This window comes from Mustela nigripes, chromosome 14, assembly GCF_022355385.1.
Source record: "Mustela nigripes isolate SB6536 chromosome 14, MUSNIG.SB6536, whole genome shotgun sequence".
Classification (NCBI taxonomy): Eukaryota; Metazoa; Chordata; class Mammalia; order Carnivora; family Mustelidae; genus Mustela; species Mustela nigripes.
The window spans coordinates 11,238,149-11,304,128 of NC_081570.1; the positions used below are offsets into that span (position 1 = coordinate 11,238,149).

The 65,980-nt window shown below is 57.8% G+C and overlaps 1 protein-coding gene and 1 long non-coding RNA gene across 2 annotated transcripts; one reads left to right on the forward strand and one right to left on the reverse strand.

Moving 5' to 3' along the window:
* Positions 1–29,113: 29,113 nt before the first annotated feature.
* On the reverse strand, positions 29,114–55,739 carry EPHA2 (EPH receptor A2). Its single transcript, XM_059376314.1, is given in 18 exon segments — positions 29,114–30,083; positions 34,335–34,490; positions 35,097–35,290; positions 35,977–36,126; positions 36,282–36,491; positions 36,598–36,659; positions 36,883–37,068; positions 37,153–37,278; positions 37,494–37,549; positions 38,067–38,166; positions 38,634–38,787; positions 39,666–39,781; positions 40,261–40,525; positions 40,527–40,594; positions 40,712–40,867; positions 48,963–49,632; positions 50,962–51,029; positions 55,538–55,739. Coding segments are annotated over 18 exon segments (2,928 nt in total). The 5' UTR covers positions 55,623–55,739; the 3' UTR covers positions 29,114–29,977.
* LOC132001602 (uncharacterized) lies at positions 52,543–56,369 on the forward strand. Its single transcript, XR_009399639.1, has 3 exons — positions 52,543–52,658; positions 54,492–55,425; positions 56,145–56,369. It is a non-coding gene; the product is annotated as an uncharacterized LOC132001602 (long non-coding RNA).
* Positions 56,370–65,980: the final 9,611 nt, after the last annotated feature.

The following is a 65,980-nucleotide window of genomic DNA, read 5'->3' on the forward strand; positions in this document are numbered from 1 at the left end:
GAGCCCAGAGCAGGAGGAGGGGGCAGGAGCCGCTTCCCATGGGGCCTCACACGGGATCTGGCCTTTATCCAAAGAGCAATGGGAAGCCCCATCCTCTGCTTCCTTCCTTCCAGTCGCCCTCGGGGGGCGGTTGAGGCCCACACCAGCCTCCCAGTCCAGTTCCCTGTTTCTCTAGAGGCCCAGCCCTGCGTGGGGGTCCAGAGCCCCAGGGCGAGGCCCTTCTGGGGAAGCCTGAGAAAGAAGGCCGTGGGCTGACCTCAGACTGTGCCCATTCTCAGCTGCGCGCTCAGGACTGAGCATGATAGGTGATAGGCCAGAGTCCCGCCCACCACGACCCCCGCCCCCAGGAAACAAGGTGAAGTAGGTGGGGTCGGGAGAGAGAGCAAGGAGTGGGAGCCCCCTGTCTGATAGGGGAGGAGGCAAAGTCCTCAGCGAGCTCTAAGTCGACAGAGGAGACATAGCCACTGTGCCAGATGCTGGGGACATCGGGAAGAGACCAGCCTCTACCCTGGAGAAGCTTCCAGCCTGGTGAGTAAACAGGTACACTAAATTCCTCACTTAACTGCCTGTCCCAGGCTTGGTCCACAGCGGCTGCTTCATGACGGGATCCCTTTCTCATGGTTCAGAGGGTGATACTCTGCCTCCTGGGTGTTGGCTCTCGGCAGGCAGGTAGGAGCCCCCCCCCCTCCCCGGCTAGGACTAAGGCAGACAGGTAAGACTCCAGCGGTGCGTTTCCTGAGCTGTGAGTGTCATACAGGAGGTGGCCAGGAGGGGGCAGCCTGAGACAGCATCAGTCTTGACTTTCATCTTCCTTTCCCCCCTCCCTTGGCCGACTGACCCAGAAAGTACTACGTTGGCAACTCAACTCGGACCGAGCCACATCATACGACCTGCACAAAGGTGCCCAGCTGAGGGGAAAGGCACTAAAATCCTGCTGGTGCTCTGCTCAGCAAACCCTGGGCTGTGTCTGCCCCCATGTGGGGTGCCTTTTTCTTAACCCAAAGGTGTCATCTCCTGGCTAAGCTGAATTCTACAAGGCAGCATCCACACAGATCTGTACAAAGTCTCCCTATAGGCCAGCAACACTGCTGAGCTCAGACGTCCCCTGGTCCTAGCCCCCCTACTGTGCAGATGCAGCGACTGAGACCCAGGAAAGGAACCCAGGCTCGTTAGGAGCAGAGCGGGGACTGGACCCCCATAGCCATAGCCAGTGGGGCTTCCTGCTCCACCTGGAGGGTTCAGGTGCTAGGTGCTACCTCTGCAGACCAGACTGTGCCTCAGAAAGAAGGCCACAGGGGCACCTGGGTGGCTTAGTGGGGTGAGCCTCTGCCTTCGGCTCAGGTCATGATCCTAGGGTCCTGGGATTGAGCCCCGCATCAGACTCTCTGCTCAGTGGGGAGCCTGCTTCCTCCTCTCTCTCTCTGCCTGCTGCTCTGTCTAGTTGTGATCTCTCTCTCTGTCTGTCAAATAAGTAAAATCTTAAAGAAAGAAAGAAAGCCAACCACAGGCCAACCTCAGAATATGTCCACTCTGGAGTGCGGTGACAGGTCAGAGTCACCCCCACTGCTCCATGTCCCCCGAGGCAGCAAGCTGGACTAGGTGGGGTAAGGAGAGAGTCGGGTGAGCCTCCAGGCTGATGGAGGAGACACAGCCACTGTGCTAGGCATGGGGGAGACTGGGCAAAGGCCAAACCCTGCCCTGGAGAAGCTTCCAGCCTGGGAGTAAACAGGCAGTGGGGTGTCCTTAGTACTTGCACAGAGATCTCCCCGTTCCTCCATGGACAGGCGTTCTTGTGGTCATCACAGACCCATCCTCGGTGGAGAAGAGCCCCGCTGACCCAGGTAAGGCCATTGGTGAGGGCTTGGAGGCAGTCTCAGGTGTTTGAGTTAATAACAGCAAAACATAATCCTGTGCGATCAGCTTTGCTGAGACCCGTACAGGTCCTGTTCCGTCAGTCCTCCCAGCAACCGTAGGGTGGGGCCGAGTCGTGGCCACACCGCCCCCTCTTTCTTGACCTCTGGGGTGATTCCGAGCCTGGTGACTCCCGGAGATGGACAACATGCCCTGCATTCCTTCTTCGTGATGTTCGCACAAGCTCTGCACCCACCTTGAATAGTCCGCACCACACATGTCCCTCGAGTCTCACCACGTAGGTCTTTCCTGTTTCACTCCATCGTTCATCAAATACTGATCAAATCTGTGCCTGCAATGCGTTGTCTGCCCAAACAACGGGATACAGTTGAGAGTAATCAGGCACGTCTCAGCTGTCTTGGAGATTAGAGCAGTTCTCAGCAAACTATGATCCTTGGGCCAAATCCGGCCCTTGGCCTCTTTTTGTAAATAAAGTTTTATTGAAACATATCCATGCTCATTGGTTAACCTGTTGTCTATGGCTGCTTCACCTTTTTTTTAAGATTTTATTTATTTAGTTATTTGAGAGCTTCACCTTTTTAAAAAAGGTTTTATTTATTTAGTTATTTGAGAGAGACAGAGAGTGTGACGGGGAGATGGTGGAGAGAGTACGAGACTCCTTGCTGAGTTGGGAGCCTGAGATCATGACCTGAGCTGAAGGCAGACACTTAAGTGACTGAGCCACCCAGGCGCCCCTAAAGATTTTTTTTTTTTTTTAAGTAATCTCTACACCCAGTGTGGAACTCAAACTCACAACCCTGAGATCAAGAGTTGCAGGTTCTACTGACTGAGCCAGCCAGGCGCCCCTATGGCTTTCTTTCACCTTACAACAGCAGAGTCTTTTTTTTTTTTTTTAACACCTTTTTATTTATTTGACAGACAGAAATCACATGTAGGCAGAGGGACAGGCAGAGAGAGAGGGGGAAGCAGGCTCCCCGCTGAGCGGAGAGGCTGATGCAGGGTTCAATCCCAGGACCTGAGCCAAAGGCAGAGGCTTTAACCTACTGAGCCACCCAGGCGCCCCACAACAGCAGAGTCTTGTAGTTGCAACTGAAATGGTACAGTCCTCAAAGACAGAAATAATTGCTCTCCGGCCCTTTGCAGAAAAAGCTTGCCAACACTGACTTAGTTTGGCAGAGAGAGAGATAGTAGCAGGTCACTGAAATGAATGTATCGACAAATTGTGAGAAGAGCCAGGAGGGGCATAACGGGGCGGGGACTGAGATGTAAGGTTAGACTGGCCACCACTTCTCACCTTCCACCCCTGATACCCTGACCAGGTCATCCAGGGCAGGACATGCCAGCCCACTGGAAGGTCAAATTTTGGATGGGAGCGACCCCCAGGGTTGTGTTTATGCCAGACAGAGGTGAGGGTCCTGTTGGTGTCTGCGGCTTGGACCACTGCCCTCATTCTCCCGTTATCTGACCTCGCCTGGCCTCAAGGCCTCCATGTCCTCCATCTCTTGGGCCCCCGGGGAGGCAGACAGAGCAGGAAGTACTGTTCCTTCTACAAATGGGACAACAGAGGCTCCTTCTGTTTAATGACTTGGCCGACCCTGGCTGAGCCATGGGCAGAGATCTCGGTATCGTGGGAGAGCCCCAAACAGTATTTAGGACAGCAGGTTCTGGCCCAGGAGTCGTGTGAACAAGTCTATGCCCCTCTGGGCCTCAGTCTGTTCATCTGTAACCAAGAGGGTTGGAGAAACAAACTTACACTCTTTTCTGGATCTGCCGGAGGCACGCCAGGGCTCGCCCCAACCCTCTCCAGGCCTCGGTTTGCTTCTGTAAAGTGAGGAGAGAAATGCTTCAGCTGGTTCCAGGCCAGGGAGATCACAGATGGGAAAGTGCTTTGAGCTCAGAGGAAGAAAGGCCCTCTATAAACCCAGGAGGTTATTAGGGTGATGGGGATCAGGCAAGGGCTGATGGAGGGAAGGCCCCAGGGCAGCATTTGGTCTGACCAGCAGAGGGCACTGTGGGGAAGCTAAGGCGGGATCCTGAGCTGGAATGCCTTTGTTCCTTCTAGAACAGGGACCCAGGCCCTACTGCGTACCAAACCTGCAGAGCTGAGTGTGGGGACATGACCGTCAATGAATGGAACCCGAGATGCTCGCGGTCTAGGGGTGGGAGGGGGAGGACACGGAACAAACAGGTCTTTTTCTTTCTTTTTTTTTTTTAAGGATTTATTTATTTATTTGAGAGAAAGAGTGCAAAGCAGGGCCGACGGAGGGAGAGGGAGAAGCAGACCCCCCACCCTGCTGACCAGGGAGCCTGACGTGGGGTTGGATTCCAGGAACTTGGGATCACGATATGAGCTGAAGGCAGAGGCTTAACCGACTGAGCCACCCAGGGTTCCAGAACCAACGGGTCTTGACACAGAAATGGGAGCTATGGTGGTTGGGGGCCAGACAGGGATAGTGACCCTCTTGCAGAGGCTCAAGGGAAGCTGGGAGGGGTCGTTCAGCCTGAAGCCCAGGTCGAGGGTCTGGGCTAGACAGCCAGAGGGATACCATGGAGAAGGCAAGCATAGGAGAGGCCTGGGTTCAAACCCTGGATCTGTCCCCACAGGTAACTTACTTCACCTCTCTGGGCCTGGTGTTCCTCACCTGTAAAATGGAAATCGTAACAGCGCCCACTCCACAGAGCTGTCGTGAGGATTAAATTAGGTAGAAGACACCTCTGGAATGCCTCTAGAGCAGGGCCCGACCCATGAAACTTCCTTAAATGTTGCTAGGGTGACCTCAGGCCGATGGCTTGGCTGTTGGCGACTGAAGCCATGAGGGGCTTGTGTCCACTTTGCGGGTGGGTGATGAGGACAGGTCCAGGGATGGGGCCACCTGGAGAAGAGGAGAGGAGGGACAGCCTGAGAGATTGGGGGAGGGGGTATGGAGTTGGGGGAGGGTAGAGTACAGCAAAGGAAGGGAGTCCAAGCTCCCCATTCAGCCCCAACCTCCTACCCTGTTGAGTCGCCCCTCCAGCCCCCTCCTCGCCTGTGTGCCCTTGGGCATATCCCTGGGTCCCCACCGAGCCTCAGTTTCCTCCTCTGTAAAATGGGGGAATAACTCCTGCATCAGGGGGGCTTCAAAGATTCTCCAAACCCCTCGTCATCTCCTATTGTACCCGCCCCCTCCCTGGCCCCATGAGGGTCTGTGTCTGGCTCTGCCCCTATAATCACCCAGGCGTTCTGTTTAGAAACCAGCGGCAGAGGAAAACCCCTAAAACAAACCCAGCACAGCTGGTCTCCCCTGCGGGGGCCCTGCCCAGCCCTGCCCAGCCCGCTCCTGCCTTCCAGGCCCTAGAAGCGGCTGGGGTGAAATCACACTTTGGGAAAGAGTTTTTTTCCCAGTGGGTGGGGGCAGCAATCAGGTCAGGCCAGAGCTGACAGAAGGGCCCCCAGGATTCCCCAAGGAATCAGATGTTCCTGTCCCAGCAGGTAGGACAGTGGGCCTCAGAATCCCTTGGGAAGATTCCAGAGCCCAGCTGCTGCCCCCACACCCTCAGGTCTTGGTTCCCTCCTCTGCTGAGGAGCTAGGGCGGGGGTGTGACCGGTGGAGGGGGTCCAGCCGTGGGGCTTTGGGACCTGCTGGGAGGGCGGGAAGCCAGTTTGGGGAAGGGGCTAGGGTGGGTTGGCAGGAAGTGGGTCCCTGGGCTCTGTGTGAGGATGGGGGACACTTGCAGCAGGCTTGGAGGCCCAGAAGGTAGCAAGAAAGATATAAAAGGATCAGAAGCACAGGAGGAAAAAAGTGGGGGAGGCTCCCGACTGGCTCAGTAGGAGCGTGTGACTCTGAATTTTGGGGTTGTGAGTTCAAGTCCCACGTTGGGTGAAGAGATCACTTAAAAATAAAATCTTTAAAAAAAAAAAAGGAAGCGCAAGAGAGAACATAGGACAAAGACACAGACACACACAGGGATAGCAAGCAAATCCAAATGACAATACAAATTTTTAGGATTTCCCCAGGGTGGCGGTCCTCATGCACATTGTCCCTTTTTTTCCTCACCACCAGCCTTGGAAGTGGGGACTCTTTGTGGGGACGGTGTGTGGGGCTGGTTCCTTTGGGGGCTCTGAGCTTCAAAACTGAGTCACTGGAGCAGCTCCATGGCCTGGGGTGGGGGGGCGGGTGCTTAGGATGGAGGTCATGGCTGAGCAGGAGCAAGGTCAGGCCTGATCCTGGAGGTCAGGGGGCAGGGTTGATCATCAGCAGCGCATGCGCCAGGCCTTGGAGGAGGCTTGGCCGCAGGGACAGGAGACACCTCTCCACCCCACTAGGGGAGCCAGGGTGTCTTGCTGGAAGCCCAGGCCCTGCTGTCTCCCTGGTTCTCACTCGGGAGCCTATCGGGTGACCTGACGCTCGGCAGAGTGAACCAGGGAGGTTCTGGCTGCTTGTCTCTGTGTCCCGTGAGGAAACACGTGGCCACTGCCCCCCCAACACCCAGAGGATCGGGTTCATGGTCTAGGATGGAGAGCCTGGTCCAAATTTGGAGATGAGGAAGAGATAATCCAGGCAGAGGGTGACGGAGGCCGAGTGGAACTCTGTAGGGCCTCAGGCTCCCGGGGAAACCCTCTTCTGGGGGGCCTGTCAGTTGATTCTTTTCTTTTCTTTTTTTTTTTAAGATTTTATTTATTTGACAGAGGGAGACACAGCGAGAGAGGGAACACAGGAGGGGGAGTGGGAGAGGGAGAAGCAGGCTTCCGGCCAAGCAGGGAGCCCGATGCGGGGCTCCATCCCAGGACCCTGGGATCATGACCTGAGCTGGAGGCAGACACTTAACAACTGAGCCCCGCAGGCGCCCGAAGTCAGGTGGTTCTTGCTCCCAAACCGGCTGACTCCTTCCCAGGCCAGCCTGCCGTTCATTCCTGGCCTCCAGGCTCTCTTCCTGCTACCTCTTCTGCCCCTATCAGCAGCCCCCTCCCCATAGTGCCCGAAGCCTCCCCCTCACTGTCCGCTGGGGCAGCAGGCCTGGACCCCTTGGGTGCAGAGGGAGAAAGAAGACACGGGGCCTGCTGCAGGGGGAGGCCGGGATGGGGAGGACAGATCCCTGAGCTGCCGATGGGATGGAGCTTTGGGAGGTCGGACAGACAAGGGAGATTCCACCTGCGGCCAAGTGCGTTAAGCCTGCTCTGAGCCGACCTTGCTTACGGTAGCTGTGAGGATGTGGGGTTCTGTGCCTGGCGTGTCCTTGTGCTCAAGGAGAGTTCACTCCTATCAGTATTGGACGTACTGGACAATCTCATGACCTTGTCTCACCCCCTTCCTTCTCACCAGAGAAACCAAGACTCCGAGAGGGTGTGGGTTCTGTCTCAGGTCACACAGCGCTCAGAGCCAGCTGGGCGGGCACCTCCCCAGGGTGGGTCCCTTGGGACAGCTCCATTGTGCTCTCCCCAGCAGGAAATCGCTGTGCTCAGCAGCCTGGGCCACGGAGAGGAGGAACAAGTTTGGCTACGTGACTAGCAGGCCCCGGAGGCTGAGCCAGGCCCAGCACCGGGAAAACAACCTGCTGGGGGCCGCCTAGGCGCGGCCAGTGGGGTGGGCATGGGGTGGAGACCTCGCTGCCCGGAGAGGGAGCGTGAGCGGAGCCTCCGTCTCACTGAGGAATGGTCTGGGACAAGGTCGCAGGGCCCTATGCCCCCCACCTACCTGCAAGAAGGCAGAGGGGTGAACAAGAGGCTTCTGGGGGTTGTGGGGGAGCAGGCATGTGGGCCGCGGGGCCAGTGGGTGCACAGAGCACCTGAGGGTAATTTGCACGGGCTGACCACCTGCTCATCAGCTCTAGCCTACAGGAATCAGGGTGGCCATCCAAGGGGGGAGGAAGGTTCAGCCCTGCCCGCTGTCAGCTGGCACCCAAGGGGCCCAGTGCCCACGGAAGCAAGGCCCAAGGGAGAAGAGTTTGGCTTCTGCCAGAATGCCCGGCCAGAAGACTTGGAACAAGGTGGAGTCTCCCTTCTGGGCCTCCGTTCCCCTTGGGGACTCACGGAACCATTGTGTCCCCTCACTGCTAGAAGAGGCTCAGAGCGGACTCGGGGCCAGGAAGGCAGCAGGGAGAAGGCTCCTGGGGCCCGGGTGGTCCACGGCACCGCTGGTCGCCGCAGGGAGAGCCCTGAATGCCAGACCCAGCGGTCAGAATTTATCAGGAAGCCAAGTGGGGCCACTGAAGGTTTCAGCATAGGAGAAGGGAGGGGTCAGCTCAGCCTGACGGGAGGGAGGACACTGGAGGGGCGCCCAGCTTGAGTGGCGGCAGGGACCTGCAAGGAGCGGGGGGGCCAGGATCCAGGGAAGAGTAGAGGAATTACAAGTGCAATCTCCCTGGGGTCATTTCTGGTTGCCCCTCCCCGCCAGAGGAAGGACCCACAGGCTGCTGGTGTGTTAAACCTCTTATATCTTCTTTGAACATAGAACAAAGCCAGCTTGGAAGTGGGTCAGCACAGAATGCCTCCCTGCTTCTCCCTGGATACCCCAGCACCAAAAGCCCCGGGCAGGGGGTGCCCAGAGCCAGGCAGCAGCGCACAAAGTAGCAGGAACAGGCACAGCGTGGGGAGGCAGAGCCATCACCTGGACAGCAAGAGGGCGGACAAGGAAGCAGGTGTTCCTCGGGGGGCCAACATTCACCCTGTAAGCTGGAGGTGGCAGGTGGGGGACAGAGCCTCAGTGGGGGGCAGGGGGAACCTGGACACCAATCAGCATCATTGGGGAGCCGTCCCCATAGCCCTGACCTGTTGCTTAAGGGAAGGCAATGGAAGAGAAGAGTCTGCCTGCATGAGAAGTCCCCTGGGACTGGGTGAACCGGGACCTTAAACTTGGCCGCCGTCTCTCCCACCAGCTCCCACACACCCAGTCTTCGGTATTGCCTAGTTCTGCTCTCTGAGAGAGGGAATGGGAGTAGAACAGGGGAACACAGGGTCAGGACATCTTAGCTCACCACCAGTCTCCCTCGAACTCCTAATAAGTTCCCAGTTTCCTCTTCTGTCAAATGGGGCTATAGTGGTGCTTGCCTCGGAGGGCCGGCGGGAGGGAAAAATGAAACCACGGGCAAGGAGACGTAGCGTATTCAAGGTGCCCCCCCCCACAGACACGATCTGCTCATCGTGCTGAAGAGGAAACTGGGGCTCCAAGAGGTTAAAGGGATCTGCTCGTGATCGTCCTGTGAATCTAACCGTACAACTCCCCAGCTTGGCTTCTCTGCAGGGGGAGGGCTGGCGGTGTGTGAGGGAAGGCAGGGGGCGGGATGGGGAGGGAGGCTGGGCGCAGGGTCTTCATACCCTTCACATGGTATGGAGGCGAGGGGGTGGGACCCAGCCCCCCCACCCCTCCAGCTCTCTCCTCCATCTCTCCTGGCCTGACTCCCCAGCCCTGCAAAGACAGACCCTGAGACGGATCAGACCACCAGCCCCATAAGCATCCCCTTCTGACTCCAGCATCGGTCCTTGGGCTGAAATGACTCTCTTGGCTCTAACCCCCAAACCTTCCCACGTTAGCACCCGTCTACGTCTGCCCCACCTGCCTTCTGGGCTGGTAAACGGCAGCCACGCCTACTGAGACGCACCACAGCCCACTGGTGTGGAAGAGAGGTCACCAACCCCTTCTCCAGGGCACCATCCTTTCTAGCTCCGGGGTGCCTGAGGCCCCACCCACCATCCCCTGCCAGAGGAGCTGCTGTCCCCCAGACTCAGAGAAGTTGCTTTTGCCCAAGTCCAGCAAGGCCGGAGCATTGAATGCCGACTAGAGCCGGGCAGAGGCGGCCAGCGTCTCCTGGCACACCTGGCCAGGTGAGAAGGCAGGGAAGCCAAGAACCAGCTCATCGCTTGGGTGTAAACAGCAGCCAGTGGGGAGTTGGCAGCCACCCCCTCTGCCCTTTCCCCAGCCCCCTCCCCGTCAGCCCCGCCCAGGGGAACGAGGGTGTCCCGACTTGTTGGAGGAGTTTCCATCCCACACCTGTGCCCGTAGTGGGTGGGTGTGTGCGGTTGGTTGACTGAAGGGGGCCCACAGAGGATCTTTGTCCTCCAGACCCGCCCCCCCCCAATGTCTCTTCCCTGGTGCTGGGAAGGCGCCAAGGTTCTTGGAATGCCGAGGCCTCCCCCACGTCCGACCCATCTCAGATGCCTTGGCCACTCTTTCCCAGGGCCCACGCCGGCAGAGCAGAGCAGAGCAGCCTGGAAACTGGATCATGCCCCAAAGGAGGGCCCCCTTGGCTGCGGTTCCCACCAGCTGAGAGCTGTGTCCTTTGGGAGAAGGGGTGCAGCTCCACGGTCTCCAGAAGCCTGAGGACAACAGGTGTCCCACCGAGCCCTTAGACCCTATGCCCCATACTCTACAGATGTGATCTGGGAGATGGGAGTTGTCGCCTCCGCTTTAAAGACAGGGCAATAAGGCTGGTTGCATGGGAGCCTGGGCTCTGCCTTGGGTACCCCTCTCTCCCCAGGGCCTGGCACCCATCGAGAGCTCAAGGTGTACTGGTGGGATAAATAATGAGGCTCAGAGCACATAAGTGCCCGGGCCAAGTTCACACGGCCAGAACTTCACTCAGCTGGGAACGGACCCAGGCTAGTTTGAATCCTAAATTCAGGCTGTTTTCAAGACCCATCATGGCGGGGGCATCACACACACACACACGAGTGTGCACACGGCCTTGCCCACGCACATGTACACACCTGCCCACCTAGCGCCCAGCTGGGAACCCCCTCCTGCCACGCCACTCAGACCCACCTAAGAGGTCCTCCACCTGCCACCTCCTGTGGGTACACAGACTTCCTTCTGCCATGGCCTCTCACACCCTCCTGTCACCACCCCTTCCTCCACGCCTGGAGAAGACAGGACGGTGCCTGCCCTCGTCCACCCCCGCAGCCTTGGCATCCTCTCTGCCTCCCCAGGCCCTAGTCCCCACGTTGGCACCACGGCTCTGGGGAAAGTCCGGGAGCTAGAGATCACCCCCTTTGGGGGGGGAACCCCCAACAGACCTGCTTGGGGACCAGTGGGGCCTTGGGTCCCTGGGCAAGGGGGCCGGGGACTCACTCTCCAAACCAGACTGTACGCAGAGCAGACCCCTCCTGCTTCCCTGCTCATGTAGGCGCCACAAGGCAGGGCTGGTCAGGGAGGCAGGGACCCTGGAAAGTACAGGTGACACAGGCTGAACTGTGCTCGAGACCCAGCCACGCAGTTTTGCACTGAAACTTACAGCAGCCCTGGGAGACAGGCACTAGTCTATCTTAGGTACCAAGATCATTCCCATTCTCTGGAGGGGTAAACTGAATCCCAGAGAGTTAAGGCACTTGCCCAAGGTCCTCAGTCCCTGGCAGACAGCAGGTGTTGGTTACATATCTGTGGAGTGGACGAAGTTGCAGGAGGGGAAGTGGCTTGTCCAAGAGCATGAACGAGGTCAGGATTCGAACCCCGGCCAGACTCCGAAGCCTCCTAGCTTTCCCTCAGAGCTTCCTCTGTAGAATTAGGACAGACAGACAAAGCGTGGCTGACATGTACCTTTTGTGGGCACCCTGCGTACGTGGCTTACTTTGCAGGGCTCCGTGCTGGCTCCCCCTCACACAGAGAAAGAGAAAACCAGCCCCGGACAGCCTGGCCCTCCCCGTTAGGCCATGGCGTGCTCCCTTGAACACAAGCAATTTCACAGATCGCCAGCATCCGGCGAGGCCACCCAATGATCTTGACGGATAAGACAAAGACAAGACCACTCCGTAATCGTGTCTGCACACAGACAAAAATGCACACGGTCCAAACCACAGAAATGACCAGCCGTCCCTCTCTCTGGCTGCAGGAGTGACAGCTGCTTCTTTGCCAAACACAGCTTTGGCTTCAATTCGTTCCTCTTCCTTTCTAGATTAAAATGATTGAGATACCCAATCCCAGAATTACTGCTGCTCCCTGACGGCGGCCAATTGAGAGCAGGGCCCCACCTCCCCCGAGTCCTCCTGGGAGCACCCATCAGCCACCCAGACCCCTTCTTTTTTTAAACACTTTTTAAAAAGATTTTATTATTTATTTGACAGAGAGAGATCACAAGCAGGCAGAGTATTGGGGGGTGGGGGGAGTAGGCTCCCTGCTGAGCAGAGAGTCCAATGCAGGGCTCAATCCCCGGGCCCTGGGATCATGACCTGAGCCGAAGGCAGAGGCTTTAACCCACTGAGCCACCCAGGCACCCAGACCCCTTCCAGCTCCTTTTCCCTGGTGCCCTGCGCCCTCCTGAGGGCTGCTTTTCCCCTTCTCACCGGGAGCAGTCAGCCCAGCTTTGCTCAGGTGTGTTTCTGGGGGTCTCTGGCCGGAAAGCGTCGACAGAGTCTTAGGACAACTGAGCAAGACGTGTTTGTTCAGTCCATTTTGTGGACGCCTCCGCAGCCTTGGGCCAGGAAAGTGTCAGCCTCTGAAGGAGCGTGACGGGAAAGGAGAGGAGCCTGCAATCTCCCTCGGTTCCCAGGAGGCCGCGTGTCAGGCTCTCGGGGCTGGGGGATGGTTAACTCCTACGGCACCTGCCGGCTCCATCCACCACAGCCCAGATGAGAGCCTTGAAACCACCCCAAACACCCCCACCAGGGCTGGGCATCCGACATCTGCGTGGGAGGGCCAGAGGAGGGAGTGAGCACTGGGCCAGGAGTCAGGAGACCTGGGTTCAGGTCTTGCCTCTGCTTCTCATTTGTCGGGTGACCTGAGCCTCAGTTTCTCTATCTGGATCATAGGCCGAGAGGACTAAGTGAAGGGGGGGTTCCCCTCCCCGGCTCGGATCACTCCCCCAGCTCTGTGCTATAAACCTTCCAGTGGTCAGGATGGACACCTAGTCTGTCCTCGACTCCTGGCCTCCTGGGGTTAACCAGCTTTTCCCTGCCAGGCTTGCTGTTGGAGTGACCCAGGGAGCAGGTGAGGGACTGGGGTCCTATCTGTCCCCAGTCCCTAGAATCCTGGCTGGGTCGAGAACAGTATTAGTTGGAACCACTCCTGAGGGCTCAGGGCCCAGGGCCTCCACACCTTGTCCCTCCTCTCTGTCAGGGCCCCCGTCCAAGTCAAACAAGATGGAGACAGAAGTGCCACAGGAAGGGCCCCAGGGCCTGTACAGAGGACAGTCTGGCAGGGGCCACTGAGGGAAACAGTCTCTGTGGCTTCATTCAGCTCCACATCCTGCTTCTCCTGTGGCCAGGGGATGTGGCCTCCTTCCGTTCTGCCCCAGGCAGGAGGACAGGAAAGGGGCCGAAGCCGAGGGATTGGAAGGAGCCAAGGACTGGGACCTTTCCTGAAAGGAACTCTTTAGTACAGAAGGTCAAGGAAGTTTGTTTTCCCTCAAGTGTAGCCCCATCTCTGTCCAGAAAGCCAGACGGGGTTGCCAAACCTACCTCCCGCTCTCACGGCTTGGCCCCCTACTTCTCCCTCCTGATTCACCTCTCCGTGAAGACATCTCTTCACCTCTGTGAAGACAGATCTTCATTCTGCCTGGAACGCCCTGCCCTCCCCCACCCCTGTGCTGGGCAATTGCTATACATCCTTCAAGCCTCAGTTTAAATATTATTTCCTCTTAGAAGCTTCCCCTGGTTGGATCTCCTTGCAATGTACTGTTGCCCCCTCCCAGCCTCGATACCACTAAGCAACAACCAGCTTCTATCACTCTCCTCAAGGGTAAGGGACATTATGGTCAACTGATTTTTTTTTTAAGAAGTTTGTTTGTTGGTTTTAATAATCTCTATGCCCGGGGCACCTGGGTGGCTCAGTGGGTTAAGCCTCTGCCTTCAGCTCAGGTCATGATCTCAGGGTCCTGGGATCGAGCCCCGCATCAGGCTCTCTGCTCAGCGGGGAGCCTGCTTCCCCCTCTCTCTCTGCCTGCCTCTCTGCCTACTTGTGATCTCTGTCTGTCAAATAAAAAAATAATATCTTTAAAAATAATAATAATCTCTATGCCCAACGTGGGGCTCAGACTCACAAACCAGAGACCCAGGTGCCCCTGATCAATTGATTTTTGACAAAGGTGCCAGGAAAACTCAATGGGAAAAGAATCTTTTCAACAAATAATGTTGGGACGACTGGATTTTCATGTGCAGAAGAGTGAGGCTGGAACTCTGCCTCAAGCCCTGTCTACCGTGTATGTCCATCTTTAACTCAAAATGGATCAAAATCCAAAATCTAAGCTCTAAAATGATAAAACTGTTAGGAGAAAACAGGTGTGACCTTGGATTAGGCAACTGTTTCTTCCATACAACATCTAAACAGAAACAAAGAAAAAAATAGATACACTGACTTGATCAAAATTAAGAAGTTTTATGCTTCCAAGGAAACCATTAAAAAGTGAAAAGGGGCTCCTGGGTGGCTCAGTGGGCTCAGAGTCTGCCTTTGGCTCAGGTCATGATCTTTGGGCCTGGGATCAAGCTCCTTGTTGGGCTCCCACCTCACTGGGGAGCCTGCTTCTCCCTCTACCTGCCTCTCCCCCTGCTTGTGCTCTCTCTCTGTCAAATAAATACAATCTTTAAAGAAAAAAAAAACTTAGAAGCTTTTATTTTATTCTAAAAAGCTTAGAAGCAAATATTTCCTCCACAGATTGGAGGAAATATTTGCAACCCAGACGTCTAATAAGGGCCCAGTATCTAGAATATATAAAGAACACAACAATGAAGTGAGAAATAACCCAATTTAGAAATGGGCAAGGGATTTTTTTAAGATTTTTTTTTTTAAAGATTTTATTTATTTTATTTGACAGACAGAGATTACAAGTAGGCAGAGAGAGAGAGGAGGAAGCAGGCTGCCTGCTGAGCAGGGAGCCCAACACGGGGCTCGATCCCAGCACCCTGGGATCATGACCGGAGCCGAAGGCAGAGGCTTTAACCCGCTGAGCCACCCAGGCACCCCTGGGCAGGGGATTTGAATGGACATTTCTCCAAAGAAGATATGTGAATGATCAATAAGCACACGTAAAGACACTGACATCATTAGTCATTGGGAAAATGTAAATCAAAACCACAGCGAGATACCACTTCACACCCACTACGATGGTTACAATACAAAAGAAGACATTAGCCACGGCTGGCAAGGGTGTGGAGGAATTGGAAACTCATACACAGCCAGTGGGAATGTAAAATGGTGCAGAAGGGGCATCCGGCTGGCTCAGCCAGAACAGCGTGCGACTCCTGAGACTGGTGTCGTAAATTTGAGCCCCCTATGGGGTGTAGAGATTACTGAAAAAAATACATTTTAAAAATAACTAAAATGATGCAGCCACTTTGGAAAACCGTTTGGCTGCACCTCAAAAAGCTAACCGCGGAGTTACCCTATGACCCAGCAATTCCACTCCAGGGAAGATAACTTAAGAGAGTGAAAAACATGTTTAGAAAAAACTTGCACCAGGGTTCTTGGCTGGCTTAGTCAGTAGAGTGAGCCGTGAGCAGCTCCTTTTTTTTTTTTTTTAAGATTTTATTTTTTGCAGGGCGCCAGGGTGGCTCAGTGGGTTAGGTCTCTGCCTTGGGCTCAGGTCATGGTCTCAAGGGTCCTGGGATCGAGTCTTGCATTGGGCTCTCTGCTCAGCGGGGAGCCTGCTTCCCCATCTCTCTCTGCCTGCCTCTGCCTACTGTGATCTCTCTCTCTCTCTCATTCTGTGTTAAATAAATAAATAAAATCTTTAAAAAAAAAAAAAGATTTTATTTTTTGGTTGAGAGAAAGCACAAACACAAGGGGAGCAGCAGAGGGAGAGGGAGAAGCAGGCTTCCCACCAAGCAGGGAGCCCAATGCAGGGCTCGGTCCCAGGACCCTAGGATCATGACCTGAGCCGAAGGCAGTTGCTTAGCCGACTGAGCCACCCAGGCACCCCAGGAACAAATCTTGAAAACATTTGCCCTAAGTGAAAGAAGCCAGACCCAAGGCTGCCTATTGCATTTATATGAAATGTCCAGAATGGGCAAAGCCACAGAGACAGAAAGTAGATTCGAGGTTGCGGGGGAGGGGGTGGTGGGGTGGAGATGGGAGTGACTAATAGGTATAGGGTTTCATCGCGGGGTGACGAAAAGATTCTGGAATCAGTGTTAACAGCCGCACAACCTTGTGAGTCTACTAAAAACGACTCAAGGGTATGATTTCAAAAGGTGATCTTACGGTACGTCAATCATATCTCAATTGGAAAAAAAGATCCTTACAGATAATGTTAGCTAAGAGTAACGGCCAGCATCTGTGGAGCACTAACCGTGTACCAGACTTCTTGTAAGCCCCTTCCATGTATTAACTGACTTAATTCTGTAGGTAGATGCTATTATTGTTCCCTCTTTAGAGTGGAACACGGAGGCTGAGAGAGGTCACTTGCCAAGGTCACAGTTAATGTCAGAGTCAGGATTCAAACCCGGGGGTTGGGGGGGGGGGGGCGGTCCTCACAGGACCGATTCTCCGTGATCATCCAAGCCAGCTGGTCATTGTTCAGACCCAGAGCTGGAGGCCCAGAGAGGGATGGCGACTTGCTCAGATCACACAGCAACCCAATGGCAACACCAGGATGAGAATCTGGAGCGCCTGCCTGGGAAGCCCTCAAACAAGCCATATCTGGGCTGGGGGTTGCTCTCAGGCAGTCTGTGTGTTCTAGGGGCCTCGGGAAATCCTTCACGGAGGAAAAAGAGCGAGAACAGCTCCTGCAGTCAAACATTTCTCACAGGCTGAGGACTATGCTCAGCACTCTAGGGCTTATCCAGCAGAGCCTCCCAAAGCCCTATTTACCTTTCCTGTGTGGGAAAACTGGGCGCTCAGAGAGGCCATAACACTTGCCCGAGATCACACAGCAGGTGAGCGGCAAAGCACAACGTGAAATCAGCCGTGGAGCTCGGTGTCTGCACTCTGACCACATGGGAGGAGGCAAAGCCAGTCGATTGAAGGGGAATTAAAGCACTTCCTGGCAGGTCCCAGGTCCAGGCTGTCCCTGATCCGGTCCACGGATGTTGGGAGACGGGCCAGGGTGAGGGAAAGACATTTTGGGGCCACTGGGCCGGCTGCTGGATTAATCAGAGAGCCCGGCAGAGAGGGCCCCGGGATGTGGACAGAGGGACAGGGAGTGGACTATGAGAGTGCACGGCCTCCTAGCTGGGAACCCGGCAGCAAAGGGCTCCAGGCAGCCTTCCAAGTTCCTGTCCCATCCCCAGCCGGCCAGGGCATCCACAGCCTCCTACTGTCCCTGCAGAGACCGCCCCTCCTCGTTTTAAGTCTTCATCAGGGCCTGCCAGCTGGGCTAGAAAGGGCCCCTTGCGGGGCTCAGCCCAGCCCTCAGATTCACCCCGATGCCAGCACTGCCCTCCCACCAGGCAGGCACGAGGAAGGCCACGCGCCTGCTCCCCAGCTCCCGGGGTGCCCGGGAGACTCAGCAGTGACTCAGGGCAGCAGCTGTGGCTGTGGTGGGGGATCCTGGTGGTGAGGAGCCTCCACGTCCGGGTCCCCGAGTCTCCCCTGTCAGAGTCTGCCAGCAAGGGCCTCATCTCTCCCTGCTGGCTTGGAGCAGAGAGGGGGAGCACCCCGGCCTCCTCCTTTTCAGAAGCCCCACTTCTGCCGATAGCAACACCCCAGATCTGGGGCAGGGGGGAGAGGTGAGAGAACCAGGGTTCAGCAGGGGGGATAGTCCTTCTCAGGGGCTGGGAGACACAGGGGTCTGGGTTACCGAGAAGCTATCATATTTGCAGAGAGACTGTATCAAGTTAGGGCATGAAACTCCAAAGCCAGCCGCCCTGGGTTCAAATCTCAGCTCATGCACTGATTAGCTGTGTCACTTTGGGCCAGTTACTTAACATCTCTGACCCTCCGCTTCCCCGTCTGTGAAATGGGCATACCAATGGTGCCTACTTCACAGGACTGAAATAAATTAATATATGCAAAGCGTTCTAAGCAAAGTGCTTAAAATAGCCTCTGGCTGTTCTAAGTGAGCTCTCAATTTTCACACCCAGTGCTCAGCGTCTGGGTATTGCTGAAAGCCAAATCCCCAGCCTTTATGGAGCTCACAGCCAATTGGAGGGTAGACAAACTATAATAAGGTTTTGAATAAATAAACAAGAGCGTCACAATTTGGGCATAAGTGCTGGGAGGGAAATAAACTGAGGTTTATTTAGTGTGGAAGGAGGTGACAGTGTGGGGAAAAACTGCTCTAAGGGGGAAATGATTGAGCAGATTCTGGAAGAATGAGAAGACAAACTATGTGATGATGTGGGGAGAGTCTGGTCAGGGCTAACAGCAAGTGCAAAGGCCCTGAGGCAGGGACTGATTTGGCATGCTCAGGGAACAGAGGAGTGGGGAGTATGTCGGATGATTCTTTGTTGTAGGGGCCGGTCTGTGTGTTATAGGACGCTCCGCAGCATGCCTGGCCTCTACCCACTGGATACCATTAGCAGCACACTCCTCCAACTGTGACAAACAAAAATGTCTCCAGACATTGCCAGATGTCCTTGGCGGGGGGGCAGGGGGGGGGGCAGGCCAGGTTGTAGGACCCATGGGGTCTTGGAAGCCACTTAGAAGCCACTGAGGGCAGTTGGATGATGGGAGGGTCACAGGGGCTGGGATGTGGCTGGGAGAAGCGGACCTGCCCCCTGGACGGGCCTGACCCTGCTCTGCCCAGCCTCCTCCACTGTCACCTCCATGCCGCCCCTCCACCCAAAGTCACCCTTCTGGCCTCCCCCCTCACCCCCTCCCGGCCCCCCTGCTCTCAGGGCACACCCCAGGGACCACTCCCTGGGCTCTCCAGCCTCTGAGCTCTGGCTCCTTCAGGTGGACCCACCCCTGGGATCCATGAGTCAGAGGTCCTCAAAAAATTCTCTTAGGAATGGGTGATCTCAGACGCACAGATCAGGACAAAAAGCAGACATGAGGGCTCTTCCCTCCGCCCCCCATTCAGGGGCGGCAGAGTGGGAAGCCCCCCCCCGACTGAGCCCCCTACTCCAGGGCAGCTCCGCCCCTATGCTCTGCTTTCTGGGTTCTCCTTTGTCAAACTTCCATCCTGTCTCGGAGTGTCTCTTGGGCCTCCCCTGGTCTCACCACCACGGCCCCAACAACCTCCGTCATCCTATCCGTCTGTCTGTCTGTCTGCCTCCCATTCCACCTCATCCCTGTGTCTCTGTCTCTGTCTTTCACTGTCTCCTCTCTGCCTTGGTCCCTTTAACTCCCTCAGGCCCCCCCCCCCCCGCTGCACCCCTCTCCCCCCCAAGTCTGTCTCTCTCTCCCCCAGTGGCTCCAGTGGTTTGGACAGGCTCAGCTCCCTTCTGCCCAGATGACCTCACTTCCCCACCACACGCACGCACACATGCCCTCCATGTCACACACAAGTACCCACAGATGCAAACGGCACACATACACACCCAAGCATGCACACACACACACACACACACACACACACCAACACACTCTGCTCTCTGGCGGGGCCTCACTGTCCATCAGAGGGCCCCAGGCCAGCCCCGATCTACCTGGCCAGGTCCTGGGAAAGGATGAGGCCCCAGCCAGGCTTGCGGAAGGCGGACTCTGCTCGGAATCCAGCGGCCTACACCCTGCCTGGTCTCTGCCAAGCAGCCCCTCAGCCCCCTCCCCTCCACCGCCTCCCACCTCCCCCTGCGGCGCCGGCCCCTAGGATGGCACTAGGATGGCCAAGATGGACCAGCCATCTCCGCTGCTCCCCACCCTCCCCTCTGCCTTCCGTGAAGGCTGCCAACCTGGGCCTGGGAGCCGGAGACCTGGGTCCAGCTGGCTCAGCCACCAAGACCCCCGGTGACCCTGGCCTCGTGCCTCAGTTTCCTCCTCTGTAACAGAGAGTCTTGACATCAGTCCCAGGATGGGAGGATCAAAGGGCTAGTTTAGCCCCGTGCCTGGCACGCAGCAGGCCCTCGGCCGTGACCGGCTGAGGATTCTGTGGACAACCACCGGCCCGCCTAGCCTCGCAGACTCCCCCAGCCTGGGCCCTGGGTACCTCTGTAGTTAGCCCCCCACCGGCGGCCTGTCTCCAGGAGAACTTCCCGGCAGACTTGGGGGGTCGAAGGGAAGGGGGAGCCGGCCTCCTGCCTTCTAATTTAGATTCCTGGGTTTATGGCAGGAAGCGCAGGGAAGCTGACGCTGTAATTAAGGCGATTCCTGAGGCTGAGTGAGGAGGCTGGGAGAGGAGCCCACCGCAGGGCTGGCCCCCCACTTCTCTCTGCTCTCTGCCAGGAGTCCCAACCTCAGGCCTGCAGCAGGCTCCTCTGCCTCCGATGCCCTCATCCTGCAGTCCATTCTGCAGCCCGGGAAACCAGAGAAGGGCAGCAGCGTACCCAGGGACACACAGCACATAGGGGCCTGAGCCACCCTCAGCAGCCCCCCCTCACCCCCCCCAGATGTGGTGCAGCCTCCTGGGGTGCAGGGAGAGTCCCAGACACGTGGCTTCTTTGTTCTGTCCTCCCCTGGACCCCAGGCCCCCTCTTTCCCGAGTCCCCCTCCCCCCACATTCCTGAGGTGTCTGGGCAGAGTCTGGCCAGGGATGAGGCAGGAGGGGCAGATCCTGCTCAGGGGTCAAGACCAGGGCAACAGCCTGGGCCTGAGCACCAGCCTCCAGGTTGGGCCTGCCCTAGCTGAGGCCTGGGGCTGGGTGTGGGCAGCGGTGGCTGGGAGCGGATCTGGGGGCTCAGCGCCTCTGACCCTCCCTCCCACCCACGGAGGGGGGGAAGGGGGCGGGGCCTCAGGGCTGGAGCTCAGCTCCTCCCTCCGCTCCTCATTGGGTAACGTTGGGCTCCTCCCCTCGGAGTCTTGCTGTTCTCATCTGGGCAAGGGGTGCAGCCTTCACCACGGAGACCTGTTCTTCCCCAGCCCAGGCCAGGATGAGAGTCTGCAGCGCAGACATGCGGCCCTCCACGCACCCCCTCCCAACACCCCCGCACCAGTCCCGGCCTGACCGGGCTCTGCAGCCTCTGCAGGCTCCTTGGTAAACATAAGGGGTAGGAACAGAGTCAGGGGCTCAGAGGCTGGGACAATTCAAAAAATGGGGCAGGTGTGGGTGGAGGAGCTGTGACTTTTTGCTTTGCCAAGTGAGGGTATTTTTAAAAACAACAACAAGCACAAAGACATCAGGTACAGCCAAGGCGAGGCAGGGTCCTTGTCTTGGGCCCTTCCTCCAGCCCGGCAGGCTGTGGACCCGTTTGCTCCAGGCCACCTGGGATTCTGGACTGAGCTGCGGTTCCGATCTGAGGGCTGGGCTGTTTGGGGGATGCATGTGGGTACGGGGGTGTGTGTGCGCGTGTGCATGTGAGTGTGTGTGTGGAGTGGGTGTTGGGGGGGCAGGGGTAAAGGGCCTGGGCAGCCTCTCAGGCTCAGGGCAGGGCCAGTGCCCAGCCTGGGCCCCACCAAGTGAACCCTGGGGACTGCGTCCCCGCATAGATGGAGGCGGAGGGGAGAGGGGTGCCAGGCATTCCTCAGGCTGGGGAGAAAGGGGGCTTTGTTGCCTGAAATGGAGCCCCCCCCCCCCAGCCTCCTCGCATGCCGGAGGACTGTGCCAAAGATGGTGAGCCTGCTGTGGGGGGTGGGGGCTGAGCCTCTCCTGGAGCTTCTGCCCTACCTCACCAAGGCGCCTCCAGTCGGCTGCACCCTCCTCCCAGACACGGGCCAGACAGGTCCTTCAGGGGGTCGGGACACCCTCTGGGAGGGGGCTTGGCTGAGGGCAGATGTCCCAGGATGGGGGTCGAGGTGGTGGTGCCAGCCCTGAGGCACCCTGCCCCCACCCCCCGCAGGGTGCTCACGGGGTTTCATCCAGTCCTTACCACCACTGTGGAAGAAGGGTATGATTTGTCCCATTTTACAGACGGGTACACAGAGGGGAGGGCATGCGAGTTCACTGCAGAAGAGGAACTGGAAATCAGGCCCTCTGACCCCTGAGCTCGAGCCTCAGGGAGTCCTGCCCCCTCCTCCCTCAGAGACACCTGGGAGAAGGAGGAAGAACGTAGCTGTCCCCAAGCTGGGCCTCCCTTCCAGAATGCCTGTTCAGCATAGCCAGGTCTGTGGGGTTGGTCCTGGCTGCCACCTTCCAGAGTTCCAGGGATCCGACGACCCACAGCGTAGACCAGCGTGGCTCTCAGTAGGAGTTTAATAAGTGCTCATTGATGCTGCTGGGGGACGAGGCCTGCTCCTCTCTAGGCCTTGGTTCCCCTCTATGCCCTGAAGCTGCCTTCTCTGGCTCCAGCTGACTCTGCCTCCTTATCCCAGCCCAGGGTCCCCGGCAGGGCCTCCCGCATCTCACGGGCTGAAGGCGGCCATATCACTGTTCAGGGGACACAAGAGGAGGTCCTGCCTGTAGCCTCCCATCACAGCCTCTGCCCCAGATCTGAGAGAGGTGCAAGGCCTGGCAAGGGACTCTGACTGGTGGTGACCGCAGGGGCCAACGGCCTGACCTGCAGACCCAGCTGGGGGCGGTGGCAGGCCCTGGAATGGACAACCTCTTGCCATCTCCTCCCTCTGCTGTGGCTCACTTCAGACCGGTTAAAACACAAAGCGCCTTCCTTTGTCCCCAGCCCATGCTTAATAGGATTGGGCAGGAGTGGGAAGGGGGCCTCCTCGCCTTCCCCAGCCACAAAGGAGCCCTGTGACATCACGCTGCCCCCCCGCCGTGATGTCAGAGGCCACCACAATGGACCTTCGCAGACAGATGGCTGGGGATGGGGCGGTGGGGGATGGGAATGGGGACACCTGCAGCCTCCATGGCTCCGTCCTGGGAGCCGTTCTGAAGAGCCGGCTCTGAGGGCCAGGCAGGAGGGACTCTGGTCCCACAGGGGCGCGCCAATAAATCGGCTTTTCTTTTTGTAAGTCAACTCACACACACACACACACACACACACACACACACATTTTTTTTTTTTTTTTTTTTTTTTTACAAAAGGACAACACAATTTTAAAAAACATGCAAGTTGAGGTTTTTCTTGCCCACCTTGAAAACCACTGAGCCGTGCTCCCTGGTGCCCACCCTTAGGATAAAAATCAAATCCTCAGCAGGGCAACAAGGTCATCTACTTTCAGACCCCCGCCCACCCCTGTGGCCCACCCCGCGCTCACAGCTTCAGCTCCTGCCTCAGCTCCTGAGCCCAACACACTCCGTTCTCCCCCTACTACCCCGCCCTTCCAGTCAGCTCGGACACCACCTCCTCCAGGAAGCCTTCCCTGACCTGCCCTAGACTGGGTACCCCCCCACCCCCATTCCCATGCCCGGAAGCCACAGAATTGATCTTTCAGGCACTCTGGATGTTCCCCTTGGGCCTTTCTCCCCAGCAGGCCAGGGAGTCTGTGAGGGCACCACCTGGGTTCTCCCACCCCTGACCTTCCAATTACCATTGGTTGGTTCCTTCCTCAGATGGGTGGGGGCACCCCGGTGGGGATCCAGGGAGCCACAAAACAGACTTGTCCTCGCCCTCCTGGAACTGGCCACTGGCAGGAGGTGGGCATCCGTGACAGAGAGTTATCACATCATGGGAGCCCCTAGTTGCAATGGATCAGGAGTGTAGGAAAGAAATATGGTAGGGGGTCCAGGTCACCTGTAAGAAGGGGGATGGGGGTGGACACATGAGCCCAAAGGTCAGAGGAAGCCGGTGTGTCAGGCCAGGGGTGTGGGGAAGAGCTCCAGGCAATGGATGGCGTATAGTAGGCCCTGGAGAATGTTCTAGGCTCATTCATGCCCAAACCCATCAGGGAGGAACAGGTTTCTGGGGTGAGGTGCCGGGTTCGAAGCCTGACTCTGCCACTTGCTAGCTCTAGGGCTCTGGGAAAGCCCCTCCCTTCTCCATGTCTCGTGTCTCGTGGTGGGGTGACTGAATAAATTATTATCCCAATGGGGACAGAGAGCAAAGAGGAACACTACTGCTAGTTATAGAGGACAACCCATGTAAGTCGGGTTCCGGACAAATGGGGTACACAGTGCCCCCACCCCTGGGGTAGATAGTAACAGTTCCACTGCATAGTTCTTGAAGAAAGGAAGTTGAGCTGCTCAGAAGATGAACTGGGGACAGACAGACACACGTCTGAGGCCCATTGCATCTCCACTCATCCATGGGCTGAAGGTGGCCAGGGGAGAGAGCTGGGGTGGTTTTTTCCCAATTCAGGGAGAAGGAGTGGTTCTGGAGGTCTCTCAGAGGATGGGGAACTCCGGCTGGGTCTGGGAGGCTCAGGGCAGTTTTCACAGGCAGAGATAGGGAGGGGCTGTGGGGGTGGGGAGAGCTCAGATGGGGAAGCCTGGTAGGTTTGGGGTGCCAGACTGCACTGGCCGGTGCAGAGTCTGGGGGAGGTGGGCATAGCCGATGCGTCCTGGGGCTGGGGTGGGGTGGCGTGCATCTGTCTGCGCCCAGATGCTGGGGTTGATCTAACTGACCCTGAGGTCTGGTCCTTGGAGCGGGGGAGGCCCCCCTCCACCCAGCGGGAGACCTGGTCATGCAGCCGCCTCACTCTGCCAGACCAGTGTGGAAACTGCATCCGTCCATCCAGGCTGCGGAGGCCACTGGGGAATGTGATGAGGCTGCTGAAACGGGGCCCAGGCCCGGGGGAGAGAGGGGCCCCCATCCCTGTCAGGGCGGGATGCGGCCACAGTTTCCCAGAAACCGGGGTCTGGTTCTGCCGACAGAAACTGGCTGACAAGGGGTTGGATTGGGAAGCCAGACCCCGAGGGGCTGGAGCGGGGCCTGCTGCTGGGGACTGCCTGGGGAGAGAGCCGGGGCAGATTGTCGGGGGGCGGGCAGGAGCCCCTCTTCCTAGCTGGGACGGATTTCCAGCCCTCCACATTACAAATGGACAAACCGAGACCCAGAGACACTGCGGAACATGCCCAGGTTCCCCCAGGAAATTCAATAGGTGCCCAGTAGAGCCCCTGACTTCCTCTTCCCACCCTGCTTCCCAAGAACCCCTAAGACCCCCAAATGTCACTAAGCAGCAGGCGGTGGGACAAGAGGGCCCTTGTCTCATAATTCTGCTCTGTCACCTTCTGGCTGAGGGATCACGGTGCCGAGCCTCTGTGTTCCCCATCTCTAAAGTGGGGGGTAAATCCACGCTTGGCAGGGTCCTTGTGATCCTTCAGTAAGACAACGTGGGTCTCAGGCTTGGCACGCTGATCAGCACATAGTAGGTGTTCAGAAATCCTGATCCCTTCTCTTTTACTGCCTGTGTGGTTCCAGCCGGCCCACGGGAACTGTGACTGTCACACACGCCCCCCACCAACACTCCCCCCACCAACCCAACCTCTTTTTGGGATATTGAATAATCTGGCCCCAGATGGCTCCCCACTGGGTCCTAAGGCCCCTGTTCCCCTCATTCATTTGTTTATTGAGCATGTATTTATTGAGGGCCTGCTGGATGCTGGTCTCCGCTCTGGGGAGCCAGAGATCCGGGCATAAAGCTCGGCGTGGGTGAAGGCTCGGAGCCCCAGAGCCGGGAACCCCACGCTCATTTCCTCAACCTCTGTTCTAGCAGCATCTGCTCTGCCGCAGGCCCTGTCTTGGGCCCTGGGCCACAGCTGGAGGTGGGGTGGGTGGGAGGGCGGAGATCCTGCCCAGTCCTCCAGGATTGGCTAATTAATTAGGAAATCTGAGCCCCGTGCCCGGTGATACTGTTTTAACTTGCCACCTGGACTGGGAGCAGCTGAGAAGGAGGGCACCCCCCACCCAGCACCCTCCTAATTGCTGCCTTTACCCTCTTCGGGGCTTCGCTGGGTGTATCAAAGGTCTGCCAAGGCCCCTGCAGCTCAGAGCGGGGGGAAGGCAGCGGGCTGAGAGCCCACTTCCCAGCTGCGACAACTGAGGTCGAAGATCAAGGCTCTGCTTGGGGTGGGGATGAGAGCAGGGCTGGCATCATAGGGCTGCTCATGCCATGACAGCCAGGGGCTAGGGGGTGTTGGAATCAGAGTGTGGCTTGTCCTGGTTCGGTGGGGGAGACTCAGGCCCTACCCTCAGAGGTCTGGAGTATGGAGGCCAGGGACAGGCTCTTCTGGGGGCCCCTTCTTTCCACCTGACCTGGCAGACTCCCGCTTGTGGTTCAGCTTGGGTGGCTTCTCATCTTCCAGGAAGCCCATCTGAACCTTTCAGGCTAGATCAGGTGTCCCCTTCTGGTTCCCATACCCCTAACTCCTCTTCCTCTTAGCCTGGCTCCTGCTGTAGGCCTGCTCCTGCCTGCAGCCGAGAACTTTCTGAGGGAAGAGAGGGGCGGGATTCATCTTCATGGCTCCAGTGCCCAGCGCCCACCAAGGGAAAGGGGGAGGCAGCAAACCCATCTCCAGCCTCTCCTCCCTCTGCCCCAGTCTGAGTGCCTGGGGCATGGGGCACTGAGGTATTTGGAGATCCTGGGCAGGTTATGTGGCCTCAGTTTCCCCAGAACCAGTGCTTTCAGATTGTATCTAGGGAGGTGCGCAATGTGGCAGAGGTAGCGACAATGTCCTATCTTGGCAGTTGAGAGTGACAAACAGAAAAGCATTTTTTTTTTTAAGTCATCTCTATACCCAACGTGGGGCTCGAACTCACAACCCTGAAATCAAGAGTGGCAGGCTTCACTGACTGCACCAGCCAGGCACCCCCAGAAAAGTATTTTATTAGGGGCTCTGCGGCATGGGCTTGATTCCTGCCCCAGCCATGCATGTGCCGGTGACTCTGGCAAGTTTCTTGACTTCCCTGTGCCTCGGTATTCAAATCTATAAAATGGGATAACAGTGGAACCCACCTCAAAGGGTTGTTGTGACTATTAAACAAGTAGACACGAGCAAAGCACTGAGATTAGCGGTTGGTACCAGTAAATCCCACGTAAGTGTTTGCTGATACCTGATCTGGAATTCAAGCAACGTATCCCTTCTTCCCTGACTCTGTTTTCACTGATGATGTCAGCTTGGGTTACGGTAGTGTTTGCTGGGTTTCTGCACTGTAAAATTTGTTTCCCCCTCTTTCATTTTTTTTTTAACCCTTTCTGCAGTTCCTCTCTTTGGAAGGGTGTCCCCGGGTCCAGTTCACATTCCAAGCCTGGATCTGGAGGTGTGAATCTGCATGAATTATGCAGAACTCTTCTCCGAGGAAAATGTGTCTGGTGTCTCCTATTTCTTTATTTCTTCCACCACTATTTCTATCAGTTTGGACTTGTGGGTATGTATCTTACCGGGCTACAATTTATTTCTGTGCTATCTGTCCTGTTCACTCTGCTCCACGTTTGGCCATGGGGAATCTCTTTGAGGCCGGCTCCTGGGTCTGACATCCCCCCATTTATTTATTTGTTTTGAGCATTTCCTTACCTTCTATCCCTACAGGATGCTCCAGACTCATCCTGTACGTTCCCTGCCTCAGGCCTGGAATCAGCCACTTCTCTAAAGTCCCAGGTTCTTTCATTAGAGAGTGGTGCTTAGGAGCCAAGATCTGGGAGCCAGATGTGTTTATTGCTATGGGGGTGTCGCTGGCTCTAGGCCCTCTAGAGGGCAAAACTGGGTTTATTTTAATTAAAAAAAAAAAGAAGAAGAAGAAAGAAAAAAAGAAATAAAATGTCCCCTCTAGCCCATCATGGGGTCTGTTGGAGGCTCCAAACAGCTGCCCACTAGACTTTGAGCACAGATCCCAGTCTGCGGCTCAGAGGTCAGCGTCCTCGGAGGGCTTCATATCCATCAGGGCAAAGAGGGAGGGAGCCCATGAGACCATCTCCTATCCAGGCTCAGCCACTTCCCTGTGTCCACCTCTGCTCACCAGTGGGGAGGGACATCGGTAGCTGAGTTGCTTTGGGAATGGGGCTTGGGCCCCTCGAGTGCCCGGATTGCTGTGGGATTGCAGGCTTGCTCCCTGTCGGTGTTGATGGCAAGAGCCACAGCCCAGTAACAGAGCCAGGGTGGCCAACCAGGCAGGCCCAGCAAGGGTCAGGTCCCAGGAAAGCCTGACTCAGCCACAGTGCCTACCACACCCAGGCGGCCCAGCGCTAACGGAGGAAGGCCTGGCAAGCTGGTCCCCTGCTCTTTCTCCCTTCCCAACCCCAGCCCCACCCAACGCTGCATGGCTCCCTGATGCTCAGTGGGTCAGACCCAGACCTGGCTCCCCATGGAGGCCGCTTTCCTGCAGTGGCAGGGGGTCAGGCTTGTGACCCCCAAGCAAACCGACAGTTCTCACAAATTTGCCGCCCCACAGCTCCAGGCGGAGTCGGGAAGCGGGGGTTGTGGGCCTGCCCCTACCAGTGCCTTCTGTTTGGGGCACAGTCATCATGCCTTGCATCATGGCCCTGCTGAAAAACCTTCAGTGGCTCCCCACTGCCCTCAACTTAAAATCGCCACTCCTGGACCTGCCTGACAAGGCCCTGGAGAGCATTTCGGCCCCCCACATCACACCCTAACAACAGTGAAGTGTTTGGGGTTACCCCTCACACAACCATCTGGCTTCAAAACACTCCAGTTTCCTCTGCCTGCCCTGTCCTCTCCCACTGCTTCTCTGGTTAATTCCCACTTGTCCCTATAATCCCTACTTGGCTCAGCTCAGGGGCCACCTCCACCAGGAAGCCTTCCTTCTCTGCTCCAGATTGTCTCTGCTCACCTGGTTCATGTCCTTGGTCGCCTGTGGATGACCCCGTCCTAACATCACTATGAATGACCTCTGGCATGCAGGGGCTGCAGCATGGGATCACAGAGAAGCCTCAGGGTTTGAAATAAGGACTCTAGTTTCTCTCAAGCACTCTGCTCCTTCCTGCTATGTGACTTAGGCAAGTCACTGCCCATCTCTGAACCTCAATCTCCTCATCTGTGAGAAAGCATCCAACCGGGATTCCCGGCCCTGCTTTCAATTCTGGCCTCTACCTCTAACTTGCTACCTGGCCTTGGGCAAGCCCTGTTCCTGGGCCCAGTCTCAGTTTTCCTTTTCTGTGAAATGGGGCTGCTCACAAAAACTCAAGAGTACTGAGGTTCCAACAAGCCAAAACTTGTGAGAAGCTTTTATAAACCTCAGAGCCCTACACGGATGGTCGAAGAATCTATCTCAACAAGCCCCGCAGAGACGTGTGGGAGGGAGCTGGTGGCTGTTCTCATCGTTCTCCTGCCTCCCAGCCCTCCTGAAGTCTAGAGATCAAAGGTGACAGAGGCCTGTTGGCATGGAGGCCAGGCTTGGCAGGGCCTGCTCCCTGGCCCCCTGCCCCCCCCCCCCCCCCCCCCCCCTCCTACAGTTCCACGATGTGTGTGCCTTGGGCGCAAAGGTCCATTTAAGGGCTCAGGGTGAGCTCCCCACCCCCCACTTCCAACCCACAGGGCCTCTCTCCGGGCCCGCGGCTCCCCCAGAGACTCAAAACCAAGAAGAGTTTGAATCATCTGCAACTTTATTCCAGAGCAGAAATAAGTCATTTCCTAGCAATAAATATAAAAAAAATAATAATAAATTAAGTTTCGAAAAAAAAATACCGAACAAAAACAAAATCAGTAACACTGACAGACTAGTGAATGTCTAAAGGGGAGGAAGACCGGATGGACCCGCCCCCAGCCTGGGAATGTGTTGACAACAGGCCACCGTCTGCCCCCCCAGCCCTGGCCGGGCCCCCTGCCACACACACACATACTTCCCACAAAGTACAAAATAGATATTTAAAAAAAAACCTCAACACAACCAAGCATCCTGCGAGGGCCCCGGGGGAGCACGATTCGGCCCGCTGGGGCTGAGGACAGGGCCTGGGGGGCTGAGGAAGGCACCAGAGAGACCGGGGAGCCACTTTGGGTCTTGCCCAGCTGAGTTTGCTGGCTGTCCTCTTCTCTTTTGGCGGTGGGGCCGGAGGCACCCTGTTCACATAGCCACAGGCCAACCCCTCCACGTCCCAAGACGGCGAAAGGGAGGTCCATTTGGAAATGTCCTGTGTTGTTTGTCCAAATGCTTTGGTGGGGCTCCTGCCTCAGGGGATGCCGGGAACACGGCAGCACCTCCTAAGTGCTTGGCAGTCTGTCCTTTGTAGACGAAGAGGCCCCCAGCTTGGGGTCCCTGAGCATCTCCCCAGTTTAGGCCTAGCTGTTGTCCAAGACCCCCCCCCCCCCAGCAGAGGCCTTAGGATGCCATCAATAAGGAATAGCTAGAAATAAATAAGGTCCCTGGTGGCCCAGCACAGAGCTGGCAGGAAGGCCACTCCGTTTCTTCAAGTATTCTTGGCCAAGGGGGTTCGTGGCCTGCCGGGGCTCAGATGGGGATCCCCACTGTGTTCACCTGGTCCTTGAGTCCCAGCAGGCTGTAGGCGATGCGTTTCTGGTGGCCGGGCAGCCGCACCCCAATCCTCTTGATGTCACTGTCGGGGAGGGAGAGAGGGAGTTAGAGGCTGGCTGGGGAGAGGTGAGGGAGAATGGGGGGGTGTGGGGAGGGTGGGCAGAGGCACAATGCCAGGATCCACACCCTGAAGGCTTGCTAACATCGACACAGTTCAGAAAGTGACTAAAGCACCCACTCTGTGAGAAGTTCTCCTGTCCCCCATGCAATCTGCACCACTATCTGTGAAGCAGGTGCTCTTTCCACCGCTATTTTCCCAGAGCTGAACACTGGAGGCTCAGAGAGGTAAAGCAACGTGTCCAAAGTCACACAGCCAGGAGATGGAGGAGCTGGAAATCGAAGGAGCTGTGAACAAATGCCTTCAGGAGAAGGCATCCAGCCTGGTCTGTCCTCACTGTTCCCAGTTAAGGCCTCCTCCCTAGGGCAGCACAGATGCCATCACCGGGTCCAGGGGAACGGAAGCAGGGACCCTCTAGCACTGCTGCTCACAGCTCTTCCCAGTCCCCACTTTAATCCACTCCTATTCCCTCCGAGTACCTATGGCTGACAACCGAGAAAGAACTCAGGAAACACTCTGCATGGGGACCTCAAGGGTTCAAGTTCTGTTTGCAGGCTGCTAAGGACAGGAGCTTGCAGCCCCCAATCAGGTGACCAGGTCACCTGGGGCAGGTGTTCTCCCTTTAGGAACCTCAATTTCCTCATCTATGAAACGGGTTGAGTACCTAACTGGAGGGCGGGAGACCCCCCAGAAACAGGTGGCAGAGAGGGACAGTGGCCTCGGTGCCGGATGGGGAGATGTGCCCAGGGGCCCACAGCCCTCTCCTGCCCCCCTCTCCGTGCCCCGCCCTGTCCCCTTGTAAAACCACTTATGCTCCCAGGAGCCCTGGAGCAGGACGTTTACTGCTCACTCTGGGACTTTTCTCCTCCAGCACCCTCACCCACCAGCCCAAACCCATGAAAACACCCCGGTTTTTATGGGCCGTCTCCTGGCTATAAACGAGACTAATTATACGGTAGGAGCTCCTGTTTGCAATTCCGGAGACATGACTTTCCCACAGGCTCTGGGAGCCCTCAGAGAGGTGCTGGGCAGGGAAAGGCAGCCCCGGGTGCGTGGGGAGGGTGGCTGAGGGACCCCCAGGAGGGGCTGGCTGCCCCTGCCACAGCAGGAAGGCCAGACGTCAGACACCAGGGAGAACTTCCTAACCCACCCCTGCAAGCCATTCTAACCAAGACAGCTGGGCCCCCTGAAAAAGCAGTGCTGTTTCCCCCACACCTGCAGGTCTCCAAGTGTGGCTCCCAGGGAAACACTCGGATCCCTGGGGAAGGAGGCACTTCCCGAAAAGGCAGGATCCTGGACCCAAGTCTGGACTCACTGACCTCGAAGTTCTGAAGGTGGGGCAGCGAGTCTGCATCTTATTGGGTCCCAAAGACCCTGATGTCTGATTTAAGAACCAATGGGTTAAGTGAATGCCAGGAGGGAAACAGCAGAGACCTAGTCCCCTGGGCTCCAGGATAGGCCCGGCACACAGCAGGTCCTCAGGATTTATCTGCTGAATGACTGATGGCTGCTTTAGTGAACATGGGGCCACGGCCCAGGCTGCCTTGGGCCCTTCCTCCATACTGGTGTAGTTAATCCCATGGGGGTGGGAGCCAAGATTGCTCCTGAGGCCCATCGAGGAAGCAAAACCCCTGGGCTGGGAGGCAAGAAGCCCATTCTAGTCCTGGACTTCATCAAAGCCTTGGGCAGGTCCTGTCCTGTTACTCGGCCTCAGTTTCTGCATATCTAAAATGGGAAGCTTTGCTCAGGTGCTCCCGGGCCATGTACCCCAGGCTCCAGTCTTTTTCACACATGAGAGACCCTGACCCCTTCCACGCCACATCTGCTTACCACAGAGGCACACAAGATGAGTCACGGACTGTCCCAAGACTGTTCCTGCCCCAGCCTCAGTTTCCCTCTTACCACTCCCAGACACACGACCGAGGCTACGTTTCTCCCGAGCACTCTCCATGCCTGCCCTGGTTCAGGGAAATTCAAAGGAGCACCTGCTGTGTACTGGCCCTGGGCACAAGCGGTGAGAGAGGGCTCCTAGAGCCTCCCACAACAATGATTCATTCCCTTGGCAAACAGGGCATGAGGACCAAGTCTATGCTGAGGGCACTCGGCGACCATAAGCCCCATTGGCCTGGGCTCCCCTCCCAGAAAGCCGTGTTGCATCCCTCCAGACACTGGACGGGACCTCTTGCTAGACTGAGCATTTTTCTGGGCTACAGTATCTACCGTTTCCTTAGCTCCCCAAAAGACATGCAGAGCCACCAGTCTAGCTGGAAACTGTAGCAACTCCAAAATAACATGGTGAACGCTCAATCTGAGAAAAGGTGGCAAGCAGCCGGCCCCTGGGGAGCGACGGGAGCGGGGGATGGGGGGAGCGCTGAAGCCTAAACCTTGACCTGACCCCATCGGCGAAAGTGCCAAGTTCTGAGACCAACTCCTTGCCTCCCACTGGGACTCACGGCCTGTGTAGAAACAGCCTTTGGGGTAAAAAAAAAAAAAAAAAAAGTGCTCTAAGATTCCCCATTCATTTCACTTATTTGAAATAAAGAAGGAGGCAGTGGTGGTGAGTCACGCAGGCCCCAGCTCCGAGCGCCACCGAGCTCCGAGCTGGTAGGAGGTGGAGGGAGTGTGGAATGACTTCCTGCCTTTATTCAGGCCTTTCAAAACACAGTGCACATGCACACACACACAACCTCCATCCATCCAAGACAGCCCTGTCCCTGCTCGTGGGAAAGGAATTGGCCGAGGAGCACCCCGGGCTATTTCGGGAAGCTTCTAAGAACATGTGTTTCCTGTAAGCCCTTCTCCTTGCCCTCCGCTCGGCTCACCCACAAGAGTAGCTGTGCTGTCCCTGGTGGGAGCCCCTGGAGGGGCCAAGGGGCTGTTCCAGGTTCCCAGGCAAAAGGAGGCGGGTGCAGGAACCCTGGCCTTTGCCTACAGGCTGCGAGCTGAGAGCAAGGGGTCGAGGAGAGCGACATGGGTTAGACCCCTACTGTGTACCAGGCATGTCCCCTGCACTCACCTATCCACTCTGCACAGCAGGGAACTGGGGACCAAGGCCCAAAGATGGAACCTAATCTGATTACGGTCTCCTGCTAGGACATGGCAGACGTGGGACTTGAAGCTAAGCACAACTTGCAGAGCTCGAGCCTGGGACCCTGCTGCTGGCTGGAGACAGAAGATATCCTGGGATCCATCTCCCTCTGGCTCACTCTGTCCCTGTCTGACTCCCCGTCCCCGGGGAGGAGACACAGCCCAGTCTACGAAGCTCTGACCGGCAATCACCAGCCAGCTGAGTGGTCTTGAGAGGCCCTGGAGAATGTTCCTGCATTCAGGCCCAGATCCCAGAACTTCTGTAACCCAGAACTGTGGGAGGCCTGGGTGGACCCTTCCATGTGATTCCCAAAACCTCCCAGCCCCAGGGCCCATTCCGGCCCTGACCTTGGACCCTAAACAAGCTGGGCTTTTGGGACTTGACACTATTTTTAGAGGCACAAAAGGCTAAGGGGATCGTGTCTTCTCCCACCAGGGATGGGAAGAGAGGTCCTTGCCAAGGCCATGCCGGGAAAGGTCCCTGACATTGGAGGGGAGAGCAGGGCTCCCACAGGGCAGCCTGACAACCATGTGGGGAGAGGTCCCTGGGAGAGGAGGGGCTATGACACTCTCTCCTAGGCAATAGCCAGGAAGTCCAAGGGCTCTGCCCACTTCTCTTCAGCATCCCAGAGAGACATGCAGCCCCTTAACGGCTGTGTGACTTTAGGCAGGTAACGTACTCTCTAGGCCTTGGTTTCTCCACTAATGACCTCTGTGGTCCCTGATCTCTGGGCCCTCACTGACCAGCGCTGGAACCCTACTGGGCCCCAAGTGGCCATGGGCCCCTGAGCAAGTCCCTGCACCTCTCCCTCCCATCCCCCGGTGGGGAGATGGACGAGCCCCAACGGCCAAATTATCCTGAGGTCTGACTCACAGGTGCTGGGACTCACAGCTGGCACACAGTCAGCCCACAGTCAACACTGCTCTGATTATGACAGTGATTATATTTTCCCATTCTGGAAAAAAGATGCAGAAACAGCGGGGAGCCAGGCTGGAGTGCCCAGAATTCCTGGCGGCTGGTCTAGCTCTGCCCTTCCTGGGAAACCCGTCTGCCCCCCAACGGGAGAGGAGAGTGAAGGGGAGGAGGGGCGTGGTGGGCAGGTGGGGAGAAGGCGGGGCCGGACTCACTCATTGGTCATCTGCACCACCTTCTCGATGGCCGTGTAGCCCGCCGCCAGGAAGTGCTCTGTGTACTGCTGCATCTTGATGGACTCGAGCCACTCGGACACCGTGCGGAAGGGCACCCCCTCGGAGCCGCTGGTGCTGGGGAGCCGGATGGACACCCTGAAACGGGGGTCACCACTTGCAGGTGAGCGGCGGTGGCGTGGAGCCCCCCACGCCGCTCCCTAACCTGGGCAATTCTCCCAACTGCCCTGGGCCTCAGTTTCCTTATCTGGACAACAGAGAAGCCTGGTCGGGTAGGGTTCAGGGTGCCGGGCGGGCATGTTGTAAGCCCTGGTTGTTTACAGCTCCTGTTGGGCCCCTCCCCAACCCCCGCCAACACCAGCACCAATAACCACAAAATAACAAAATGTTCAGATTCAGGTTCCTGGAGGCACAGCCCCAGCCTGGCAAGCTGCCAGCACATAAAATACTTAATCGCCCCGTCTCAGCTTCCTCATCAACAAAAGGCAGGTAATTATAGGACCCATCTCATCGGTCGTCCGAATGAGTTAAAACATGTTCAGCGCTGAGCGCAGGGCCCAACGCATTTCTCACATATGTCAACTGCGTCTCTTAGTCTCACCCGAGCCCCCGTACAGGGTAAGAGCCCAGGCGGAAGTCCCGAGCCCCCAGCGCCCCGGCCCTGGCCGGCCACTACACAGAAGCGGCTCAGGGGTAGAGCTGGGCTGGGGGGGGGCGGGCAAGCCCAGGGGCTATGGCACTAACCGGGGGTCAAAGTCAGCCAGGGTCTTGAGGGAGTCGGGAGCCCGGATGAGCTTGTCGAGGATGCTGACGATGTCGGCGAACTTGGGGCGGCGGGCGCGTTCCTGCTGCCAGCACTGCATCATGAGCTGGTAGATGGCGGAGGGACAGTCCATGGGCGTGGGCAGCCGGAAGCCGTCGTTGATGGCTTTCATCACCTGGGGAGGCCGGAGGGTCAGCGGCGCCCCGCGTGGCCGCCAAAGCCCCGCCAGCTCCCTGGGGAGGCCCACACGGGCAGCTGGGCACAGGAGGGAAGGGGAGCCCCAGACACAGAGGGGACGAGCACTCTTTCTTGAGCCCAACGTGCAAGTGTCAGAGACACAGAAAGGCGGATGCTGAGGAGGCTGTCTCCAGAGTTCCACAGAGGCAGGGGCTCCTGACCCTGCTCCCTCAGGGGCACCCCAGGGCAGCAGCCACACTGCATGCCCTCCTGCCAGCATCCCTCCAGCCTCGGGACATCTACACCAGCCACTCCCTCCAGCAAGCGCCCTCTTCCCGCTCCGGGTCTTCCCCCTGCTCCCACGAGGCTCCTTAGTCTCCAGCCCGGCAAGCACACTCACACACCCCATGCACGCACACAGGCACACGCAGGTGTGTGCACACAGGAAGGCACCCGCTCTCCCCACTACCCATTTCCATGTCCCTCCACCGACCGGAAGCAGGGACCGGCTCCGCAGCCCCACACAAGACCTGGCTCACAGTAGACCCTCGATAAACATGGACTGGATGTACCAGAGGAAAGTAAGCCCCCAAAACTCTTCTCTACCTGGCTGCCGGGGTACGGAAAGGAGTTGAGGTCTCCAGTTCAGGGCAGGGTAGGGCCGGGCAGGGCACGGGGACCTACCTCATGGTTCGACAGCTCCCAGTAGGGCCGTTCGCCGTAGGTCATCACCTCCCACATGACGATGCCGTAGCTCCACACGTCGCTGGCGGACGTGAACTTGCGGTAGGAAATGGCCTCCGGGGCTGTCCAGCGGATCGGAATCTTGCCACCCTGCAGGGGACCCCAGCCCTGTAACCACTGGCCCTCCAGCCAGCCTCCCCTTGTTCGTGAGGCCTTGGGGTGTTCCCACCCACGGAGCCCACGCCCAGGGGGCACAGCATGGAGGCCACTTCTCCCCCAGCAGCCACAGCCGCCCGAGTGCTTACGCTGGTGGTATAGGTGGCCTCGGGGTCGTCCTCCAGCACGCGGGACAGGCCGAAGTCGGACACCTTGCAGACCAGGTTGCTGTTGACCAGGATGTTACGGGCGGCCAGGTCGCGGTGGACGTAGTTCATGTTGGCCAGGTACTTCATGCCGGCCGCGATCCCCCGCAGCATGCCCACCAGCTGCAGCACGCTGAACTCGCCGTCCTTCTCCTGCGGAGCACAGGCCCTCAGCCAGCGCCCCCCGCTGCCGGCCCCGAATCCCCCAGTGCACCCCGGGCAACCCTGGGCCCCCACCAGCCCCGACCCACAGCCTCACCCGAAGGAACTTGTCCAAGGCCCCGTTCTCCATGTACTCAGTGATAATCATCATGGGCTTGTCTGCAGAGGGCAGCACAGGTGTGAGGGGAGGGGGCGGCCAGAGGTGTAGACGGGGCAGGGAGGGCACAGCTATGGACGGAGCCCCTGTATGGTGGCCTAAGTGTACAACCCCTCTTTACCCCGACTCTGGGTGGGCAGATCCTGGGGGGGGGGGGGGGGGGACGGGATTTCCCGCATCCCCCCCACCCTGGTCCCCTCCCCAACCCCGGGGGCCAGTGCTCACATTTGGAGACGACGCCCTCCAGGCGGATGATGTTGTGGTGGCTGAACTGGCCCATGATGCTGGCCTCGCTGAGGAAGTCTACCCGCTGCTTCTCCGTGTAGCCGGCTTTCAGTGTCTTGATGGCCACGGGCACCTCCTTCTTCCCCGAAGCCTTCAGCGTTCCCTTATACACCTCCCCAAACTCTCCTGTGGGAACACAAGGAGGGAGTCAGCCTGGCCACGGGGCACTGCCAACTGGCCCCAGGCCCCTCCGCGGGGCGCCGCGCTCACCTGCCCCAATGACCTTCTGCCTCGTGACACAGGAGGGATGGATCTCGGTGGTGAACTTGAGCACCGCCTGGTTGGGGTCCTCGTACGTGTGGGGGTCCACATAGGTCTTTAAGGGCTTCAGTTGTTCTGCAGTGGAAAAAGAGAGGCAGGGGCACAGTTTGGTGAGGGGTCCGTGGGGGGGGGGGGGGGCCACGGGGTTTCCCGCGGGGCCCCCCCCCCTGCCCCCCCCCGGGCCCCGGGGCCCCCCCCCGCCGCCCCCTCCCCCCCCCAGGGGCGGGGGGGGGTGCTGTGGGACCAGCAGGGCAGGGTGCGGACGGGCCCAGGAGGCCACTGCATCTCACCTGACTTGGAGAAGTAAACGTCCTCTGAGGACTGGCGGGTCCGCAGGCTCCTCCTCCTAAGAGAACCCCACAGGGAAACAAACACAGGGGAGGTCAGTGGCTTGCTCTGGCCACAAGCCTCCTGATGCCCCCACCCTCCAGTCCTAAGCAGGGGCTTGGTGCGCTGGGCACTCCGCTCAGCAGGCAGAGGGCGCACGGAAGGCAGTGGGAGAGGCAGGGAGGAAATGAGCCAGCAGGACTCCCTCCTTGGGATCAACGCCCCGTAATGGCCCCGTAAGTGGCCATAATGAGGGCTTTCCTCATTAGAGCTCCCAGAGCTTCCTGCCTGCGTGACCAGAGGAAGTGTGGACACACCGTTATTAACAAAAGCAAAGACGATGACGGCCGTGTCCCGAGCCCCCACGGCATGCCAGGCGCTGGGCTGGGGACCTGACAGCTCACCGCATCTTCCCAGGTCCCGGGGAGGCAGGGATTAGATTTGCCATCAGCCCCGTTTTCCAGACAGGAAACCGAGATTCCCGCCCCTGAGTCCCACCTCAGCCCTTGGGGAACCCGGCGTGGGCAATGACAGACCTGCGATGGATGAAGAAGCCGATTCCCGCCAGCACCACAAGCAAGACCACGCCAACGGCCACACCGCCAATCACCGCCATGTTGCCAGATCCTTCTGTGGCTGTGGGGGAGAACAGCTCATCAGCTGGGAGCCCCCCCACCCTCCAAATCATGGCAATGCCCCTTCTACACCCAAGGGCCACTTTAGGGACATGTGCTGGATGCCTTTACTCGTGATGGTTCGTGAGAATATTTATTCCCATTTCATAGATGACAAATGACAAGTCTTCCCTAGGGAATACGGCAGGAACCGCCAGGTGTGTGGGAGTCTTTCCACGACACAGGATTTGAACTGGGTCTGCCAATGCTGGACCCCATGTCCTTCCTTCTCGACACTGCCCTTTAGGCATGTCCCTGGGTCCCTCCCCAGACTTGGAGCTGATCCCCGCCAGGCTCTCCTAGGCCCTGGCTGACCAGGACGGGGGGGGGGGGCATTTCTAAGTTCTTTGACTCACTTCCTCCTCCCCCACGTCCCGGCTGTCCTGTTTCAGGGCCCCAGCCCACCTCACGCCCGGCTGCCCAACTCACACAACGTCTGGAACTCATGAACCTTGCTGCCGGTTCCCTGCCCCTCCTGCGTCAGCGCCTGCACCTGCACCAGGTAGACGGTGTCCGGAGCCAGGTCATCCAGGGTCACGGAGAAGCCCTCGGTGCGGCGCACATTGTAGCTGTTGGAGTCCCCCTGTGGGTGAGGGCGGTGGGGGGGGGGGGGGCATCAGCTTGGCCCACCAGAGACCACCCCCAGCTGAGCCTAGCAAAGCAGGTCACTAATGTTAGCAGGCTCGATGCTTTTTTTTTTAAGATTTTATTTACTTATATATCTATACTTCAAAGATTTTATTTATAGTGGTGCCTGGTTGGCTCCGTCCTTAAGCCTCTGCCTTCAGCTCAGATCAAGATCCCAGGGTCCTGGGATCAAGCCCCACGTTGGGCTCCTTACGCCACGGGAGGCCTGCTTCTCTCTCTCCGGCTTCCCCTGCCTGTGTTCCCTCTCTCGCTATTTCTCTCTGTCAAATAAATAAATAAAATCTTTTAAAAATGTATTTTATTTATTTATTTGAGAGAGGGCATGAGCACAAGCACAGGGAGGGACAAAGGGAGAAAAAGACCCCCTGCTGAGCGGGAGCCCAGGGCAACGTGGGCTCGATCCCATAATCCTGAGACCGTGACCTGAGCTGACCATCTGACCTGAGTCAGATGCTCCACTGACTGAGCCACTAGGGCACCCCCTGATGCTCTTCTAACCATGGAGGAAACAGAGGCTCAGAGAAATGAAGTGAGTCGCTCAAAATTCCAGCCAGCAAGGGCATGACCCAAGGCATGAACCCGGGTGTGTCTGATCGCCTGACTCGTCCCCCAACCCTGACTATCTCTTCTGGGGACTCCAGAACACTCCGTCTTCTCTGCCACCACTCTCTGCTGTGCTGGCCTAGGAAAGGGGACTCTCGGAAGACCCCAGACCTCGGTGTCCTCATCAGCAGAATGCGGTAAGCCATCTACATGACCAGTCTGGTCCCCTGCTTCCGGCCTGGCCAGGGTCTGCCCTGACCCTGGAGTTACCTTCTTGCGGTAGGTGACCTCATACTTCCACACGCGGCTCTGCTGTGGCGGGGGGATGCTCCAGGACACGCTCAGCGAGGTGGTGCTGCGGTCCTCCAGCTTCACCTTGGGGGGCTCTGGGCAGGACAGCGGATGGGGGAGGACCGTGAGGAGGCACGGCAGGGGCAGCTGCGGGGCGTGTGGGCGAGCGCCCCTAGACCCGGCCCCACCTACAGCCCGGGCTCTCCAGATCCCAAGCCGGGATTCTTCCGGCTCTGTCGCACAGAGCCACAGGCCTGGGACCCCGCGGGCTGGCCCATCGGGGGCGCCCTCTGAGTATTCATGAGCGCGGACGTAATAAAACCCAAGCAACAGCTGACTCTTGGTATATCCTGTCTGGGACCGGTACTGTCCTAGGAGGCTTCTACACGGTAATTTACTGCATCCTCTCGAGAGCCCTATCACGACTCCCATTTGACAGGTGAGGAAAGTAAGAGAGGCCGCAGAGCTCAGTCAGAGGTAAACCCACGGCCTGCTGCTTTTAACCATGGGCTGCCGCCTCCCTCTGGACACAGCCAAGCCCTGGGTGGCCGTCCCGCTGACGCCCGGCCCTCACCTGTCTGGTTGATGCTGACGCTGGCGGTGCGGAAGCTGCGGCTGGCCACCAGGCCCGAGACCCCATTGCGGGCCTCCACCGCGAAGGTGTAGTTCATGTGCGGTTCGAGGTCACTGACGGTCACACTGGTGCGGGTCAGTGCGTGCGGCGGCTCCGAGTACCGCACGCTGGCCTCGCAGGGCCCGCACTCACCCGACTCAGGCCAGCACTGCTCACAGGTGACGCTGTAGGTGAGGTCATCCCGGCCCCCGCTGTCCTGGGGGGGGTGTCCAGCGCAGCTCCACTTTGGCGCCCATGCCCACGGCCGTGAGGTAGTGCGGGGCAGAGGGCGGGCCTGTGTGGAGGGCAGAGGCCAGAGTTAGAGCCGGGTAGCCTGCATATATCGAGCAGCATGCCACATTCCCCCCACACCTCCTCCCAGACGCCCTCCCTGACCCACGGCAAGACTCACGCGTGCAGGGCATGGACAGCAGGTCCTGCGGGGCCCGGAAGTAGCCTTCCTCACACTCACAGAAGGTGGCGCCCTCGGGGGCCAGCACCGTGTGCACAGGGCACTCCAAACAGGGGCTCTCGGACGCCTCGGACTTGAAGAATCCCGGCGAGCAGGCTGGAGGACAGAGGGATGGACATCAGTTCAACCATGTCTCACCCAAAGCGACTGTTCTGGTGGGATCTCATCGTGGGACCCCACGCAGGCTGCCAAACCTCTGGGGGCCTATTTTCTCATTGGTCATTGGTCAACCAGGTCGTGATGACGAAGTACACGGCCAGCACCCAGAGCTGGGCACCCAGGAAGTGCCTCACCCCGTGCTCCAAACTCTGCACACGTGCCACTGGCCCCCACCAGGGCCATGCCTGAGCCTGGTGCTCCAGGCTCCATCTCACCCCAGGACCCCACCTCACGCCTGCCTCATCCCCTTTAATCCCTGCGGGGCAGCCCGAGGGGTCCCCATCTCGGCTTCCAGTCGCCCAGGGCAGGAACTGTACCTTCACCGCGGGCCTTTGTTGACCGATGGTCACCACAGCCTCAGCCCAGCGGCCAGGCACGCCCACTCAGGATTTCACCCCTGCGGGTGTCCCCTTCACCCCAGGACCCGGCTGCCTTCCTGTTCCGGGGCTGGGCCACCAGGAAGCAGGCCAGGCCAGGCCCCCAGCATCTTCTGTGGAGCTGCTCCCAGGACCGAGTCATTTCCGCCACTCACAAGGGCAGCCAGGAAGCAGCTTTTCCTCCCCCGGTGGAAGGTCCTGTCCGGGCCGGGCCGGGCCGGCTAGGGGCTCAGGCACCTGACTCCAGAGGCTTCTTCCTCCCACCACCCTATCCTGCCCCTGCCCCAAGCCCCTTCCTGGCTTCGCAGGCAGGAAGCTGCCCAGACACAGGGCCCACGGTGCAGGGCTGTTCAGGGCTTGGGCAGCGGCCGAATGGCCAGAGTGGGGGGTGGGATCACCCTAGGGGACCTCTTCTGTAACCCCATCACTACTGTACCCGCCTCCATCTTGTTCTTGGACAGCGTCCTGTGACACCTCAGGATATCACTCTGCGGCATGGACCCTGAGATGAGCCAAAGCCCCTGAGCTCGGGGAGTGGGAGCGCATGACTATGTCTGCCATAAAGGGGTAGGTGAGAGCTAAGGAGGGCTGAGGAAACACGGTGGGATATTTCAGCTGAGGCTTAGAGGCCGAGTAGGAGTTCGGCAGGGCAGAAATGTTGGAAGTAATGTTGGAGGTAAGAAACAGCAAGACTCACACAGAAAGTATGAGTGGCCTTCTGGCCATAAACGGGGAGAGCAGGAGACAAGAAGGCCGAGAGGTTTCCAGGGACCAGACTGTATGAGGCCTTTAATGCCAGGCCAGGGAGCCAGGACTTTACCCAGGGGCGATGAGAGCCACTGGAGGACTGAAGGTTTGAGGCAGAGCCAAAAGGCAGTTAGATCCACGCTGTCGAGAAAATTCTCGGACAAAATCTCCCTCCTTGTCCAGGTCTCTGTGTGAGCGGAGGTGGGGAGCAGGACTGGGAGTCAGGGGACAGGACTCCAAGGACAGCTTGGCAGCTGCTCTCGCCCACCGTGAGTGAGAAGCCTGTCCCACCACGTGCCGCCGCCAGCTCAGAACCGCAGCAGAGGCCCTGAGGGCGCTCGCCCAGGACAGAGGGGGCCTGGGACCCACTCCTGCTCTGTGCAGCGACACAAACAGTGACCGCTGCTGATGAGGGACCTATGATGTGCAGCTCCCGGACCACACACCTGACGTTCGTTCAGTCCGCACAACAAGCTCATCAGACGAGAACACAGTATCATTCATTCCACTTCGGAGCGGAGGAACCCGAGGCCCAGAGAGGCAAGGCCACTTACCCAAGGTCAACAAGCTCCCAGGACACGAAACCAAAACCTAAACCCAGGACGCCTGACTCTGAGCCCCTCTCCTCCCACAGGCACCTCGCTTTGGAGCAGAGAGAAACCAACGTTCTGATACAAGCCTGAAGAGACCGGAGAGGAGTCCTGCCCCACTTGAACAGCCTGAAGATCCCAAGACTAATTTCAGAGCAGCCGGGGGTGGGGGGGGCTGCGCCTCCCGACGTAGGTCTTTCTAACACGGCACGTTCACAGGCTATGCGAAGAAATGTTAGGATCAACTCCACAGCATTGGCTGAGGAACCAAATCTCCTGCTGTCCCGCAGCAACCCACGTGTATTTTTTTTTAAGATTTTAATTTTAAGTAACCTCTGTCCCAATGTGGGGCTCGAATTCACAACCCCGAGATCTAGAGTCATGTGCTCCACCGACTGATCCAGCCAGGCGCCCCTCCCGTGTAGTCTGCATTCCTCGTTATGTATCTGTCACGTTACAAAAATAGCTCTTTCCCCCCGCATCTTCAAGTAAAAATGAGACTCCAGAGAGCCAGGCCATTTTACCTTGGGATTTCAACTCCCCCGAGTGCCCTGACTTGGCCCTAGAGAGGCCCGTGTATACCCCAGGTAAGGACGGACTCCAGCTGTCCAGGCCCAGTGGAGTCAGGGTGCTTGGGGGGAACCCCCAGAATCACCTTCCAGCCCAGGCTGGGGAGGGGACCTTAAGCCCCCACAGCTCGGGCTTGGTTCTAAAGGAAGGCATTAGCTGGGGGTGCCTGGGTGGCTCAGTCATTGAGGGTCTGCCTTCAGCTCAGGTTAGGATCACGGGGTCCTGGGATCAAGCCCCCCCTGCTTAGCAGAGAGCCTGCTTCTTCGCACTCTCCCTCTGTGTTCTCTCTCAAATAAATAAATAAAAATCTTAAAAAAAAAAAAAAGGTGTTAGCCACCTGCAACCCCCCACAAAGCTGTGCCCCCCACGAGGCCAGCCCCCCAATCCTACGCCAAGAGGAGGAAGGAAGGTGGGGTGGGGGAAGAGTCAGGTTCCATGCTTTGGACCCAGAGCCCGGGGGTGGCCTGACTGCTGCCGGCAGGAAAGAGGGAATTTGGAGAGATTTCCGCTGCGGATATGCCAGATAATACAGCGGACAGGCCCCGTCAACAGGCATGTGCTTGCCTGACGAGAAGGTGCTGCCCCCTCCTCCAGCAGCACAACCACGAGGGGCTGTCCCCGGGGCCCTGCCACAGTGGGCCAGCACTCGGGGGCCCCGGAGTTCACGGTGAGGACACCAGCAAGCCCCTGCATCTTTCTGACCTTGCCTGGCTGGATCTGCTGGCATTCTGGGCACATGTCAGGTGCTCACACACACCCAAACCCACCCACGTGCACAAAATACCCACGGTCCCCTAGCCGACTGGGGGACTCCTATGCAGCCTTCAATGCCCTGCTCAAGCTCTTCTCCACGGGCGCTCCGGGACTGCCCAATTTCTGGCCCTCTTCTGCCCCCGGGGGGGGGCATCTGTTACTCAACCTTATGTTTACCAAACAGAAACGGAGCACTTCCTACGTGTCTGGCACCATGTGGGATATGATGGTGAGGCAGATAACACCCATTTCTGCTTCGGGGAAGTTCACAGCCCGGCTTTCGGGCTCCCTTTGAAAGGACTCCTGCTGCTAGGAGAGCCTTCTGCAACTGGCAGCAGGCACGGCCCCGTCTCTCTGCGGCCCATGGCTCAGCACAGGGTTGGGCACGCAACTGAATGAGTGAATGAATGAATTAATGAATGAAGGTATGAGTCAACGGCTAAATCTAGGATCTGCAGATTAAACGTTCACCCCAGGAGCGAGTGTCACAGCGTCCTGAGGGACCCTGAGGGGACAGCACCCCAGGACGTCCCCCGCCCCGCACCAGAGCCTGGCCTCTGCGCACCTGTGGATGGCTTCTCTGGCTCCAGGCCGCGTGGTGGGCCTGGCCTACAACTGAGCAGGGGAACTGGGCCACAGCGGCTGCACCTAGAGCTGCACCCCGGTTTTTCCAGTTCCCGATGCCCGCCTCTCAGGCGGCAGCGTGGAGTGACTTAGGGACATACGCCCTCCGGAGTGACGCAAATCTCGCCCCTGGCGGAGTCCCTCCCCCCAGGTCCAGCCACCTCCCCAACTGGTAGTGGCGAGGTCACAGGGTCAAGAGGTCACAGTGGCCATTCACCTGGGGCCAGTCACCTCCCCAGGCCATGGAGGCAGAGTGTGGACTTTGTCTTGTACCCTGACAGGCAGCCAATGGTGACCCAGAAGTCACCGACCCTGCCCACGAAGGGAACTGCTCGCTCCTGACCCCGCGGCTTCTCCCCTTTCCCCACCGCGGGGGCCCTGGCAGCCCCATGTGGGGATGTCCCCATGGCCCGACCGCCCACTTCACACACACCCCAGAGAACTATCTTGAGGCACATTCCTCCCCTGAGCCCGAGATAAGCGCAGCGCCCCCACCCCCCCACCAGCCTCCACCTCCTGCTGTCTCCCCACCACCAGCCTTTTATCTTCTGTTTGCTTTCCCTGCCTCCTTCCTTCCGTTCTGGGGACCCATTTACCTCCGGAGAGGGAGAGGGAGAGGGCGGGAGAGGCCACCCCATGGAGCTGCCAGCCGGTGCGAGCTGAGGGTGGGGCAGGTAGGGCGCAGGGCGGGAGGGGCGGGTGGGGGGGTGGGGGGTGCCCATCCAGGACTCCCACCCCAGCGGGCCGGAGGAAACCACAGAAATGAGGCCCGGAAAGGGACGTGCCCAAGAGTCAACAGCTCACAGAGCCCCCAGCCTGGGGCTCACGTCCTGATGGAGTGAGCCTTCTGGGGATAGCTCCCCACACAGCCTGGGGCCAACCTGCCCCGAAACCACCTTGACCGGAGCTGTCCCCTGCCCAGGGAGAGCCTCCCCTTCAGCTATGGACCCTGGGCTGGGCCTGGGCCACTCAGGATGCCAGTACGAAGACTCTGCTCCTCACCCCGTGTGGCGAGGTCACCCAGTCAGCGGCTTACCAGGGCAATCCAGGTTCTCAGGCTTTGGGTGAAAGTCACAGGAGGCAGATTCTGATCACGAAGTCGGCCAGGGTCCAACCCCCCCCCCCCACTTTGACAGGCGGGCTAAATGAGACCCAGAAGGGACTTGCCAAGGGCACACAACTTATGAGGAGGACACACGCCGGGGGCAGTGAGCTAGGGACAGTACGCCCCCCTCTTCTTGATCACTGGTCACCGTTTCCTCTCTCTGGGCCTCAGATTCCTCATCCATAAAATAGAGCTAACGTCCTCAGCCTTTCTGGGTTTATGAAGACTGAAGGAAACAGAATGAAATGCTCAGCCTGGTGCCTGGACTGGGTGGGGTGTCCCTATGAACCAAGGGACAGAAATTAGAGAGGAGACATCCCCAGGGGGCTGGGCCCCTTGAAGGAGCAGGAGCCTCCCAAGATGGAAGTCCCCATGGTGCCCACCTCCAGCTCTGGCCTCCCAGCTGCTGGGCTGAGCCTTTGGCCAGAGCCGCTGGCCACCTGCTCACCTGGCTGGCAGTGCCCACGGCTGAGACACCAGGCAGGGCCCCAGCAGCTCAGTGGCTGATGCCAACACAGGAAGCAGAGACAAAGCCACCCCAGGGGAGAGGACAGTCAGCCTGAGCGACTCCACTGTCCCCCAGGCAGGGCCGGGGGCAGGGCGGGGGCCCAGAGTGAAGGTAGCTCATTCCTGACATAGCTCCAAGAGCTCTCCGGGCAGGGTGCCCACCTGTCCGAGATCGCAGCACCTGGGAGGTGCCTCCCTTCTGTTGTCCATTTAACTCTTTCCTGAATGCCAAGGTTCCTGGGGAAAGAACCCTGAAAAGCAGTGAGCTCTGAAGATGACCCGGACCAGGTGCTCGGTGACCTCAGGGAATCCACACCCCTCTCTGGGCACGATTTGTCATCAGTAAAAGCCCCAGTGGGAGAATCTGGCTCCATGCCCCTGTGGAGGGTCAGGCGGGGAGGGCCAGCCCTGCACCTGCCTCCACTTCTCCCACCGTGTGCTCAGTAACACTGTGTGCCCCCGACCGTCCACCCTCCCACACCAGGACCTGCCATCCGGGGGCTGCACAGTGAGCTCGTGCTCTGTCCGCTGGCCAGGAGCTGAGTCAGGGATTCCAAAGGAACTGGTCATTTCCCGCCCCATTTCCTGACCCATCCTCTGGCCTGGGCGCCCCTGCATCGCCCGGATTCAAATCCTGCTGCGACCACACATCGCTGTGTAACTCCAGGTGAGTCTCTCCACCTCTCTGAGCCTCTATCTCCTGTCTATGAAGTGCCACGAGGACAGGTGGGTCCGATTCAGCAAGCCTGCCAAGAAAGTGCTCACCTGGCTCCCGCCTGCCCGTGGAGGGCACCTGTGCGCAGGAGTTTCTGTTATCATCTCCACTGGCCCCCATGGTCGGAGGCACTACTGCAAACGCCTGTAGGGATCGGAGCAACCCGGCTGGGGCTTCCCAGCCATACCAACGGCCCCTAAGAACCACGCTGAGGGATCTCAAAGAGGAAAAAGTAGGGCAACAGGTGGCTGGGCCCACCAGCAAAGTCAAAGATTTTGCTCTTGAAAACCAGTCCTCCCAATCCGGGGCCTATGCAGTTCTTCACCAGCAAAGCGTGCCAGAACCCTGACCCCCCTCCACCTCCAGGGGAAGGAAGCCTGCCCCCTCTTACTGGAGAGAGTCTCCCCCCTCCAGCCCTCCCAACCCCAACGTCCACTTATCTCTGCAGGGCCTGAATCACCAGCCTGTGGAAAGTTTTCAGCTGCCCCTCACCCCCCACCCCTGCATTCTTGTGTGAGGATGTCATGTGGGAGGAGCCTGCTCGACCCACTAGGCTGCCCTGGCTCCCCCCCACCCCACAGTCATTGTCTGAAACTGGGAGTGTGCACCGGAGGTCACCTAAAGCGGGGGCCGCCTAGGGAAGAGAAACTCCGCATAGGGGAGCTGGTAGGACAATAGGGTAGTAGGAAGGGCCGCGGTAGGCCTACTAGGGAACTTCTCATCCGGGGGTTCACAGATTGTGTTAAGCAAGGTTCTGAGGACTTGTTTGAGGAGGCAAATGGAGCCTAACAGAAAAGGGTTTGGGCTCCTCCAACATTTGAACCTACTTCGTCTGTCACACGATCTATAGCTAAAAAACAAGCAGAAAGCCTTCTTATTTTAGGCCAAAGATGAAGAGAAATTCACCCAAGATCACCCAGTGGGTACAGGCAACTGCAAAGACTGAACCCCAGTTTCTCAACACCCCGCTGATCTCAGCAAAGAAATTCCCAGAGAGCGCGGATGAGCTGGCCTTCCAACGGCTGGCCTGCATTCCACAAATGCCCTGCCCCACAGCCATTTCTAGAAAAAGCCACCCATTGAAAAAATCCACATTGCTGTAGAGATTTCCGCTGTCACTGGCCCCAGCCGTGCCAAGCCACAGCCTCCCTATGCGAGCTCCCTAATGCCCAGGCCCCATTCCCAGACACAGTCCCAGAGAATCGGGCCCCTCTCTGGCTTCTATCTGTCATCCACAGAAGATTCATCAGGAGAACCTGGGTCACGGCCCTGGGGAAGGTCAGGCACAGAGGGCAGACTCTGCACCTGCCTTCCACTTTGACCTCAATGCAGGCACTTTTCCAAAGGCTGCCAGGGGAGTCGTGTGCAGCTGGGGGGCGTGTGAGTCCTGGGTCCAGTTCCCTCACCACCACGCACCAAAGAGCAGCCTGAGACCCAGAGAAGTGACGTGACTTGCCTTAGGTCCCGTGGTGAGCTAACAGAGAAGGAACGAGCTCTGGGGAAGGGACCATGCGTTCACGGGGTTGGTATAGAGCCGATACTGAAGTTATATTTGTGGAATGAATCAAAAATAACAAGCACACTTAAAAGCACTTACGTGTCAAGCACTGAGCTAAGCACTCCATGGGCATTAGGTCATTTGATTATCATAACAACCCTAGAGATGGGCCCTGTGTTCCTCTCCATTTTACAGAGGCGGCAACCCGCACAGAGAGGTTAAGAAACTGGCTGAAAGTCACACAGCTGAATACAGAGCTGAGATCTGAACCAAGGCATGTTTGCCCTACAATCCTGCTCATAACCTCCACGGGCATGGTTTTCCTATTTATTCCTTCTCAGTGAATGACTGAACCCACCCGTTCAATAAGGAAACCGAAATCCGGGATGGCTCTGGGAGTCCCACTCACAGAACCACCGTGGGTCAGAGCCCGGACGACCTTCCCAGGGTCCCCACGCAGCCAGAGCCTACACTAGAACCCAGAAGCCCAGCCTCTGCCCCTCCCCCAGCACTCCCATCCCCCACCAGCCCCGCACAGCCACTCACCCTGGCAGGTGTCCTCTACTTTCTCATAGCCGGCCTCGCACAGGCACTGACCGATGGGCACCAGCCACTCGCCATCCACCGCGCAGTGCATGCGGGGCTCGTCGCCCCCCGGTGGCACCACCGCGTGCTCCACGCACGTGCCGGCCACCGTGGCCAGGGAGGGCGCGTCGGAGCCCGCGATGGTCTCGGGGAAGCGGGCCAGGCCCTGCAGCAGCTCAGGGCACTTCTTGTAGTAGACGCGGACGGAGAGCAGGGCCACGCAGGCGCCGATGTCCTGGAAGGCCAGGTAGAAGCCCTTGCGGGTGAGCGGCCCCACGGAGCGCTCCTCCACGTTCAGCTTTACGTGGCGCGCCTCGAAGTCGCTGCTGACCGTGATCTCATCGGGCGCAATAGTGTCGATCTTGGTGAACTGGCGCTTCTGGAAGTTGGTGCCGTAGTCCACGTCCGACTCGGCGTAGTAGAGGTTGAAGGTCTCCTTGCAGGAGCTGGCGCCCCCGGGGAAGCTGTTGCAGTCCCGCACCGTGAACTTGAGCTCGATGAAGATCCGCTCGGCCTCGCCGCGGTACACCCAGTTGGTGCGGAGCCAGTTGTCCTGGTCACCGGCCACCACGTTGCACACGGAGTACATGTAGATGGGCATGTCGTCCATGATGTTCTGCATCAGGTCCCACTGTGCACACAGCGGGGGGGGGGGGGCGGAGGAGGACACAGGTCAGTGTGGGCATGTGCCCAGGGAGAAACTGAGGCCCAGAGGCAATGCCCAGGTAGCAAGTGGGCATCAGGATGACACTTAACAGTTTTTAAATCTTAGCTTTGGAACAGGTCATCCTCAGAACATGAATGAGCTCCATCTCCTCTGGTAAGACTTGGGCCAAGTGCCCCCCTCTGGCTCCCAGAATCTCCACATCCCCTTTATCACAGCACTTGGCACCGCTGTGCTGATACCTACATCTGTCCCCACACTAGATTCGAGCTCATTGGGGCAAGGACTGCATCAGACTCATTTATTGTATCCCCAGGGCCCGCACAGAACAAAGTAGGTGCTCAAGAAAGCACCTGTTGAATGAACAGTGAATGACTGAATGAATCAATCAAAGCAAAGGAGCTTTGATTCTTTCTTTCAAAGGAAAGAAGCCTAGGCTACACCACAGGACATTGGCCAAGGCCTCACTCCAACGTCCTTGGGCCTCAGTTTTAGTCTCCCACCCTGTAAAATGAGCGTTGGATTAGGTCCCTCCCAGCTGGATATTCTAGGATCCTGGAAATCTACAGAGCTGTATCTCAGGCCTGCAGGGGGCTAAGTTGACCAGGGACAAGCACATGACTCACACAGATCTGGCCAGCAATGGACACTGCCCCAAGTAGTCCCCTGGAAACGTACTTCTCCCTGGCTCACGGCCCCAGGACGAACTCAGCAAGGGCCCATTATACAGAGAGAAAAACTGAGACCCAGAGAGCATCGGTATCTTCCCCAAGGTCACACAAAGCCAGGAAAAGGATCCCAGGGTCTTGCCCACCAGTCCTGGTGGGGATGAGGCAAAACAAATTCAGCCCCTAGCAGGAAGGGGAAGTACCAGCCGGGGGAGAAGGGAGAGGGGCCCAGCAGGAAGGAACTGGATCCGGTTTCCTGGGGCGAGAGCCTCTGTTCCCTGTCTCTCCCTTACCCCTCACCTTCTAGGCTGGGACTTTGAAGACAGAAAGGCTTTAACCCCTTCCTCCCAAGAGGTAGATGGAGGAAACTACAGGAGGGTTCCTCTGACCACTGGCCCGCCGGACATCCAAGGGGCCCCGCTCAGCCGGGGCTTCCAGCTGTCTCCCCAGCCCTTTCTGCCTCTCCGTCCCCCACCTTCCAACCCCCAGCTCCCTGCCCCTGACTCTGAGCCTGGTGTAGGAAGCAGGAGCTTCATCTAAGACTGAGCTGTTGGATTTAGGCTGGCCCCACCTTCCCTGGGTTTCAGTTTCCCTATCCCCATGCCCCCGCTTGACCTTGAAGGCTTACCCCTTTGCCGTATGGGTGCGTGAGCCAGCCGAGTTCCCCTTTAGCTGCGGCAAAGTCCAACAGCACAACTGGAAGAGATGGGAGGGAGGGCCTGTGAGCTTGGGGGGGGTGTGTGTGCCCAGGACCCAGGTCCAGCGGGAAAAGTGAGAGTCCCCCAGGAGCCCTAAGAGGCCTTGATGGCTTCCTCAGCTGTCACAGAGAGAGCCCACTATATCCCAGAGACCAGGGACCCAGGGAAGGGAAGGGACCCAATCAAAGCCATGTGACAGGCTAGGGGAGGACTAAGGCCCCCATCTCCCAGGCCACAGCTCCAGCCACGCCAGCCCCTCACGGGATCAGCCCCCAACTGGGTAGTGCAAGACAGAGCTCAGCCCAGCAGGGGACAGCAGCTGGGCAGGGAGCTGGGGCGGGCAGGCCTGGTAAGTGACACCACGCCTGCCCCATCTGCTTCCGGAAACAAGCACAAAGCCCCTCAACAGCACTTCACACACATGTGGGGCTCAGGAGCTCTCGTGTCTGCCCCTGCCACACCCCCGCCCCCAGCATGAGACACCCCCACCCCACCCAAGCCAAGAAGCACACGTTATGTACATCCATGTCTCGTGGCATTCCGAGAGGGCTGTTAACAGGTGGGAACAGCTCTAGGGGAGGAGGGGGACGATGAGTGGGGGGTTTCTGGAAACTGATCTTCCCACCACAAAAGCCACAGAGCAGGCAGGATGAAGCTCTGAACCCACAGGGCCTCCAGGAGGGGCTCAAAGATACACACAGCTGGTGAGGTCCCTGGCAAAGTCGCTCCCACTGCCCTGTCCCTCACACCCTGGCTACGGCCCCGCTGGCAGTGCCTGGGGGACCAGAGATGGAAACCTTCAGAGGGGACTTCCAGGTCCAGAGGGAGGAGAGATCCATCTGGAGCCTGACGGAGGGACGCATTACCAGCGGCCTCCCGAAATCCAGCCCTGCCCTTGGGCAGCTCCCATCCGTCCATCCCTGGCTCTTTGCCAGGCTCAGTGGCTACAGCCAAGACCCAAGACCCTAGGTAAGTCAAGCCCAGGTCGCGGCCAATAGGCGCCACCATCCCTAGAGAGAGAGGACACTGGGGGAGCTCAGGCAGGGAACCCAGACAGTGTCCCGTTCCCCACCTCCACCATCAAGAGGGTAAAACCCTGGTGGAGGGGGACCAAGCAGTCACTTTCTTGGACCCTGGAGCATGAGGAATACGGCCTCAAGAAGTGGCATTCCTCAGGCCTAGGATTTGGAAGAGTAACTCTAAGGGCGGAATCCGGACAGGCAGGGGGCAGAGATGGGCCTGATTTAGGGGTGAGGCTGGAGTGAGGGGCTAGAGAGAGGAGTCTTAGAGATCCCTCCTGGGGTCAGGATGGCCTCCTCCCCTGGGCTGAAGGCCCCCAGGCCTGATGTGAGGCATTGCCAGCCGCTGCTGACCTGGGCCAAATCTCTCTAGGAAGGGCCCTGCAGCTCAGACCGGAAGGAGGAAATCCTATGTGGCACCTGTCCCAAGGCTATGGGGATAGGGGAGGGCGGCTGGAGCGGGTGGGGTAGGGGCACAGATTTGTTCGGGCATGCCCGGGGCCCAGGCTTGGAAAACTCACTCACCCCACTAGCAAATGGAATGTTCTGGCTACAAAGGAAGGAATCTGGGGGCTCCTGGCTCCGGCTAGGTGGGTGGAAGGAAAATGGTGAGTGCCCCCCAAAAGTTCTGTATTTCTCTTCCTCCCAGACTAGTGAAAGCTGCAGACTGTGCCCCTGAGGGAGGTGGCCCAGGGCTCCCAGCCTCTGAAGGGTTAACCTGGCCCAGAGGGACCCCACCACCCCTGCCAGAGCACATTCCCCTTCCAGCCCTTGGCCTGGCTCTAGAAGTATCACGGGGCTCAATCTGAGAAGAAAAGAAGCCTTCACACAGGAAGGAGGCTCCCCAGGGGGCTTCCAGCCACAACCCCCTCCCTGTAAATTCCCTAGAACTGATCACCAGGAACGGAGCCCAGCCTGGTCCGGGGCCCTCTCCCCGAGCTCTTCAGGTTCCCTGGAAAGGGTGGGGGGCCTGGGAGCCCCTTGGCTCACTGATACACGCCCTGGCTAGGCACACTCATCCAGGAGCCCTCGATCCCCCTCACCACCCCCAGGAAACCTCCCTCCCTGACTCTCTGTCTTCAGTTCCATCAGGAATGTCAAATGGCTTTCTTCACTCAAACACAGCACTACCTGGGGTCACCTTCCTTCTCCCCACATCCCACTTAACCAAAACCAACTAATTCCTAAAGAAAAGGGGGGGGGGACTATAGGAGCTCTGTGGGGGAAAAGGGAACAGAGGGCAAACGGGGCTCTTACAGAACAACCCAGCCAAGGACTTTCCGGGGCCCCGGGGCACTCGCCAGCCCCCTTGCCGTCAGCCACCTCATCCAGCCACAGCAGCCCTGCCCAGCTACTCTGTTTCCCAGGAAAATCGCCCCGAAACCCCAATGCCAGGGGACCTGGGCTCCAGCAGCTCTAGACGCCAGCCTCTCAGATCTGACCCTCTGTGCAGAGGGCCCTGGCTGGCAAGGGCTTAGCTTGGGTCTCCCTCAGTTTCCCCATCTGCAAAAAGAGGACAGATTCAGTGGCTGCTGAGAATCCATCTGGGTCCATCCGGGTCTCCAAATACACTCTCGCTCCTCTACCCACAGGGAGGAAGCAAGAAAGGAGAAGGAGAGTGAGCAGATTATCTTACGGGTGGAAGGGGCCTGTGTGTCCTACTCTCTGCCCACACATACACACCTCCCATCTACCCCCAGGCAGATCCACCATACTGGGCCCGAAAAGCAAAGAACAGAACCCACCAGCAGCTGCCAACTGGGCCAACACCCCCCACCCTACCTCCACCACCCCCCACCCTACCTCCACCACTGCAAGCATATGTAGGGAGTTGTTCACGGGGACTCTTGGAGCCGAAGCAAAAATGTTCGCCCACCCCAGGACTCTCCAATACACCATCCTTTTCCTCCCTAGTCCCATGGCGGGGGCGGGGGGCAGGGGGTGGTGGCTAGTGGGCTAGGATGGGGAGGGCACAATGGGAGCACAAGGACGGGGCAGCTACAGGCTTCCAGGCTGGCGACCAGGGCTGCGCACTGCCGCTCAGCAGCTCAGTAGTGTAGGTCCTGCCTAATCCCCTCACCCCGAGGACAGCCTCCCAGAAAAGCCTGTAGTGATTCCAGCTGTCTCTCCCCTTCTCTCCAGGCACAGTCCCCCAGGAAGGGGGAGGACCAAAAGCCGCGGGGTAGGTAAGGGGTTGAGTATTGGAGATGGCAGCAATCCCTGCCGCCCACTCCTGCAAGTTGGGACCAAGAGCCCTGACCCATCCAGGAACTGGGACAGGATGCGCCCCCCACCTCCACCTCCAAGAGCTCCAACTCTGTCCTCTTTTGCTCCCAACCTGGAAAAGCAAAACCTCCCACCCCTTTTTGGGAGGCAGATAAAGAAAGCAAGGCTCAAGGAAACTTCTCACTCGCAGGGTTTCCTCTGTACTTCCCCTGCAGGAGCCTGCGGAAGCCACCCTGTGCCCAGTCCGACGGGGAAAACTTGCTCTCACTGTTGGAAACCGAAGCCGGCTTCGGCCGGTGTAGGTCCGGAAGGTCCTCGGCCAAGGGCAGGAGCCCCCACCCGCTCTGCGACCCTAGCCAAGGGGCAACGCCCCCAGTCACACACCTGCCCCACCCAGGGCAAAGTCTGCCGGCCCCTCAGCCCGCGCCGCTCCGAGAGCGCGGGGCGGGGGTGGGTGATTCAGTCCCCCACCCCCGGATGCCAGGACTCCCCGGTGGCCCTGGGGTGACGGCTCCACACCTTGAGAGACCGCGCCCCCACCTGCCGCATTTCCTCGTTCTGAGTCACCCCTAGCTCAGAACGCTTGACTTTGGGACTTCCTGTCCGCACTCGCGGCCCCGAACCTGACCCCCGAGCCTGGGAATGCAGGTTGGGAAGACAGGGAGGCTCTGCGTGGGCAGGTTGACCCGAAACTCCCCCCATACTCTCCTGCCCGACTGGAGGCAAAGGGAGGCGTGGAGAAAATCTCAGGGAGCAGGGGCTTTCGCTGGGGGCTCCCTGCCGGCCGAAGATACCCCGCCCCAAAAACAAGGGGCCTCCACAAGGATGCTTCTCTGCAAAATCGGGGCAAGCGGGTTAGGGAAGACAAGTCATCGAGACGCTGAGTTCGCGGAAAGCTCCTCAGACACCCCGTTCTCCAAGGGACCCCCGCGCCCCCATCGGGACGCGTTCCTGAAGCCGACAGCGGGACTGCGACCGCGTGGCCGGCGCCGCCGCCCGTTCCCGACGGCCTCCAAGCCCCGCACGCCCAGACGCCACCCCTTGGTCCCCGGAGGCCCCCTAACTCTGGGGCAGGGGGTCCCAGATTCGTCGCGCAGGCGGCGCGCGCGCGCCCTCCCGACCCCAGCACGACAGGGCTGCCGGCGCCAGGTTGGTTTCCAAAGTTGCGCGCGTCGCCCCGCGGGGCTCCGAGAGTCTCGGGGTGCCGGGGTCAGGCCGCCGGGGTTGCAGCGGGCCGGAGAGGCCCCGCGCGCACACTCACCTTCCTTGCCCTGCGCCGCGGCGGCCGCGGCCAGCAAGCAGCCCCACAGCAGGGCCAGGCAGGCGCGGGGCTCTACACGCTCCATGCCGCCTCCTTGCTCCCGGCCGGGTCCTTGGCGCCCTGGTCCCGCACGCCCGCACGCCCGCACGCCCGCCTCGCTGCTCGCTCCCGCCCGCGGCCCGCGCGCAACTTCTCGCCTCCTGCCCCAGTCCTTAATGGAAGTTGGGTGAGAACCGGCTCGTGTTCATTCATGCCCCGCGCTGACGTCACCGAAGCCACGCCCTCAGGAATGTCTTTAAAGGGGCAGGGCTGGCACCGGGCTGGAAAGGAGGGGAGTCCCTAGGGGTTTTGGGAGGACCCTGGAGCCCTCTGGACATCCTGGCGCCCCCCCCCCCAGGCCCTCCCAAGTTTCAGCTCTGATCCAGGATCCTCGGCCCAGATGTGGGGATGGTTGACCCTGAGCCATCTGCACTCTCACCCTTTGCCCTCGGGATGGGGCTCCACGTTGGCCTGCAGGCCTGTGCTGACATGGGGTGGGGGGCATCCTTGCTTGGCAGCAGGCCTATAAGGGGAGCTGTGAAACAGACTGGGATGCCCCTCCTTCTAGGACCTCTGAAGGGCGCCCAGACCGGTGAAGGTGGAGGAGAGTATCAAGGCTTGGGAGCCTTTAAGAATATGGTAATGTGGGGCACCTGGGTGGCTCCGTTGTTAAGCATCTGCCTTCCACTCAGGACATGGTCTCAGGGTCCTGGGATCCAGAGCCCCGCATCAGGCTCCCCGCTCAGTGGGAAGCCTGCTTCTCCCTCTCCCGCTCCCCCTGCTTGTGTTCCCTCTCTCACTCCCTCTCTGTCAAATAAATAAATAAATAAAATCTTTTTAAAAAAGAAAAAGAAATGAATACATGAATACCGTCATCTAAATGCAACCACCTCTAGGAATGAGTCAGACATGGATTATTTCCTGTAACTCTCCTCTGGGAACCAGGTGTCATTATCCCCATTTTACAGAAGAGGACACTGAGGCTCCAAGCCCTTACACACATGCCCAAAGGTTGCACAGCTAAGGAAGTAGAGCCAGGATTTGAATCTAGGTAGTCTCTGCTTCCATCGCTGCCCATTGCGGGGGGAAAAGGCAGGCAGGAGGCTGCTGTTGGAGCACCCCACACCCCACCCCTGGCATGGCTGAATCAGTCAGTCTGTCTCCACATTTTGGAGGGCACCTGCCTCCCACCTGCCCCTTCAAGGGGCCTCTTCCCAAAGGTTCCTCAGACGTGAGCTCATCTCTCCTGCAGTCGGAAGCGGCCGGACTTAGTGAAACAAACGGGAAATGTCCTCTCACCCGCCTGCCGGCCACCCACGGCTGCCAATTGCCCAATCACCATTTGGCCAGTCAGGGAGGAGCAGCTGTAGCAGGCCTGATTCCCTGAGAGGCTCCAGGTCCCTCTGTCCACCTCCCCTCTCTTTGACCCCATCCTGGGCTATCCCGACTCCCCCGGATCCGTTTGCCCAAGGCCCAGCTGTGCTGCTCCAGTCCCCGCGTCCTCCCTGCCAGCTGTGGACATCTTGGCCTCTCTCGGCCTTGGCGCCTGCCCTTGGGAAGCGGGTCCAGACGCCTCCTCTGGAGGAGGAGGGCTAATTACAGGTGTTGGGGTAGCGTAATTAAAGCCTTTGACCAAGATGATAGGAGAGCCTTGGTGTTCTGAGAGTCTGTGAGCGTGCAAGTGTCCATGAGCGTGCGTGTTGGTGTGCGGGAGCGCATGTGGGCATGTCGGGGTGTGTGTGCGCATGCCTGCGCACATGTGAGTGTATGTGCGTGTGTGCAGGTGTGTGGCTGTACGTGTGTGAGCGTGCGTGTAAGCCTATGTGGGTGTAGAGGATGTGTGTGTGTGTGTGTGTGCCCTCGTGGTAAGGGCTAGAGTCAGCCCACGGGTTTTTGGACATGTCCCCTCTCTGAGGCTCCGTCTGCTCATCGGGAAGATGGATTAACCTCCTTCAGGGGTTTATGGTGATGGCAGAGGAAGGTCGTGCATGTCCACCGCACAGGCCAGGGCTGTGGGACGTCCTGGTTAAACCCCGGCTGTGACTACAGTCACAAGCGACTCAGGGGGAAGAAGCGGCCTCTGAGCTGGGCAGGGTTTATGGGCCCTAGGCTTCCCCCATGGCGCATGCATGGTGTGTATGTGTGTGTAACTGTGTGGATGAGTGTTTTGCGTGTTGTGCTGGACACTCCGGGCTAAGGTGAATGGAAGATTTCACATGTCGTAGGTAGGACCCTGCCCGTAAATGTGTGTGACCTGCCATACAGGCTCTGTATGTTGGGTGTCATGTGGGGATTACGCTCCAAGAGCGCAGGAAGGGGTTGGTAAGCTCTGTGTTGCCTGAGAGTCACCGTGCACTGTGTTGGTCGGTCCTCTGCGTGGGAGGTGTAGTTGCGTGGGTTTCCCTTGGGGACCTCACTAGGTGGGCCCCACGTGGCAGGGGTGCGGGCAGGCCCTGCTGTTGCCCGCCATGTGCTCAGAGGTGTGTGCCTAGCTAGGGACCCGGAGCCCAGAGACAGATGTCGCTCGTCTTTGACATGGGAGCAGAGGCCTGTGGGAAGGGGTGGTGTGTGCACTGGTGGGAGGTGGGGGGCAGGGACAGCTCCTACATCTTTAGTCACTCACCTGGTGACACACCCTTCCCGTCCAACCCGACCCAGCAGAGTCCTTCCTGCTCAGGGTGACTGGATGCTGACAAGGAAAGTTCTTTGGTGAGTCTTAGGAAGCGCGGCACCGAAAAGTGGTATTTATTGTGACATAATAAAACCCTAATGGAGATAGAATTACCCCCATAAAGGCCCCAAAAAGCCTGCGGGGCCTGAGTGCCACTGAGGCTTCGGGTACGGGCAGGGTGAGGTTGAGCGTGTTCCTGTGTGGCTGTACCAGCCTCCTCGCCCACTGTCCCCACCTCCAGCCCACCAGCCTGCTGGGGACAAGCAGATGACCAAGATCAGCACTGAAACAATAGCTTCACCCACCCCACTTTCATCTGTGCCTTCCTCTGGCCAAGAGCAGCAGGAGAAAAAAAAAAAAAACAACAACATTGTATCCAACACTTATAAAGGACTTACATGCCAGGCCCTGCCCAGTTGGCTCTAGGCACTTGACCTATACGGACCCCCTTAGTTCTCATGATAGCCCCACAAGGTGGGCACTGTGACAGTCCCCATTTCGCAAAGGAGCAAAGCTAAAAGTTACAGCTGACATTCCAGCCCAGGCAACCATGATCTGTAGCGCACACCCTCATGGGTACCTGTCTCATCCCCTGCTTCTGGAAGCTGAAATCCACAGACCCCGTCCCTTCCCCCCTCGCTCCCGGGAGTGAGGCACCAGCTAGAACAGTGCCCTGCACCCAGGAGTTACTCGGTAGATGCTCACATGTCATGGTGATATTCTTTTTTTTTTTTTTTTACAGTTTTATTTTTAGCTAAACTCTTCACCCCACTTAGGGCTCGAACCCACAACCCTGAGATCTAGAATCTCCTGCTATACCCTCTGAGCCAGCCAGGCGCCCCAGTGGTGGCATTCTAAATCAGTTCCCTCCATTTGTTTCAATTTCCATCTCTTGAAGACCTTCTATGGGCCAAGCCGCCTTCACATAGAACTCATTCACCCTCCCAGCAGCTGTGGAAGGAAAAGCTAATTTGTAGCCATTTTTACGGATGAAGATTGAGGCCCAGAGAGAACAGAGTTGCCTGAAGTTACAGCTAGGGATGCCTGGGTGGTTCAGTCAGTTAAGCATCTGTCTCTGATTTAGGTCCTTCCTAATCCCAGAGTCCCAGGATCAAGTCCTTCATCTGGCTCCCAGGGAGCCTGCTTCCCCCTCTCCCTCTGCCCCCACCCTCAAATAAATAAAATCTATTTTTTAATATTTTTTATAAACATATAATATATTTTAATCCCCAGGGGTACAGGTCTGTGAATCACCAGGTTTACACACTTTACAGCACTCACCATAGCACATACCCTCCCCAATGTCCATAACCCCACCCCCCTTCTCCCAACCTCCCTCCCCCAAGCAACCCTCAGTTTGTTTTGTGACATTAAGAGTCTCTTATGGTTTGTCTCCCTCCCTATCCCATCTTGTTTCATTTATTCTTCTCCTACCCCCTTAACCCCCCACGTTGCATCTCTACTTCCTCATATCAGGGAGATCATATGATAGTTGTCTTTCTCCGATTGACTTATTTCGCTAAGCATGATACCCTCTAGTTCCATCCACGTCGTCGCAAATGGCAAGATTTCATTTCTTTTGATGGCTGCATAGTATTCCATTGTGTATATATACCACATCTTCTTGATCCATTCATCTGTTGATGGACATCTAGGTTCTTTCCATAGTTTGGCTATTGTGGATATTGCTGCTATAAACATTCAGGTGTACGTGCTCCTTCCGATGACTACATTTGTATCTTTAGGGTCAATACCCAGTAGTGCAGTTGTCATAGGGTCATAGGGTAGTTCTATTTTCAACATTTTGAGGAACCTCCATGCTGTTTTCCAGAGTGGCTGCACCAGCTTGCATTCCCATCAATAGTGTAGGAGGGTTCCCCTTTCTCGGCATCCTCACCAGCATCTGTCATTTCCTGACTTGTTAATTTTAGCCATTCTGACTGGTGTGAGATGATATCTCATTGTGGTTTTGATTTGTATTTCCCTGATGCCGAGTGATATGGAGCACTTTTTCATATGTCTGTTGGCCATCTGGATGTCTTCTAAATAAAATCTTTTTAAAAAATGAATAAAGTGGGACGCCTGGGTGGCTCAGTTGGTTAAGCAGCTGCCTTCGGCTCAGGTCATGATCCCAGCGTCCTGGGATCGAGTCCCACATCAGGCTCCTTGCTCAGCAGGGAGCCTGCTTCTCCGTCTGCCATTCTGTCTGCCTGTGCTCGCTCTCTCCCTCTCTCTCTCTGATAAATAAATAAAATCTTAAAAAAAAAAAAATGAATAAAGTTACAGCAAGGCCTTGGCAGAGGTAGAACTAGGAAGTTAAGTATGTCTCACCCCAGTCTCCCTGCTCTTTCCTAAATACACCACGTGTTTTCGTCCACCTCGGCCACCTCGGCCACCCCCACTCATTCTTTCAGACTTACCTCGGATGAGCCCAGGAGAAGCAACACGGGTGCCCCACGTGTAGGGGAGCACCTGCTCCATAGTGTACACACACTGAGGAGGACTCAGTGAGCAAGGAACCTGGGATTCTGCTGCTTAACTGGCTGTGGCTTTGGCAGAGCCTTACAACCTCAGCTGCCTTATCTGCAAAATGGGCACCATAATAATGGTTTTGGCCCTCCAGCACTGCTGCTGGATTAAATGAGAGACATCAGGAGAGCTCTTGGCACGCGGGGACTGTGCACTAAATCTCGGCCATTGGTTACACTCCCCATCAGAAGTCTCTGCTGAAGAGCGGCTGGGCTGCCCACCCCCCCCCCCACTTCCCCCCACCCCCGGCCAGATCGGTTCACCCTGTAACTAACCTCAGCTCTCAGGTTATAACTACTCCCTCCTGCCCTCCCCTTTAGGAAGGGAGCTCCTGGAGGGACTGGAGCGCGGGATGCAGTAGGCGCTCAGTAAATGCTTGCGGGCTGCACACAGGCGAGCACCGGGAATCTTTTTTTTTTTTTTTTTTTTCCCCAAATAACACATGCCTCAATTGCAGCCGCAGTTGGACTCAGGTGAGGTTTTCCGGGTGAACGTGCCTGAGCAGAAGTTTCGCTGAGCTCCCCTCTCCCGATGGAACGGTTTGAGATTGGGGGAGGGGGGTACTAAAATGTGTGCTCCGCATTTGGAGTGGAGGCGGACAGCGTGGGAGGAAGGCCCCCCCCCATAATTGCGGGGTTTCCCCCAATCCCAGAGCTGGGTTAGAGGCTGTGCCGCTTCCTCTGGGGCTTGCTCAAGCTTCCTGGGACCCTTTGAAGTGGGTTCCCAGCAAATCCTGCCCTGGGGCCTGGATGCGGGGCGGAGTCTCGGGGGCGGGGCGGGGCCTCAGCCTGGGCCCGCTGCCGCTGGGGGCGGGGCGGGGCCTCAGCCTGGGCCCGCTGCCGCTGGGGGCTCCGGCGCCAGTGTCGCTGGGGGACCCCCTTCCTCCCGACTCTGGCTCCCGGTTGTCAACCCTCATTTCTCTGGGCCTTCCCTTCCTACTCTGGCCACATCCTCCTCCTCTCCTTCCAAACTGAGCTTAGACCTTCCACTCCCGGAAGAGTTCCCTGGCCATCCTGGGCCACCAGCCTTTCCCCCTTCTCTGAGGGCCAGTCTTTAACCAGGTGTCTTAAGCACCAGAGGAAAAGCAGTGCCCACTCGTCGAGTACCAGTGATGAACCAGACCCTGACTAAGAGCTCTGCAAAACCTCATCCCAAACACACAAGCACTCCGAGAAGTGGGGACTCCATTCCCACTTCACAGATGAGAAGTTTGAAGTTCAGGAAGGTCTGAGTCACTTGCTCAAGATCAAGATCCCTAAGGGCAGAAGTCCTTGCTCTCCCAGCCCCTACAGACATACCCACAGACCCCCTTGACCATGCATGGAAAACTAGTCACAGCACATCCTGCGGAAGGGAACCTCAGGAGATAAACCCTCACCTCCGTATTTTACAAAATTAAGGCCCAGAGAGGGGAAAGACCTTACTGGAGGCGGGGCCCTGGAAGGTACCTCATTAACCTTTGGATTGAGAATTTCAAAGACAAATTGGTAGCCCTGCCTCAGGGCCTTTGCACTTTCCTTTCCTCTGCCAGGATCACTCCCTCCCACACTTCCTTCCTCATCTCCTTCAGGTCCCTGCGGGCAGTTATCTAGCTCACTGTGGTACTCTACCTGACCATCCTATATAAAAGGGCAGCAGGCTACCCTGCATGGGACTCCCCTATCTCCCTTCCTTGCTGTGTTTTTCTCCATGGCGCTTACCACCAGCCCCACACTCTACATAGTATTGTTAATCGTCTGATCTCCCCCTCTCTCTGTGTGTCAAAAAAATGAAGTCTTTTTTTTAAAAGGGGGGGGGGGGGCTGCCTAGGTGGCTCAATTAGTTAAGCATCTGCCTTCAGCTCAGGTCATGATCCCAGGGTCCTGGGATGGAGTGGGAAGCCTGCTTCTCCCTCTGCCCCATTAGCACATAAGCACCAGGAGGGCTGGCGCTGCCCTTTTTGTTCATGGCATTGGGCTTTGTTAAATGAATAGGCACTTGTTGAACATCAAACAAACAAAAAAAACTAGCCAGTTACTTTACCCTTAAAATGGGTTTATTCAAGAATAGCAAAGAATTACAATTTAGAAAAAGCAACCCATAGGAGAGTCCAACAAGCAAAGGAGAGGAATGTTACTTTGTGGAGAAAAAAGAGGAAGTTGTAGGGGTTGTTCTGAACAAAAGTCCCCTGGAGAGTTCAGGTGGTGAAGGTTTCTCATTGGCCAAGTTGCTGCTGATCAGGAAAGGAAATGTTCCTTCTGACTGGAGTATTAAAGGACTACCAGCAAGGTGCATCTCTTTCTGTCTGCGTCTGGGACTGACAGGTGGCAGAGTGGTAGTGCAGGAGGTCTCCCCCTTTGGGCCTCCCAACTCTATTTTAATCAATCAATCAATAAATCAATCAATCACGTTTAGCGGGGGAAGGGCAGAGGGAAAGAATCTTAAGCTTCATGCCCAGCGTGGGGGCTGATTTCATGAACCTGCAACCAGGCCCTGAGCCGAAATTAAGAGTTGGAGACTTTTTTTTTTTTTAAAGATTTTATTTATTTATTTGACAGAGAGAGACTTGGCAAGAGTGGAAACACAACAAGCAGGGGGAGTAGGAGAGGGAGAACCAGGCTTCCGGCTGAGCAGGGAGCCCAATGCAGGATGCGGAGCTGGATCCCAGGACCCTGGGATCATGACTTAAGCCAAAGGCAGCCATTTAACGACTGAGCCACCCAGGCGCCCCCTCCCAACTCCATTTTAGATGGGGTCCCCTTTTATTTTATTTTATTTTATTTTTTATTTTTATTTTAAGCAGGCTCCCTGCTGAGCAGAGAGCCCGATGCGGGACTCGATCCCAGGACCCTGAGATCATGACCCGAGCCGAAGGCAGTGGCCCAACCCACTGAGCCACCCAGGCGCCCCGGGGTCCCCTTTTATTAATTTTCACACTTCCCGCTGCACTGCTAAGAGAACTCACTCAGTGTGATCTGGGCTAGTTCCTTCTCTCTTTTCCCAACTGTTACGCAGGCTGGTGGGGGGCGGGGGTCTTCCTCTTAGCGAGACGAAAGGATGGCCCAAGCACAGTGCTCAGCCACACCCAGAGGCCCAGGATGAATTAGGGAGTCAGGGGCTGATGGGATTCTTGGGGGTATTCCTGCTGCTGCGGAAAGTGAGGGATCTTCCCTGAGTTCCAGGGTTCCCGCCCCACCCCCCTGTGGCCCTGGGGTGCTCTGACCTGCCAAGTGCTTTTCCTGCATTATCTTATTTCATCCTCATGGCAGCCTGTGAGCAGCACATCCCCCATTTCACAGATAAGGAAGCTGAGGCTTAGCCAGTATAGTGACCTGCCCAAAGCCACACAATAAGTGCAAAGCCGGGATCCGAATCCAAGTCCATGGGCTCAATGGTCCCAGAGCTACTCAGCTAAGCTGAGTTTTGGAGATGACTTTTTGTCTTCTTTCCACCCTGGTCCCCTCCCTGTTGTGAGCTGTGATGGTCCCGCCCGACAGCTAGGGTCCCCTGTGCCACGGGTGGTGAGGGGCCGAGGGCACACTTCCGCCTTCCCACAGCCACCACTTACAGTTAGCCCTGGATGAAGAGATTGTTTTCTCCTTGGTCAAGTGGGGATAAAAATATTATAATACTATTGCACCTTGTGGGGGGGAGCCATGAAAGTGTGAAAAACTCTTGGCACAATGCCTGCACATGGCAAGTCCCCCGTAAACGCCAGCTGCGATTATTTTTATCACTGACACCATAGTTGGGGGCTGGGCTGGGCTGGCACAGCACCTGCCAGGTGCCAGCCTGCTTCCTGCATCCCGACGGTTTGGCTGCTGGGGGTGGAGGCTCTGATGAGGAAGGGAGGAAAGGCAGGGTGGCCGTTCTGCTGGGCCTGAGAACCTCCAAGTCTGACCCCAGCCCGTTCCCCTTCCTGAAGGCACGGGTGAACACACAAGGCCCCATTCCCTGGGAGCCCTGCCCCAGGTCCCCTTCTGACCATGCTCTCTGGGTAAACTTCTCAGGACCCCATCAGGCCCCTTAAGGGAAAGGGAGGGACCCCACACCCTCCAGACCCTTATTCCCTTGCCCAGCATCAGGCCTGTGCCCTCATGAGTCTACACACGTATTAGGAAGTGCTGTGAACCCAGTCACAGCCCCAGCAGCACACATATCTATGCACACACACACGCACATGCACACCCCTGTCCAGGCACACAGGTGTCTGTAGGAACCACTGCAAGAGAGACAGAAGCTCCTAGCCCACCTCACCCCTGCCCCTCCTCCCTCTCCATCTGTCTATCCATCAACCAGTCTCAGTGGGGCCCTGGTCACTCCTTGCTGACTCCTCTCCCATCTACCCACCCACCCATCCATGGGTCCATCTGTCTGTCCTGCTGTCTGCAGCCAGCCCAGCAGTAAGCAATCCATCCTCACCCAGTCCCATACATCATCTCTGCCACAACCTTCCCAGCAAGACCCTGTCCCCTCACTCAGCAGGGTCTCTCATCACTCACCGCCCCTCTCCCCCAGCCTTCCTCCACCCCCTCATCTGTCTCCCTCATCTGTCAGTCTGTCCATCTATCCATCCCTCCTTCCTTCCTTCCCCCATGGGCCCAGCCCCATCCATCACTTCCCAGACAGTCCTGCCTAGCCAGGTAGTCACCTCTCGGCAGCGGCTGTCTGTCTGTCTGTCCACCAGCCCATCCATCCATCCATCCATCCATCCCTCTGCCATCTTATCCATCATCCCACAGCCACTTGTCCACACTTGTCGCCGTTCACATAGTCCCTGGTTGGGCCCCCCGAGGAGCCCCTCAGCCAGCCCTGGGTAGGGGTGTGCATTTGCACACCGCTCACACCCGCAGAGCCTCTGTGACCTGGGACAGGAATCGTGCTGAACCCTGTGCTGAGCACCAGAGACCTTGACACAGCCCCGCCTTGAAGAGCATGTGCTTGTGTGAGCGGGGAAGGGTTGGGGGAGAGTAAAGAAACTAGGAACCTTGGTGGGGCCTTGATTGGGGGGGGGGGGCAAGAGGTGACTCGGGCGGTGTGTCCGTCCTGGGTACTGCGTATTTTGCACCCTGGGCATCAAAGAGCCCTACAAAAATAAGTACACAACTTGCAAAAAGTATCCAGGCCTCTAATCCTATCTCCAGTTCGCTGAGGAGGGGCTTGACCAGGGCCCCACGGCTGGGAACCCAGCCCCCCACCCCACTCCGCGCCGCCCCAGCCCCGGC